Source organism: Anomaloglossus baeobatrachus, chromosome 6 (assembly GCF_048569485.1).
Source record: "Anomaloglossus baeobatrachus isolate aAnoBae1 chromosome 6, aAnoBae1.hap1, whole genome shotgun sequence".
Taxonomy (NCBI): Eukaryota; Metazoa; Chordata; class Amphibia; order Anura; family Aromobatidae; genus Anomaloglossus; species Anomaloglossus baeobatrachus.
Genome location: NC_134358.1, coordinates 404,507,126 through 404,579,214, shown reverse-complemented (window position 1 = coordinate 404,579,214; position 72,089 = coordinate 404,507,126). Strand labels below are relative to the sequence as shown.

General features: G+C 41.8%; 1 protein-coding gene across 2 annotated transcripts; it reads right to left on the bottom strand.

The window, feature by feature from the left end:
• Positions 1-18,912: 18,912 nt before the first annotated feature.
• TBX20 (T-box transcription factor 20) lies at positions 18,913-71,337 on the bottom strand. Of its 2 annotated transcripts, XM_075316590.1 has the most exons (9): positions 71,011-71,337; positions 68,126-68,360; positions 48,687-48,851; positions 41,428-41,536; positions 38,075-38,233; positions 36,154-36,230; positions 33,157-33,255; positions 21,865-21,977; positions 18,913-21,747 (listed from the first exon to the last, which is right to left on the bottom strand). In XM_075316590.1, exons 1-9 carry the CDS (start codon positions 71,132-71,134, stop codon positions 21,407-21,409), a joined length of 1,422 nt encoding a protein of 473 aa, XP_075172705.1. In that variant the 5' UTR covers positions 71,135-71,337; the 3' UTR covers positions 18,913-21,406. The 2 variants fall into 2 exon arrangements, with proteins under 2 accessions (XP_075172705.1, XP_075172706.1); XM_075316591.1 differs by lacking the exon at positions 33,157-33,255.
• Positions 71,338-72,089: the final 752 nt, after the last annotated feature.

Genomic DNA, 72,089 nt, shown 5'->3' with positions numbered 1-72,089 from the left:
GACTGATCCGTTGCTGACGGACCTGACGGATTGAAAACACAGGATGTGTGAACTTAGCCTAAGTCATTTATAACCAACAATGTTGTGTGCACTGAGGAAATCATCCAGCCCTTTTTTAAAAGCTGTTATAGTATCAGCCATTACTACCTCTTGTGGTAGGGCATTCCACAGTCTGACTGCTCTAACTGTAAAAAACCCTTTCCTATTTAGCTGTCGGAATCGCTCTTCTTCCACTTGCAGTGAATGCCTCCTGGTCCTTAGTATTGTCTTTGGAAGAAATAAGTCATGTGCCAGTCCTTTATATTGACTACACATGTATTTATACATATAAATGATGAGATCTCCTCTGAGACGTCTTTTTTCTAAGCTAAACATATCTAACTTTTTCAACCTGTCATCATATGGGAGGCCTTCCATTCCTTGTAGTAGTCTAGTTGCCCGCTTTTGAACTGACTCTAACTTCTGAATGTCCTTTTTAAAATGTGGAGTCCAAAACTGGATCCCATATTCCAGATGTGACCTTACAAGTGATTTATAGAGGGGCAACAATACGTTGGGATCACAGGATCTAATCTCTCTTTTTATACACCCTAAAATCTTGTTTGCTTTAGCAGCTGCTGCTTGACATTGAGTGCTGCTGCTCAGCTTATTTGTAAAGAGAATATCCAAGTCCTTCTCCTGTTCTGTAGTCCCGAGTTTACTTCCATTTAATGTATACGCAGTTAGTTATAGGATTACTCCGTCCTAGGTGCATTTCTTTACATTTATCAACATTAAATCTCATTTGCCAAGTATCTGCCCATTCTGACATCTTATCCAGATCTTTTTGTAATATTGTACTATCAAGGTCAGTTTTTAATATCCTACATACTTTGGTTTCATCAGCAAAGACTGACACTTTACTATCAATCCCATCCACAAGGTCATTAATAAAGAGATTAAAAAGAATCGGTCCTAGCACAGATCCCTGCGGCACCCCACTGCTGACTATAGCCCATTTAGAGAATGTACAATTTATGACTACTCTTTGTTTCCTATCTTTTAGCCAATTCCTTATCCAGTTGCATATAGTTTCCCCTAGTCCTTACTTCTGGAGCTTTAGTATAAGACTATTATGTGGTACAGTATCAAATGCCTTTGCAAAGTCCAAGTAAATCACATCAGCTGCATTACCAATATCCAGGTTTGCACTTACCCCCTCATAAAACCCCAGCAGATTGGTTATACACGACTTATCTTTCATGAATCCATGCTGTTTGTCAGTTATTATATTATTTTCTGCAATGTATTTTTGCATGTCATCCCTTAGAATGCCCTCAAAAACTTTGCATACTACTGATGTCAGGCTTACTGGACGGTAGTTGCCTGGATCTACCCTCTTACCTTTCTTAAATATCGGTACCACATCAGCAATGGCCAAGTACCTGATAGAGGAGGCGTGGAGAGTGGTGGCGGGTGGAAGCCCCAACATCCGTTTCGCAAGGCGCTTTTTCGAGGGGATATCAAGAAAAAGCAGCTGAGTAAAGAAAAACGAGTGGCCATCATTACTTTAACAAATGAAGGTCAGTCAGTCCGAAAAATTGGGAAAACTTTGAAAGTGTCCCCAAGTGCAGTGGAAAAAACCATCAAACGCTACAAAGAAACTGGCTCACATGAGGGCCACCCCAGGAATGGGAGACCAAGAGTCACCTCTGCTGCGGAGGATAAGTTTGTCCGAGTCACCAGCCTCAGAAATCGCAGGTTAACAGCAGCTCAGATTAGAGACCAGGTCAATGCCACACAGAGTTCTAGCAGCAGACACATCTCTAGAACAACTGTTAAGAGGAGATGCTTGGAGGTCCTCTACACTGGTATTTTAGTGCGACTAAGTGAAGGTCAACATGTATACAGTACAGACCAAAAGTGTGGACACACCTTCTCATCTCTAGAACAACTGTTAAGAGGAGACTTTTTTGCAGCAGGCCTTCATGGTAAAATAGCTGCTAGGAAACCACTGCTAAGGACATACAACAAGCAGAAGAGACTTGTTTAGGCTAAAGAACACAAGGAATGGACATTAGACCAGTGGAAATCTGTGCTTTGGTCTGATGAGTCCAAACTTGAGATCTTTGGATCCAACCACCATGTCTTTGTGTGACGCAGAAAAGGTGAACGGATGGACTCTACATGCCTGGTTCCCACCGTGCAGCATGGAGGAGGAGGTGTGATTCTGTGGTGGTGCTTTGCTGGTGACACTGTTGGGGATTTATTCAAAATTGAAGGAATACTGAACCAGCATGGCTACCACAGCATCTTGCAGTGGCATGCTATTCCATCCGGTTTGCGTGTAGTTGGACCATCATTTATTTTTCAACAGGACAATGACCCCAAACATACCTCCAGGCTGTGTAAGGGCTCTTTGACTAAGAAGGAGAGTGATGGGGTGCTACGCCAGATGACCTGGCCTCCACAGGCACCAGACTTGAACCCAATCGAGATGCTTTTGGGGTGAGCTGGACCGCAGAGTGAAGGCAAAAGGGCCAACAAGTGCTAAGCATCTCTGGGAACTCTTTCAAGACCATTTCCGGTGACTACCTCTTGAAGCTCATCAAGAGAATGCCAAGAGTGTGCAAAGCAGTAATCAAAGCAAAAGGTGGCTACTTTGAAGAACCAAGAATATAAGACATATTTTCAGTTGTTTCACACTTTTTTGTTAAGTATTTCATTCCACGTGTTAATTCATAGTTTTGATGCCTTCAATATTAATCTACAATTTTCAGAGACATGAAAATAAAGAAAACTCTTTGAATGAGAAGTTGTGTCCAAAATTTTGGTCTGTACTGTACCTGCGGATATATCCGCTGGTACATAGTCCCGTGGGCACATAGCCTAACAGCAAAGTGTCCTTAGGCAGCAGTGCATGGATTAGATGCTGTGAAATATTGTATTGGACTGAAGCTGTCCTTTGATATGGCATGACTATGTGAAAGAAGTCAAAATCAACACAAATAAAACAATTTGAGGGACAGAAAATAATACATCATATGCTGAAATTAGCACTTGACAATGCCTATAACCTATGACTAAAAGTTCATCTCTTCTTGAGGTGTGAAATGCTGAGGAACGAATCCAACCTGCGTGAAACGTCTAGACTTCAAAGTATCCCACTGCTGTTGGATCATTAGCTTAGTCAGTTCGGCACTTTCATTTCCACTGGCTTTTTCAAGGTCTAACAAATCATGGTGTTCCACATCAAAGAGTCACTAATGAATAATTCTAAATTAGGAGCAGGAAGAATTGCCAGCTATGAAAGGAAAATATGTCAGGTTAAGTGTTTCATAATTTATCTAAAAAGTAAATCATGTGATATTATTCTACTTAACCCTTAATGACCAGCCAAGCAACTTTTTTCTTCAACATAAGAGACATAACTTTTTTCTTTTTTTTTCCTTTGACATGGTGGTTTGCAAAAACTGATGAGGGGCAAAACCCACAAAACAGTGCTGTCTATAAATGGGTTTCTGATTTAACCGATTTAACGGAGTTTATTTGGATATATTTTCCATTAAGCACTGTCTTGTAAATAAAGTTGGTGCTGCTTGGTATGCTGGGGAAACCCTTTCGTTGCCTGTTTTTTACTCACGGCTCTTTATTTCCTCCTTATCACACATTGTCTTATATCTCTGTGTATTTTCCTGTTTGTCCATATCTGTGGGTTCAACCACCCCTGTTCCAGTCCTCCTGGGTTGGGGAGAGGGGATATTAGTGCAGGGCTATCCAGGAACAGGGCAATGAAGGTGACCCAGACATCTTCACCATCAGAGGTATTTTTGGGATCAGGGACAGCTAGCGCCCCCTAGTCTGAGGGCCAGATTAGTAGCCACAGTCCCCTGATATCACCTTGTACCGCCCTTGCAGCAGTCGGACTGCTAGGATCCGGGGTTTGCCGTTGCTCGAGGGTCTCTGGGCCCAGGGGCTCGCGGACACTCGACACTCGAAAATAAATTGGGGTGGGAGTATATTTACATGAGATTAGTGTTCGTGACGCCACCCGTAGTTTGCAGTAAAGGGGAGTACCACCACGGCCAATGGGAGTACCCGGGGGAGATGGAGTGGGGCAGCCAGATGATGTTCCCTCCATGGCCCCGGGACTCTGCATGGTGGATGAGCAGGGAAGCGTGGTGCAGACCACATAGCAGGCAGGACGCAAGGGGGAAAGCAGCATACTCACTCAGGCCGTGTGTATGTTGGTGCAACCATTAAGGAGACTCTGATACATGAGTAAACCAAGTCTCTGGGTGCCGCTGCCTCTCAGAGGGAGCTTGTCCATGAATCCATTCCCGTTGGTATTGCTGATGGTTCAGACCTGCCTCCATGCACTGATGTTAGATGTTTCTGAGTGACCCCTCGGCCTGAAGCTTTCTGAGTCCCGCTCCCTATACTTTGATAGAGGAGCTGTGCTCTCGATGGCTGACACTTGGGATTTCAGTGGGCCTAATGGGTTGGAAAGCCATATCCCCCTCGGTGTGTTTGATCTCTGAGCTCTTGGGGACAGTTCATAAAGAGACTATCTTCCGCAGGTTAATTATCAGGTTGCGTGAAGCAACTCCCTGATTTAGGGTCCAGTACCCCGCCGTGCTCGGTACCAGTCCAGTTACTAGACCCTAACTAAGTCTGGCCCTTTTCTCCAATACCCTGCAACTGGGTCTCCGACTCCTCTGGTCCCAGACCACCGTCCGCGACCTAGCCAAAGTCTCCCAGGGAGCTACAACTCCCTTAGCTCCTCACTCTCTGAGGGCTACCACTCAACTGACTAAGTCCCTCCCACCAGTCTGCCTGACCCCTAAGCGGGTGGCCCTATTCCAGCTACACCACCCACTGGTGTGCCTGACAGGGTGTGGTGTGAGGTGACTTGGATTTAAATGCTGATGGAAGCAATACCAAAGGTTTGGATCCCAAAACCATGGAGGGTGGGTTCTGCACAATAAGGAAAGAAGTGCTGTTCCCTGTGACACCCTGACTAGTCCAGGGCGTCACACACTCACACCCCGTGACAGCAAGTCAACTTTATGTATGAGATAGCCAAGATAATTGTCTATAAAATGAAGGCAGTCTTACACTCTACACTGTAGTGGATGGTAAGATGTGGAGCCTGAGAGTCACAAGTTCAAAACATTGTTACCCTGTATATATATGTGCCACCCTGTGCCAGCAGCCAGCGATGCTCGGGTCCGAGCCTTCAGGGGAGGTGGCTCGAGGGTCTCCGGACCCGGGGGTCTCGCGGACATGCCGAATAAATAGGGGGTCGTATATGTACGGACTGGGCCGTATTGAGTTCGTGACGCCACCCACGGTGTGTGATGAGGTAGGACGCCACTGCTGCTGTGACGGGGCACCCGGGGGAGATGTTGTGCAGCAAGTTGTTAACCCCTCCGTGGGCAGGGATGGTGGCCCTGGGACCCGGTTTGCTGTGTGCAGGGGATGGCGACAGCAGGGGGTGCTGGTGTACTCACAGTTAGAAAAACACACAAGTATCTGGTAAACCAAGATGGTGGTGGCCAGTGCCGTGGCCGGTTGCGTTCTGGTCCCCCACCCGGCTGGTGGTCTCTATCCTGTCCCTGCAGCTTTTTAAGTAGAAATGACTTCCTAGTGTGAAACGTAGGAGTCCGCTCCTGGCTGTATGTGGCCTAAGGAGCCGTGCCCGCAGACACTGGCCCGTGAGATCTATAGGCCTTGGCGGTGACCTCTTATCCCTAATCGGTGGGCTGTTGTCTTCTATGAGGGACTTTGGGTGGGACAGAACCTCTAGTCCTGGCCTCAATGGGTTAATTAACCAGCTCCAGTCGATTCTGGCTTCAGGGTCCGAGAACCCCCCTTTTTGCTACGGTTTCCGGGTTGGTTCCCTGGGTCTGTACCGGCGGGCTACAACCCTGGCCCGGTCCACCTCGGTTCCACCGAACTATCTTCCCGTCTCCTGTCGACGGAGACCACCATCTGCCTCCTAGCCAAGGCACCAGGGCTCCTACCCTGGTACCTGTCAGTTTACTTCAGGCCTGACACACAGGCCTGACCTCCACTCTCACTGAACTCTAAAACTGATCTCTCGTTTTTCCCGCCCTGGGCTGTCTAAACACCTAGGTGGGCGTGCACCAACCACCTGGCCACGCCCTCTGGTGTGTCTGTCTGTCCCTAAGGGGGTGACTAGGGATTAATGGTTAGCTGTGTGTTTCCTAATGAGGGAACGGTGTTATGCAGGGGCCTATTTGTGACTACCTGGTTTTGCCAGGGTGTCATATATATATACATATATATATATATATATATATAATTTTCATTTTCAATTGTTTACTATGTTACAATAAAAGAACACCAGTAGATGATCACACTTATTAAACCACCCAATACACTCCAAGAGAGAAACAGAAGGTAAATAATTTAAAGGCAATCTCTCAGTAGGTTTTTGCTAAATAATCTGAGAACGGCATGAGATAGAGGCTGAGACACTGATTTAAGAGATTTGTCACTTATTAGGATCTGTACTGTTCTTTCAATACAATGATTGTTGAATCAGAAGGAGATTAGCACTGTCCGGACTAAGGCGGGCTTTAAGATGTTGCGACATCGGTAACGATATATCGTCGGGGTCACGTCGTTAGTGACGCACATCCGGCACTGTTACCGACATCGCAGCGTGTAAACCCTAGGAGCGACGATCACCGATCGCAAAAATGTCAAAAATCGTTGATCGGTGACACGTCGCTCCTTTCCATATTATCGATACTGATGCCGGTACGATGTTGTTTGTCGTTCCTGCAGCACCACACATCGCTGTGTGTGACACCGCAGGAACGACAAACATCTCCTTAACTGCGTACACCGGCAATGCAGAAGGAAGGAAGTGGGCAGGATGCTACGTCCCGCTCATCTCCGCCCCTCCGCTTCTATTGGCCGACCGCTTAGTGACGTTGCTATGACATCACTGTAACGCCGAACGCACCTCCCCCTTGAAGGAGATATTGTTTGGCGGTCACAGCGACGTCGCTGACCAGGTATGTGCGCGTGAAGCTGCCTTAGCGATAATGTTTGCTACGGCAGCAATCACTACATATCGCATGTGCGACAGGGGCGGATGCTATCACGCTCGACATCGCTAGCAATTGCTAGCAATGTCGCAACTTGTAAAGCCCACCTAAATTCCCACTTGAAACCTAGATCAATCCCAGCATTGATTAGCAGCTCGCTGTCAGTAGACAGTGTATACAGAGGTCTGTGGTGTAGGTGGATGTAGCTTTCTAAGCTCTGCTACACCGCATGCAGAATTATTAGGCAAGTTGAATTTTAGAGGATGTTTTTATTATTGATCAACAACTATGTTCTCCAGCAACCCAAAAGACTCAAACCCAAAAGATTAAAGCTTAGTGTTTTTGGAAGTTGGAGTGTTTTTTTGTTTTTATATTTGGCTATCTTAGGAGGATATCTGTTTGTGCAGGTAACTATTACTGTGCAGAATTATTAGGCAACTTAATAAAAAACAAATATATTCCCATCTCACTTGTTTATTTTCACCAGGTAAACCAATATAATGGCACAAAATTTCTGACATGCAAAAACAAAACCCCAAAAAATTAGTGACCAATATAGCCACCTTTCTTTATGATGACACTCAACAGCCTACCATCGATAGATTCTGTCAGTTGCTTGATCTGTTTACGATCAATATTGCGTGCAGCAGCCACCACAGCCTCCCAGACGCTGTTCCGAGAGGTGTACTGTTTTCCCTCACTGTAGATCTTACATTTTATGAGAGACCACAGGTTCTCTATGGGGTTCAGATCAGGTGAACAAGGGGGCCATGTCATTATTTTTTCATCTTTTAGACCTTTACTGGCCAGCCACGCTGTGGAGTAGTGGGATGCATGTGTTGGAGCATTATCCTGCATGAAAATCATGTTTTTCTTGAACAATACCGACTTCTTCCTGTACCACTGCTTGAAGAAGTTGTCTTCCAGAAACTGGCAGTAGGTCTGGGAGTTGAGCTTCACTCCATCCTCAACCCGAAAAGGTCACACAAGTTCATCTTTGATGCCAGCCCATACCAGTACCCCACCTCCACTTTGCTGGCGTCTGAGTCGGAGTGGAGCTGTCTGCCTTTACTGATCCAGCCTCTGGCCCATCGACCTGGCCCATCAAGAGTCACTCTCATTTCATCAGTCCATAAAACCTTTGAAAAATCAGTCTTAAGTTATTTCTTGGCCCAGTCTTTATGTTTTATCGTATGTTTCTTGTTAAAAGGTGGTTGTTTTTCAGCCTTCCTTACCTTGGCCATGTCCCTGAGTATGGCACACCTTGTGCTTTTTGATACTCCAGTAACAATGCAGCTCTGAAATATGGCCAAACTGGTAGCAAATGGCATCTTGGCAGCTTCACGCTTGATTTTCCTCAATTCATGGGCAGTTATCTTGCGCCTTTTTTCCCCAACACGCTTCTTGCGACCCTGTTGGCTATTTGCCATGCAACGCTTAATTGTTCAGTGATCACGCTTCAAAAGTTTGGCAATTTCAAGACTGCTGCTTCTCTCTACATGACATCTCACAATTTTGGACTTTTCAGAGCCCGTCAAATCTCTCTTCTGACCCATTTTGCCAAAGGAAAGGAAGTTGTCTAATAATTAAGCACACCTTATATAGGGTATTGATGTCATTACACCACACCCCTCCTCATTACAGAGATGCACATCACCTGATTTACTTAATTGGTAGTTGGCTCTCAAGCCAATACAGCTTGGAGTAGGACAACATGTATAAAAATTATCATGTGATCAAAATACTCATTTGCCTAATAATTCTCCACACAGTGTATATCTAAGAACTGTGATTGTGTCACAATTGCTGCCCTCAGTAAACTAAGTTACACATTGTTGAATTCAGGGTTTCTTTTCCTACTGTAAAGGTTGCTTTACAGGTGTCGATTAATCGTGCGTTCGCATGCGATCGCACCCGCCCCCATCGTTTGTGCGGCATGGGCAATTTCTTGCCCGTGTCGCACAAAGTCGTAACCCCCCGTCACCCGCACTTACCTTCCAAACTACCTCGCTGTGGGCGGTGAACATCCACTTCCTGAAGGGGGAGTGATGTTCGGCGTCACAGCGACGTCACACAGCGGCCGTCCAATAGAAGCAGAGGGGCGGAGATGACCGGGACGTAAACATCCCGCCCACCTCCTTCCTTCCGCATTGCCGGCGGAACGCAGGTAAGCTGTGTTCATCATTCCCGGGGTGTCACACGGAGCGATGTGTGCTGCCTCGGGAACAATGAACAACCAGACGTTCGATTTTTAGAAAATGAGTGACGTGTCAACGAGCAACGATAAGGTGAGTATTTTTGCTCGTTCACAGTCGCTCGGAGCTGTCAGACGCTACGATATGTCAAACGATGCCGGATGTGCATCACTTACGACGTGACCCCGACGACATATCGTTTGATATATCGTAGCGTGTAAAGCCCGCTTAAGCCCATGACTGCGTCCCCGCATTCTCCTGCTTCCATCCCCCGGTGAGGACACTGGCGTTCTCACTTGTCTTGGCGTCCTGCTGCAGGTGTCCTGTCCCCGTCTCATGCTGTGGCCTCCGAGAGCATCTGTGCACCTTGTCCAGTTCCAGTCCCAGACCCATAGGGTGTGCCCATGACCACACTCCTTTTCTTAAAGGGCCAGCACCCTCCTTACTCGAAAGTGCTCTCAGGTCAGCTGGGAAGCTGTAGGTACTTATGGCAACCAAGCCCTATGCTAGGTGCCTGAGCAATGATTTTAGTCATTGCTAGTTGTCAGGTCCCCTAGCCCTGTGCTGCTCTTTCTGTTCCACTGTGCTAGACATACTGGTTATACCTATCTGTATTGCAGAATGCAACTCCCAATACCTCCTGCTGCTGTTGCAAGCTACCACATCAGCTGCCTACCACAATACCTGTTGCCATGAAGTATTGTTACCATCTGCTGCCATTCATCCCTCCATCCATCCCGGACACAGCATCTACACCAGCTGCTGCTGCAACTCTATACAAGAGACTGTCGCTCCCATACCCCTGTGGCCAGCCAACGCAACACCAGTCTTCCCAGGTGGCACCCGGATCCTACCTGCAGAGTAATACCTCCACCATCAGGGGCTCTGGAGAAAACCAAGTTCGGGTCAGATAAAGGGCTGAGAAAAAACTCGCAGATGTGAGCTGCAGCATTGTCTTACATGATGAGTGTGTGCAATGCAAGATTTTCTCACTGCACTCGTGCGAGCCATACGTCAGTGTAACTCTACCCGTACAGTAAAATAAATAAAAAAATTGGCTTAATGTCCCCCCATATTATGATATCAGCACAGCTAAAGACACAGCTACAGGGTGCATCCCCAGCCGTGCGCTAATCTTGGCTGTGTATCAAGCTAAGGCCCTGTGCGCACACTGTGTTTTTACCCACGGTTTTACCCGCGGTTTTGCTGAAGAAATTTCTTGAGAAATGTTTGTAATCTTTCTGCAGACATTTCCCAGCAAAACCTATGGGGAAAAAAAATAGCTGTGCGCACACTGCGTTTTTTTCTCAAGAAAATTCTTTTTGCAGAATTTCTTGAGAAAATTTCTTGAGAAAATGTGCATGTCACTTCTTTTCCGCAGGTACTTGCGGTATTTCACTCCATTCACTGTAATGTAATCGCGAAATACCGCGGGTATACCGCAGGTAGCAAATGATGTGCGGTATACCCTCGGCATAGCCGCAGTTTACCTGCGGTAATGTTCATCACTACCCTGCGTTTTGCAGGGCAGTGATGTCATTATGACAGGAAGAGGAAGTGGAGCAGAGTAAACACTCACACATCACACTCCCTGGACGCTGCACGGAAGCACTTCCGTGTGACCTCCGTTAGCTACCCGTGCAGTCTGTGTCACGCTCCAGCCCTGCGGCTGCCTGCACTGCAGTGTCAGTGTCTGCCCTCCCTGCAGCATCATCAGCCGCGGGGATGACGAGCGCTGCTGTCAGGAGGTTAGATGAGATCAATACCTGCTGTGACGATCTCCTGCTCTCCTGACGTCACCGCTGTCACTGCCTTCTATGCCCGTCTCGCGGGCGGCCCGAGACTGTTACTAGCGGTGATGTCACGGGCTCTCACGATACTGCTGAGAACGCGGCGGGCATAGAAGTCAGTGACAGCGCTGACGGCAGGAGAGCAGGAGATCGTCACTGCAGGTAATGATCTCATCTAACCTCCTGACAGCAGCACTTGTCATGCCCTGCAGTGACCTGGGCTTACCTCATGATGTTAGCACAGGTCACTGCACTGCTCTCCCAGCCAATGGGGAACATTTTGTCCTTCATTGACTGGGACAGTGACTATGGTATGGATCGTTGTGGGACCCCCTTATTGGATTACGCTGGACCTGGAATTGACTGTTCTTTTCAATAAATTGGTGAAAAAGGGAATGTTTTGGGGAGTGTTTTTTCAAATAAAACTTTTTTTGGTGTCAATTTTTTTTTTTTTTTACTGACTGGGTTGGTGATGTCAGGTATCTGATAGACCCCTGACATCACGAACCCCAGGGCTTGATGCCAGGGGACATTACACATCTGGCATCAACCCCATATATTACCCCGTTTGCCACCGCACCAGGGCAACGGGATGAGTTGGGGCGAAGCGCCAGGATTGGAATGTCTAATGGATGCGCCACTTCTGGGGCAGCTGTGGCCTGCTATTTTTAGGCTAGGGAGTGTCCAATAACCATGGACCTCCCTAGTCTGAGAATACAAGACCACAGCTGTCCGCTTTACCTTGGCTGGTGATCCAATTTGGGGGGGACCCCACGTTTTTTGTTTTAAATTATTTATTTAATGTAAAGTAACAGCGTGGGGTGCCCTCTGTTTTGGATTACCAACCAAGGTGAAGCTACCAGCTGTGGTTTGCAGGCTGCAGCCGTCTGCTTTATCCTAGCTGGCTACAAAAGATAGGGGGACCTCACGTGGTTTTTTTTTTTAATTATTTATTTATTTTTTGGCTAAATACAAAGCTAGGCACCCTTTAGTGCCACATGAAAGTCACTAAAGGGTACCAGCTTAGAATATGCAGGGGGGTGGGACATTATATAGAACTTTCTCACCTATTATCTATCTATCTATCCCTCTCCCTATCTATCTATTCATCTATCCATCTTTCCCTCTATCCATTATCTGTCTGTCTATCTATCTATCGATTATCTATCTATTATCTATATTATTTATTGCAGTTACAGCATAAAAAACCGCAGGGACCAACCTGCGGAAAAACCGCGGCAAAAACGCAGCAAAAATGCTTTGTCCCACGGTTTTGGTGCGTTTTTTTACTGCAGGTGCGGTAATCTTCAACTCCCAGACGTTTCTCAAGCAATTTTCTTGAGAAAAATCACTTTTATAGTGCGCACATAGCCTAATAGGAACTGCATATGGCTTTTTTTTTAAAAATTATTTAAATAAATAAATAAATGAATCAGAGTGTGGTTCCCCCCAATTGTGATACCCAGCCAAGATAAAGCCCGACAGCTGGGGGTTAGTATTCTCAGACTGGGGAAGGCCATGGTTATTGGCCACCCCCCAGCCTAAAAATAGCAACCTGCAGCCACCCAGGATTGTTGCATTTATTAATGTGAAAATACTGGCGCTTTAGCTAACTCTTTCTGATGCCCTGGTGCAGTGGCAATTAGGGTAATAAGGGGTTAATAACAGCCCACAGCTGCTACTAAGCCCTAGATTAGTGATGACAGGTGTCTATGAGACCCCCCATTACTATTCAGTAGTACAAATAAATAAACACAGACACCAAAAAATCAGTAATTTGAAATAAAATACAAAAAACACCCTCTTTCACCATTTTATTAACCCCCTAAACACCCCTGCAGGTCTGACGTAATCCACATGATGTCCCACGGTGATTCCAGCTCTGCTACATCTCAGTCACAGCAAGCGGCCATAGAGCATGACTGCCCGCTGTGATCTCCAGTGGGAGAATGAATGAGCCACGATGAGCAATGACTGGTTGCAGGCATATGCTGTCACACAGGCTGGGGGCGAATCTGACTGCAACCAATCACAGAAGCCAGGCTGGCCGGTGGGCGGGGAAAGCAGGGAAAGTAGTGCATATGTATGAGCAATGATGAATAGCCCAAGGAGGCTGCAGGAGCAGCGTACAGCAGCGGCTGAGCCTTGGCAAGTATGATGCGCTCACTTCATTCTTATCTTCTTAATTTTTCCTTTATTTAATTTCTCGAGCGCCATATCCAGATCAAACATCCGGAATCCCGGTCCTGGCACCCGGGGAACTTTGAAACCACGCGGATCTGGACTTTTGCCGCCCATCACTACTCTTCATGTATAAAAATGTACAGACCCTGTAATATAGAAAATGTTAATTCTAATAATAGGTAGGTAAGGAGTCGCGTTTTTTTATTTTTGTATTAAAAATAGTGATTATGAAATCCAGTATTTTTAATACAAAATTAAATTCACTGTTTATTTAGTTTTTATTTAATTCTAGTTTTACTGATACACTGGGCACTGCCATCTTGGATTTGCTGTGAGTAACGACAATTATTTTACCTCCTTTATGGCAGCGCCCAGGGCATTCACTCTGATAGTCGGACTGCAACCCTATACTTCATACAGAGACAGTGACTGCTGTGAAATCGATGTCTGCCCTGGGCTATCCAGATCACAGCAGAGGAAGGAGATCGCCGCCATCTTTATGGAGCACACAGCGTATGTTTCCCCCTGTCACCCGCCGGGATAGATGGGGTGAGTACCTGCATCGGGCAATGGTGATTGCACCATAACTGATCCTGCTGCGTACCCCCGCACTCTGCTGTGCACATACTGCACTCTGCCGCGCACCTCCCACTCTGCTCACCCCCCCTCCAGTAATCCCCCTGCCCGCATGTGCTCACCTTGGGCCTCCGCTGCTCGTACTGTGATTGCTGACAGGACAGGCTGGGGGGCACAGGTCTGAGGTGAGTGCATGCGCTGGAAGTGGTGATCATGGTATGACATCTGTAGTGCAGTGCCACTCAGGCTGCAAATCACCCTCCTCACCGCATGTCACCTTTGATTAATGATTCCGGCCGGCAACACAGTATATGGAGGCGCAGGATACAGTGAGGCATTGGGAAACACTCGGTGGGGCATTGGGATACAGTCAGGGGGGCATAGGGAAACAGTCAGCAAGACATAGGGAAACAGTCAACAAGGCATAGGGAAACAGTCAGCAAGGCATAGGGAAACAGTCAGCAAGGCATAGGGAAACAGTCAACAAGGCATAGGGAAACAGTCAGCAAGGCATAGGGAAACAGTCAGCGGGGCATAGGGGAAACAGCCAGCGGGGCATAGGGAAACAGTCAGCAAGGCATAGGGAAACAGCCAGCGGGGCACAGGGAAACAGCCAGCAAAGCATAGGGAAACAGCCAGCGGGGCATAGGGATACAGTGCAGCATGGGATACAATGGAGCACTATGCAGCTGGCCTTAGTTACACTTTAGACATATTAGGATCACTCTACGGCCACCAACAAAATGGCTCCGCACTGTGATCCTAAACTTCATCTTCCCTTATGCTTATGGAAACACCCAGATTGGGAGGGGGATCTGTGACATCACACACAGGTGAGCTATACTAGAGACTGTGCCTGGCCACCCCGGCCATGCCACCAGCCTCTGCTACCCTAGAGGTCCTTGCTATACTAGAGACCATGCCTGTCCACCCCGGCAGTGCCACCAGCCTCAGTTACCCCAGAGGTCCTTGCTACACTACTGACTATATCCGCTTGTCGCCAGAGTCCTTCCCTGCCCTAGGAGTCAGCTGTCACAGTCCTGGTCACTGCCCTGGGAGTGGAACCTAGCATCTCCCTCTTGGAGTGCGCTTAGTCAAGCCCCTCTCACTAAATGGTAAGTCCAGTGAGTCCACTTCTGCTCACCACTTTACCATCTCCGGCAGAGAGAGTTACACACAGTAATAAATCCTTTTTGCACTCTTTTATATGCTATTACTATTGCAAATTATTGTGGAAAATAAGTATTTGGTCAATAACAAAAGTTCATCTCAATATTTTGTTACATATCCTTTGTTGACAATGACAGAGATCAAACATTTTCTGTAAGTCTTCACACAGTTGGCACACACTGTTGGTGGTATGTTGGCCCATTCCTTCATGCAGATCTCTTCTAGAGCAGTGATCTTTTGGGCCTGTAGCTGGGCAACATGGACTTTCAACTCCCTCCAAAGGTTTTCAATGGGGTTGAGATCTGGAGACTGGCTAGGCCACTCCAGGAGCTTCATATGCTTCTTACAAAGCCACTCCTTTGTTGTCCTGGCGGTGTGCTTGGGACCATTATCATGCTGAAAGACCCAGCCATGTTTTATCTTCAATGCCTTTGCTGATGGAAGGCCCCATTCATTCTTTCATGTCATCCTGGTCACTTTGCAGAGAAGCAGCTCCAAAGCATGATGTTGCCACCCCCGTGCTTCACAGTAGGTATGCTGTTCTTTGAATGCAACTCAGCATTCTACATCCTCCAAACATGACGAGTTGTGTTTCTATCAAACAGTTGTACTTTGGTTTCATCAGACCATATGACATTCTCCCACTACTCTTCTGGATAATCCAAATGCTCTCTAGCAAGCTTCAGATGGGCCTCGATAGGTACTTGCTTAAGTAGGGGAACACGTCTGGCACTTCAGGATCTGAGTCCCTGGCGGCGTAGTGTGTTACTGATGGTAGCCTTTGTTACGGTGGTCCCAGCTCTATGCAGGTCATTCACTAAGTCCCCTATGTGGTTCTGGGATTTTTGATTACCATTCTTGTGATCATTTTGACCCCACTGGGTGAGATCTTGTGTGGAGCCCCAGATTGAGGGAGATTATTAGTGGTCTTGTATGTTTTCCATTTTCTTATTATTGCTCCCACAGTTGATTTCATCACAAGCTGCTTGCCTATTCCAGATTCAGTCTTCCCAGCCTGGTGCAGGGCTACAAATTTGTTTCTGATGTCCCTCGACAGCTCTTTGGTCTTCACCATAGTGATGTTTGGAGTGTGACTGTTTGAGGTTATGATCAGTTGTCTTTGATACTGATAACAAGTTCAAAAAAGTGCCATTACTAAAGGTAATGAGTGGAAGACAGAGGAGTCTCTTTAAGAAGAGGTTACAGGTCTGTGAGAGCCAGAAATCTTGCATGTTTTTAGATGACTAAATACTTATTTCCCACCATAATTTGCAAAAAAAATCTTGCCAAATCAAACAAGGTGATTTTCTGGATTTGTTTATCATTTTGTCTCTCATAGTTGTGGGCTACCTATGATGTCAGTTACAGGCCTCTCTCATCTTTTTAAGTGGGAGAACTTGAACAATTGGTGGCTGACTAAATACTTTTTTTTCCCACTGTATACATGTAATATTTTTCATTGTCCATTGTTGTATAGATGACACAAACATTTATTAAAACACACACACAAATACTTTATTGAATAATCACACACCTGCCATAATATACAATGTTCTCATGTTATATATTTTTAGATTTATATATAGAATTTAAGCAACTTTTGCGAAGCATTTGACTTTAAACATTCAAATATTACATGACATTTCCAGCAGAAATAAATATATTGCACTTAAAAAGAAACTTCCATCGGGTGTCATTTCAGAAAGATGACAATTTCAATTGCGGTTTTCTGCCATAAATTACACTTGTACAGATTACAGTTTCAGAGGTTTTGTGTAATGCAACAATAACAAAATGACACAATACAGAACAGATCAGTGAAGCTTAGAACATTAATCCAGTTTTAAAATAAAGATTGTTTTTTCCTGGTTGTTACAATTTCAGCTACTTATCATCTCTGAGAAAATGAAAAGTTAACATGGTTAAAGAGTAACTAAAATGTAATTATGTATTTATATTTTTTAAAGTTAATTATTGATCAGCCTTCTTAAAGTTATGAATCTTTGTTTTTATTCCAATACCTTATTGTGCTTCCTTCTATCTTTATCACCATGCTGAATGTTATGGCTTATTTGCCTAGTTCATGCTGTTTTAGTAGCTGATTTGAACTACTTGCCTGCAAAATTCGTGTTCCTGCGTGAATTTTTATGCTCCCCTCCTCCACACTCAGACATAGGGAACAGTGTCTGAGCATGGTTGGGGTGGAGGTAGCAAAGAAGATCATTCAGGAGTACAAGTTTAGCTAGACCTTCAGCTCAAATCAGCTACTAAGACAGCATGAACTAGGTAGCTAAACAATCACTTTCAGCATAATGTTAAGGATAGGAGGATGCACAATAAAGTCTTGAAATATAAAAAGCTTCATAACTTTACAAAGGCTGATCAAGCATTAAATTAAAAAAAAGTATAGTCAGTATTAAAGCCTATATTTACTTTCAAGGTGTTTTGTTTTTTTTAAATAACTGTAGTAAATTAAAAGATAATTTACTTTGCTCTCTTACCGCTATTGTTTTAAATAAGATTAATACTGTTTAAAGGAACATGATGAAACCTACAAGAAATTATTAAAGGTATAAAAAGGTATGTAAGCAAGCAACACTATCTTCAATTAAACATTTGCAAATTTTTGGTGCTTCAAAGATATATATATATATATATATATATATATATATGAAATAAAATATGAAAAATTTTGGACACTTTGTAATGAGGATAGACCATAATTCTAAAATCCATCTGAAAATTCAATTTCCACAATTATCCCCAATATACTGTACCTCTCCCAGGTAAATCCCACAGGTGTCCATGAAGCTGTGATATTAGATGTCCTCAAAATGTAGAACTGTTTTAGCTACTTCTACTATGAAGGCAGCAATGTGATCCCCAGGTAATATTTTTTCTCAACTCTTTACAGGATCAAAATTGACTATTTTGAATTCTTAGTCACTGCTTCATTATTAAAGGACTAAAACTGAAGGTAATTCATCATTTAGTTTTTAAATTATAATCAGTATTTAATGGTAGACTACATGTGTAAAATAATTAGTGTTATATTAGTGTATATTTCATGGCCCTTTAGAATACTTTCAGTGGGTTGCATATTCGACTTCCATTCTCCTTGGGGAAAATGGACCATTTTAAAGGGTTCATTAGATCCTGAACACATAACATGTTCTAAAGAATTATTCATTTTTTTACCTATGATATATAATAGGTTGGGTATGGTGATACTTTGGAGTGCAGCTCTTCTTACATAAATACATTAAAGTGAACCTGTCAGGTGCACTGTGCACCCAGAACCACAAGCAGTTCTGGGTACATATTGCTAATCCCTGCCTAACTGTCCCTGTATCTAGTAGCATAGATAAAGAGATCTTTAGACAAAGTATTTCTAAAGATATTCTATGATATGCTAATAAGCACATGGACTAGTTAGTTCCTATTCAATGCCCACTGCCCAGCGCCATCATCCGCAGTGATGCACGTACCTGTGTCTGTTGCATCGCCTCAGAATGCTGGGAATAGGGTCAGTGCGCATGATCAGAATGTCCCCGACACTTACAGGGATGTGCACTACACAAGTTTGAAGCTGGATGTATACACCCGGCTTCATAGTGCACATGACCGGAAGTCCGGGATCATGTGCACTGAGACAAAATCTAGCTTCGGGCGCGTTGGCAGCAAAGGTGAGCGCGCCAATGCCTCTGACTCTGTGCATTCATTAGCATGTTAGCACGCCCACAGGGGCGTGCTTAAATGCTAAGGAGGCCGACTAACCGAGGGAACTAACACCCTTGAGACTAGTTGCTGGCTTCATTAGTATATTATAAAGGATCTTTAGAAATACTTTTTCTAAAGATCTCTTTATCTATGCTACAATATGCAGGGACAGTTAGGCAGGAACTAGCAATATGTATCCAGAACTGCTCGTAGTTCTGGGTGCATATTGCACCTGACAGGTTCTTTTTAATGTAACATTTAAGTTTACCCTAATTAGTGAAGGAAAGAAATGTTTGGGGTTTTTTTTCAGGTTTTGATATCTAATCACGTATTCATAGATCTGAAAACTTGTAATCTGTGACTACTGCACTCATTCTCCTTAATGAGTTATTTTCACTCTCACTCCCTTGCCTACTTTTCAATGGATATTTTATGAAGGATGCTAAGAAATAAATAAAATAACTTGAAAGAACCATAAGGAGTTACTTTCATTACTTCATTTGCCAACAAATAGGTAGTTCTGTAGGTAAAAAGTGAATGAGAAAAGTGAATTCATAATTTGTCAAAAAAAAAAATGCTAAATCCCGAAGAAGTTTCGGGTTGACTTTTTTTTCAATATATGAGTAATTATTGAATTGGAGTAATATTTCAATTGAAGACCCTATGTTATGATGACCACATTTAAAGGTACACTGATTTTTGATTGGCCTGAAGTTTGTTATTGAGGTCAGTTGCATCAGGTACATGACCATGATATTAGATCAGTTACATATATTGGAATATTACTTTAAAGAGGTTGTCCCCAACTCAGACGACCTTTTATGAATCCATATGTTTTATACTACAACAAAATAATAACAGTTAAACAAACTTCCGATGTCAGTGCCATTCTTGCAGTGTTGGCACTGCCTCTCCCGGGGATTGTGTGACATTGTTATGTCATGTGATCTTTGCGGCTAATCAACACTGGTTTCATTCTCCCCTCCTTCAGACAAATCAGATATCCAAGGTAAGCAAGACCTGCCTCAGCTCTCTCACTTCCTCCTGGTATCTTGATTTGACCTATGGAAGGGACAGTAAAGTATGCACTGATTGGTCGTGGTGATCACATGAAGCAATCCTCGGGAGAAGCAATGCAGACATTGCTGCAACGGCGACAGCACTGCAGGTGAGTATAGGTGTTATTATTTTACTCAGTGGAAACAGAGAATGAAAAAGGGTTCTCTAAAAAGTGGACTACCCTATTAGATGTTCTCGTAATTTATCAATGTACGATGTCATGTAAAGAGTTACTTTCCACTAATAAAGTGTTCCATTTGAAAAGCCTTTCCGACTGAGTTAGTATATTCTAAAATGAGACAATTTATAGACAAGTTATTGAATAAGTTATCTGGTAATCTAAATAAGTTATCTTGTAAACTGTCAACATCAGCAAATAACAAAAGTACTATCAATCATGCACATCATTTGACCTTCTGATGTACAAAGTATTAGGACCCCTTTAAATTAGAACAGCTTTGAGTTCACCCAGTTCCGACATTCATTGGGTTGTATGTCTGCTTGTATATCAGATTTTAAAATTGCAGTTTTATCCTTAACAATTTTTTTTTCCTAAAAGATTTCATAATAAATGGAATGAAATGACTGCTGCAGGCTTTGGGCAAAGTTCAATAAATAATAAAATATACTTTAACAATTATAAAATATATCAAATAAACACATTAACAATTTGCTTGACAAAGCAGTGGTTTCTGAAAATCCAAAAACACTAAATTCTGAAAAACCAATATAAATATCTCATTCAAATGTTGTGATTTTGATATTAATATGGGTAATTTCATAGGATAGAAATGTATCTTTACCACCAAAAAAACCTGTATGCTGAAGGTTGTAGACCAGTTTTCCATCAAGTTTCATCAAACACAAAGTTATAATTGTGCCCATAAAACTGACTGAGGAATATTGTCCTTAAAAATAAAAATTTCCAACAATTATAAATTACACCTAACTTTGTTATTGCTAATCATTGGCACTCGAGTGCAAGTGGTGGCCTCAGAGATTGGTCTTCTCAGGTTCCCTTGTGCCAGAGAACGTCTCATGACATGAAAATCCCAGAAGTTGTACGACTTGTATAAAGTAGAGTTGTGTTGTGCTGGTCAATACGATGCTCACGTTATGACCGCAGGGTGTTTAGACATGCACTACAGCTCATACTAACCACTTTGCATCTAGACTGCAAAGAATGGACAAAATATTGAGAATTATTGCAATATATACAGGAAAAACTCAATATGTACAATCCTGTATTTAAAGCCTTCTTCATCCGCTCCAGTTGAAATAGTAAAGCAGCACTGGACACAAATCTAGGTAAATATCTAGTAAGAAATTGCTGACAGTGACAAACAACTTCCATCTGTACACTTTCTTTAGAGTGGCATTTTACATTGTCACCTGTGAACATAGTCATTGGTAAAATCGTCATTGAAAAAAGGTAAAAGAGCTAAGATTTGCGGAATATTTTCTCCATAGTTTGATAACATGCTTGGCTGGAGTCCAGTTATATGAAAAGATTCAGTGCTTTTCTCATCCATGGACCATGGCCAGTTCATAACAACAGCATGTGATGCATGTGACCCTGTTAACTTTTAACTGCTTCAATTACATATATCTATAGATGTATATTATAGCCTTCTTCTGTCAATCAGGTCAGTCATACAAATGGAGTCATCACAGCAGAAGGGTGTCGAAGTCCTTGGATGGCAGCATAAGGCCCCTGCTGAAAGTAATGGTGGTACCTGGGCATATGGAAGGAAGGGAACGTAGGCCCACTTCCTTGCATGGTAGTTGCCAGAGCTGTAGGTGTAAGAGGCATGCTTAACCGGCTGTAGGGAGGCAGGGATCCTTGGATTGGGTGGGGGATTGGAGTAGCAAGAGAAGCAGTGCTAGTGCCCAGCGCCGTCAATGTTTGTGGATGCTGAAAGCCAGAGAATCCAGTTGTGGAAGATACCCAAGAGGTAAGCGACAAGTTGTCAGATGTCGTAAAAGCTGATCCTATGGAACACAAAGACACTTATGAGAATGCATTAAGAAAAATCTAAAATACATGAATTTGCATTTGCTACCAAAAAATATTTTTCATGTGTTCATTGTCTGTCTCTCTCATCTTACCTCTGCTCTGTACCACTTGTCCATCTTCACCCAAAACATCCTCATCTCCTCCATACGTCCTGATTGGCGATCTTGCATATGAATGTTTCTGTATAAGATTTTCCACACTTTCCCTGTATAATAAAAAAGAATATGTCTCAGTCTACAAAAACAGTACAAAAGCAATAAATTACAATTTAATGGGTAAAACACTGGTCATAAAGTATATGTATAGATATCTGTAGTTTGGGCTTTTTGTATGGAGGAGTCCACTTTACACCACAAACCCCATAGCAAATACAATGCACATGTGATGTAGTATAATCATAGGATTCCCACGTGAGGGCACTGGGAGGATAAGTAGGGTTCAGATAGTAAGGGTAGAGCTCTTATGGATGATTATCTAAAATTGTATGTTAATTGTTAGGATTTTAGTCTCTTGATTAATCATATACTTTATGATGTAATTGTAAAGTTTGTCCTTGCAGTAAAAGATGGAAGAATGCCCACTTATAATAATATGCATTAGACTTATTTTTTTATTATTAGTTTTATTTTATTTATTATGTTTGTATATGATTGCCACTGTGAGTCAATGCTTGTTCCTTCCTGAAGCCTTGCATTTGGATCTAGAGACCTACACAACCATTTTATCAAACATATGAGACAATCCATAAATTCTTTGTACAAGGACAATCTTTCTAAGGAAACTAAAGCGGGCTTTACACGCTACGATTTCGCTACAGCGATCTCGTTGGGGTCACGGATTTTGTGACGCACATCCGGTCGCTGTAGCGATCTCGTTGTGTGTGACTCCTAGGAGCGATTTTGGATCATTGCAAAAACGTCCAAAATCACTCCTCGTTGACATGGGGGTCCGCTCCCAATTATCGCTGCTGTCGCTGGGGCGAAGTTGATCCTAGTCCCTGCGGCAGCACACATCGCTACGTGTGACGCCGCAGGAACGAGGAACCTCGCCTTACCTGCCACACGCCAGCAATGAGGACGGAAGAAGGTGGGCGGGATGTTCGTCCCACTCATCTCCGCCCCTCCGCTTTGATTGGGCGGAGATGGGTGGGACGCCGAGCGAACCGACCCCTTAGAAAGGAGGCAGTTCGCTAGTCACAGCGACGTCACCGAGCAGGTAAGTACGTGTGACGCTGCCGTAGCGATAATGTTCGCTACGGCAGCAATCTACACATATCACCATAACGATAGGGGCGGCTGCTATCACACTCACCATCGCTAGCATCGGCTAGCGATGTCGCAGCGTGTAAAGCCACCCTAATTATCATTGTCCAACCTTGCTTTCATAGGCTCAGGATTAGTTATATATCTTTTTTTTGTTTTGTGTTATATATTTATTTTGGTTAAGTCTTATTAATTAGCGCGAATCAGTCAATGTAGTCAATTACTTCACAACTGATGTGACCCTCCTCGATTGCTACACCCATCTCAAGGTCAATCAAACACAACAGAATGGAAACTACTTTTGGGTTCAGTAATAAAGTATTCCCACTATCAGAGCAGCAAAAAATGGCAGAATTTGCAACATAACTACCGTATAACCCATTTTCAAATGCCCTTTTAATAAATTTGAGTCTGAGTGCAGATTTCCTGTAGAACTTAGAGCAGGGGGTTACCAAGGGTCCCTACTAGCCAGAAAGAATTGACACTGGTTGTATACATAGCCAAAAAAAATATAGGTTATATATTATTTTCTCAGCATACATAAAGAATGTCGGGCAATTGACTAATAGCGCTACCCACCTTAATATATTTCTTCTCATAGCTGAGACCTGACAAATTTAAGGGAATCTGTCAGCACGTTGTTCCTATGTAGTCTGAGAGTAACATAATGCATTTACAGAGAACCTGATTCCAAGATATGTCACTTATTAGGATGTGTGCTGTTGTTTTAATATAATCATTGTTTTATCAGCAGGAGATTATCACTAGAGGGCTAGGACTCATGTGCAGAGTAGTCAGGCTAATCTGTGTAATCCTGCCCCCTCAACTGATTGGCAGTTTGCTGAAAATATTCAGTGTACATAGGAAGCTACCAATCAGGGGTGTGGGCGGGGTTATACACATCTCAGCATTCTGACGTCTGCTACATCTACAGCAGAGAAAACAGGATTCTATCTAAACTACACCAAGCAGCTCAGTAAGTCACACATCCCTGTAATTAGTGTCTCAACCTCTACAGTATGCTGCTTTCAGATTACATAGCAAAAACATCTGACAGATTCACTTTAATACATTTGTATTTTAAAAGGTAATACCTTTTAAACCCTTCAGCCATATGGCTGTAACTCTACGTCATAAGCCGGTGTGACTGCGTGCAAGGAACTGAGCTGCCTCCAAATTCAGCTACTGCCAGATATATTAAAAAGCTAGTGTCTGTGTGTAACAGCTGTGGCCGGAGCTGGGCTGTTAACCATTTAGACACTGCTGTCATTTTCTAACAGCAGCATTAAAATGCTATCATAACCAATGTGCACGCCGGCTTCCATCAGTCTCTTTTGACCCGATAGTGGAATAACAGATAAGATAATATGACAATTGGAAGCATGCCCCTGTCATTACCAGCTTGGTCCTCCTCTATATCCTCAGCTTTAGGCCATGTTCAGTTTTCGGTAAGTATGTATAACCCAAAATCAGGAGAGAGTGAAAAATACAGAAGTGGTGAATGTGTTTCTATTATAATTTTCCTCTGATTGTGCCACTGCTGATTTCAGCTTACAAATACTGATGTAAAATAGTGACCAAATACTCATAGTGTGAACGTAGTCATATGCTGAGCTTCAAAGGAGTTTATGATTTACAATATATACTACAATGCCATGTGGTATTGTAGTATATATTACAAGCTATTCGATGATCGAACGTTCAAGTCCTCTGAGGGAATTATAATATCATGGAAAAAAAAGTGTTTAAGAATGTGGAAAACATAAAAATATGAAAATTCTAATCACCCCTAGTTTTCCCCATTAACCCCTACCTGACATTGGACTTACCGACACGTCATATATTGCATTGCATTCACGAAAATAGACCCACCGGTACATCCTGGTTATAGTGCGGATACAGGAGCTGTGTCGGGGGCTTTGCTTAAATGGTAGCCGAGACCCCGCGGTCACAGCAAGAGTCAGTGCCCGCACTACCCCTGGCTGTTTAAACCTCTAAATGCTGCAATCAATAACAATTTTCAGCATTTTGGAGGCTGGGAGAGGGAGGGGGCTCTCTCTCCCTCTGGATCGGGATCCCTGCAATGTGATCACGGGATCTAGATCGTTGACTAGGCAACCTGAGGTCAAATGGCAACCTCCAGCTATCTGGCTATGGTGGCCTGTTAGACCATTCCAAATGCATGCTCTAAGAGGCGTTCTGTCAGCGTCACACTGACAAGTGTAGTGCAGTGTCATGCTTGCTCATCGCAAAGCATTATACCATCAATCAGACAAAAGTTTAATGTCCCTAGGGGGACTAAGTAAAAAAGTAAAAGAAAGAAAGTAAAAAAAAATCCAAAAATAAATAACAAAAAAGACTAAAAAATATACCAATAAATATGTATATTTATGTAAAAATAAATAAAACAGGTACACATATTTAGTATTGCCACATCTGAAACGACTAGATCTATACATCTGCCACAGTAGTTAACCCCTTCCGTGAACACCATAAAAAAGTAGCAAAAATGAGGCTTTTTCATTAGGCTGCAGTAGAATATATATCAAGATCAAAAAGTCAGATGAAGATAAATATGATATTCCTGCAAAGGTCATCTCGTCATGCAAGGAAAACAAGCCACAATATCTTTATCAGTGGAAAAATATAAAAGCTATAGCTGTCAGAATATAGCGATGAAAAATCTTTTTTTTTCTATAACATTGTTTTGATTGTGTGAAGGAGGCAAACATAAAAATCCATCTATATATGTGCTATTACTGTAATCGTACTGTCACAGGGTATGTAATGACACAACAGGGATGGCTCTCAGACTTGAGACCCTGGGAGTGGGCCAGAAACCCAGTAACAATACCCCACAAAAAAGACACGTACAAGGGAGAACTAAACCACGTACACACTGCACTCAAACAGAGAAGAAAGACTATATGTGTACTGAGGAATAAAGCTGTGATATCACTTTTCCAAACAGTAAACGACTTTAAAAAAAAAACAACAAACCAGTTTTGGAATTGCTGTTTTTTGTTCATTCTGCCTCTCAAAAATCACATGTTCCTGCAGCAGCTGGCACAATCGTGTGCCTGCTATTAAAGAGAATATATTATATTATATTCATTATATTAATATTATACATGCCTGTTGTGAATATTCATTTCAGATTAGCCGAAAGTCGACATATGTGGCTGGGGGAAAATGGCAGTGACGTCATGCACTGTATGTCTGTTACATGCCATAGTCTGTTGCCAACATCAGAAGATGATGCCACTCACTGTGGGAATAGAGGGAAGGTGAGTAGTGATGGGCGGACCTGGACTGGAAAAGTCCGGACCAGCACAGTTTCAAATGTACCAGAGTTTTGGGCCCGTGACCAGAATTCTAAGGGAATTCCAGGTATTGATATGTATCTGGCAGTCAGGAAATACAAAAAAATAAAGAAAAAAATAATTAAGCAAGCGGGCTATACTTACCAAGGCTCTGGCGCGGCTGTAACTGCTCCTGCTCCTGCAGACGATCATTCACTCCTGGGTTGCTTATTTACCTTCATTGCATATGCTTTCCACGCCCATTGGTGTCTGTGACTGGTTGCAGTCAGACGCGCCCCCACCCTGAGAGTCAGCGTGTTAGCTGACTACTTCCAATCACAGACGCTATGTGCGTCTATTGTAGAATAAAAAATAATATTAGTAGAAAATTGGTGTAGAGTCCACCCATATTATGATACCTAGCAGAGATAAAGCATACGGCTACAGGCTGCAACCACCAGCCGTGCACTTATCTTGTCTGTGTATCAAAATAACAGGAACCGTATATGGCTTTTTTTTTATTATTTACATAAATAATTAAAAAAAACTGGCATGTGGTCCCCCCAAATTTTAATGCCCAGCTAAGAAAAAACTGGAGGCTGATATTTTCAGGCTGTGGAAACTCATGCTTATTGGGCCCTGCTGCAGCCCAGAATTGTCGCATCCATTAGATGTGACAATCCCAGCACCTTACTCGGCTCTTCCCGATTGCCCTGGTGCAGTGGCCATTGGAGTAATAAGGGATTAATAGCAGCTCACAGCTCTCAATAAGCCCTAGTTTAGTAATGGGTGGCGTCTATGAGACCCTGCCCCATTACTAATCTGTAAGTGAAAAGTAATAAACACAAACATGGGAAAAATCCTTCATTTGAAATAAAAGCAAAAAAACACTCACTTTTACCACTTTACTAACTCCAAAAACACCCCTGCAGGTCCAACATAATCCACATGAGGCCCCACAATGATTCCAGCTCTGCTTTATCTGAGTCACAGCGAGTGCCATAGAACATGACTGCCCACTGTAATCTTCAGGCAGAGACAGAGCAGCATGATCAGCAGTGCTGTCAATCAGGTTCGTTACAGTCACAGCTGGAGGTTCTCATGGTCCTCCACCTGTGATCATAGGTAACCTGACCTGAGATGATCTCAATCAAGGCAGTGATCTCACCTCAGATGACGTCACTGAGTTCACTGAGCTCCCCTGAGGTTTTTACCTGCAAACACAGGTGGAGGACCATGGGAACCTCCCGCTGTGACCGCAACTAACCTGAGTGATGTCGTCACCACTTGTTGTGTGGCTCAGTTTCTGCCTGAAGCACACAGCATAAAGGAAAGACAAAAACCACAGAGCGCTGCTGTTAATGGACAACAATAAGATAATGTAGGCCCCGGCCCTGACCAAACTCACCAGATTGGGTTCTGCAGCCCTTCACAACCCCAGTGTCACTTTGTTATATTTTCTTTAACTTTTTTTATTTGTCTCCAAATGGTTCCCTTTATGCTATTAGTATTTTAATATGTGTATATTATCTAGTATTAATTGTATTAATTGTATACAACTGTCCTTTCATAATGTTGTTCTTTATCATCAATTTAAGGATGTAATGCGGATTTTTTTCAATTATATGTTTTTTTATCTATGTTTTTGAGGGGTTGGTTTATTCTGGTGTATAAATACATACCTTGTTTATTCAAAAGTTAGCACTTGATGAAGGAGGCAGTAGCCTCAGAAACGTGTTGTGTGTAAATAGAAGCTTTTTACTATTTTTTCTAACCTGAACCTGGTTATCTATAGCATCCTTTCAAACCGCATTGATTCTCAAGCTCACATGTTTTTTGGCGCTCACTCTGACTCAGATATAGCAAAGCTGGCATCGTCGTGGGACCTTGCGTGTATTACATCGGACCTGCAGAGGTGTTTTTGAGGTTAATAAAATGGTAAAAGATGATGTTGTTTGTATTTTATTTCAAATAAAGGTTTTTTTTTTGATGTTCGTGTTTATTTACTTTCATTTACAGATTAGTAACGCCTCCCTATACTAATCATCTAGGGCTTAGTGACAGCTGTGAGCTGTGATTAACCCCTTATTACCCCCGATTGCCTCCGCATCAGGGCAGTCGGGAGAGGTGAGTAAAGTGCTGAGATTGTCGTATCTAAAGGATGCGACAATTCTGGCTCGCTGCAGGCTGCTATCTTAAGGCTGGGGCCCCAATAAGCATGGGTCTCCCCAGACTGAGAATACCAGCCACCACCTGTCAGGTTTTATCATGGATGACTGGAAATCAAAATTGGGGGGACTGCACAATGGCTATTTTAATTACTTATTTAAATAATTTAACCCCTTCCCCCCGGGCGATTTTCTTCTTTTCCGTTTGTTTGTTTTTTGCTCTTCTTCCTCCAAGAGGCTTAACTTTTTTATTTTTCCATCAATCTTGACATATAAGGGCATATTTTTTGCAGGAAAAGTTATATTTTTAACTGAAATGATGAGTTTTACCATATAGTGTACTGGAAAATGGCAAAAAAAATTCTAAGTGCGGAAAAATTGCAAAAAAAGTGTGATCGCACAATTGGTTTTGGGGTATTTTATTCATCGTGTTCACTATATGGTAAAACTGATGTGTCGGTGTGATGCCTCAGGTTGGTACCAGTTTGTAGACACTAAACATGTTTAGGTTTACTTTTATATAAGGGGTTAAAAAAATCAGAATTTGTCCAAAAAAAGTGGCGTATTTTTTGTGCCAAATTCCGAAACCCGTAGCATTTTCATTTTTCGGGATCTGGGGCTCAGTGATGGTTTATTTTTTGTGACTCAAGCTGACGTGTTTAATGGTACTTTAAACGCTATGCTTTGAAAGCCTGTTATTCCATTTTGCAGCAACGAAAAAACGTAATTTTAGCGTTTGGATTTTCTTTGCATCTACGCCATTTACCGATCAGATTAATTGATTTTATATTTTGATAGATCGGGTGTTTCTGAATGCAGGGATACCAAATGTGTGTATATTTTTTTTAGCTCTTTAAATTTCAATGAGGTGAATTTGGGGTGATCTAAACTTTTAAGTTTTTTATTTTTTTTTTAAATTTTTTAAAACTTTTCTAACTTTTTTTTTATTTTACTAGTCCCTCTAGTTCATTTCTGTAGCTCAGAGCAGCATTGCTCTGATCTGCAGTAAAGCTGCTCTCCTCTCACACATAGCCCTCTGATAGCTGTAAGAGGAACTGACTCATGATAGCTACTGGAGTCATCACATGACTCTGTGCTACCGTGGCAACCATCGGCTCCACATGATCATGTCACATGACTTCCGATAGGTAAGTGAATGTTTACCACGGTGCACTGTCAGATTTTGACATTGAGATGTAAGGGGTTAACAGGCATGTGTGGATCGTAGATCCACTCATGCCTGAGTGGCACACATGTTAGCTGTTCAAATCAGCTGACATGTGCAGGGACTGCCACCGGCTGCCGCGGCAGCTGGCGGAGATTACAGTGACACGATCCACGATCATGTGTCGTGAAGAGGTTAAAAGAAAAAAAGCCCCTTATTTTGATACACAGCCAAAATAAGCGCCCAGCTGGGAGCTGCAACCTCTAGACGTATGTATTTTCTGTGCTGGGAATCATGATATGGGGGGACCCTACGAAATTTTTTTTATGTATTTATTTTTACTGTATGATAGATGCACACAGTGTCTGTGATTGGAAGCAGTCAGCTGACACGCTGTCACCTAGGGTGGGAGTGCATCTGACTGTAACCAACGTCACAGGCGCCGGTGGGCAATGGGAAACAGTGTGAAGGTAAAAGAGCGGCCCCCAAAGTGAACTAGTGGCCGCTGCAGCAGCTACAGCTGCGGCAGAGCCTTTGTAATTATAGTACGCTTGCTCCTATTCCCCTATCCCTTCCACCACCACTTTTAATCGCCGGATTCAAGTCCCAATTGACTTATATGGGGTCCGGTGTCCAGACAGCTACCCAAGATCAATCCCGGGCTGGAACAATTTTGTTTTTTTTTTACCCGGTTAGACCCACCGGTCCTGATTATCTGCGAGTTCGTCCATCAGTAAAGGTGAGTAAAATTGTTTATTTTTTTATGTGTGTGGCATAACGGAAGGCATATACACCAGGATGGGCCCATGATGGGGATCATATATACCAGGATGGAGAATGTATACCAGGATGAGGGACATTCATACCAGAATGGGCCCAGGATGGGGATCAAATATACAAGGATGGGGGACATATATACCAGGATGGGACCAAGATGGGGATCATATATGCCTGGATGGGGGACTTACAGTATATACAGGATGGGCCCAGGATGGGGACATTAGTACAGAATTAGGGGACATTATCCCCATAAAAGTGTCAACAGCAGATCCCCCAGTAACAGTGCGCCATGACCACATTTTTTGCTTCCATTTTTTTTTGTATATTTTCCTCCTCTTAGACCTAGGTGTGTCTTATGGTCTGGTGTGGGTTATAGTCTGAAAAATCTGGTATTTTTTAAACCAAGAGGAGAAAACAGAGAATACACCGGTAAGTGAACTTGTCATTTATTGAGTAAATTACTTTGAGATTTCAGATATATTTTCTTGGCTCGATTGATGCTGGAAAATATTGGATGGTTAATTAAAATGGTGATAAAATTGTGCAGTGATTGTTTACAATTTAGTAAATTGAATTGCAGTAAATGACTCCTCTAATTTTTTTTCCGGAGGCTTTAGATAAAACCTATATATTCATAATGTAAGATTCAATTAGTGCAGATTTCTACCATTTCTGTCATCGTGTCATAAAAAAACTTGTTTTTGCCTCAGATTTTGCCTAGAAGAGATCTCTCTACGCTGGTTTCAGATCGGAGCTGATTCTAATCTGTTACAAGAAGCAATCCAATTACTCGGAGGTTTAGTGCACTAACTGACTCCAGACTAATTCAATTTTCTTCTCTAAAGATCAATTGATCTGATTTGGATTTTTCCCTAAAGGCTGTTTAGGGGAAAGGCTGTGTTAAACATTTGAAAATGAAACGTATAGGCCGCGACTGAGAAGGACGGTAGTGAGTATACACAACCCATTTATTTCTGCCTGCTTAATTGACATATTAGATGTGCTGTGCTGTGATAGATTATAGAAGAGATGATGAACAGCCTTCACAATACTTGTCAGATGTTGTTTGCTGACTCCCTAACAAGACTTTGTTTGCCTATCTATAAGCCTTTATCCAATACTAGCAATCATGACTACAGTAGATTAGTTTATAAGCTGTATTATTTCAAACACAAAAAAAATGGTCCAATGTTAATAATAACTATACTCCTATCATTGGGATTGATTTCTTGTTTAGTCACCATGGGAAACATATAACATTCCAGTCTTTCACTTGATGTTTCCTCCAAATTTGGGCCCCGGTGGTGTTTTACAACAGTGGGCACATGTAATTTGGTAGTTAAGAAATGTATTCATACAGTTCACCATTTTGGTGCGTCTTTTGCACAATTTTCTGAAATAATACTTTAAGGCTATTATTCCACGATGAGCTTTTGGTTAGTTTTTGACGCTGTGTATGGTATCGTTATGAGTCAGAAACACCGCATTTTACCTTTCCAGTAAAGTGGAGGGAATTTATAGAAATCGCATGCCCACTGTGCTTCTTTTTTTCTCATACTGCTGTGTGGTGCTTTTCAAATCCACAACATGTCCGTTTTTCTTGCTGGTATGCTTAATTTTCTGAGCAGATTTTCCCCATAGTCTTCCATTAGATGCGGGAAAAATCGCAGGCAAAAAAAGCACATCCATTTTTTAGAGCATTTCCACTGAAGGGACGCATCAAAAATGCATGTACTCCGTAAGCATATCAATAAAGTTTTGGCAAAGCCAAGTATCCGGAAATATCAAAAAGAAGGTAGCTTTAGATTAAAGCAGAGGTTCACTACTTATTTTTTCAAACCACATTGATATAATGTTGAGAAGCAAGGCATCTCTCAAATACCTTGTGTTGTCAATAGTGCCTGTGAGCGATGCTTTTGCAGTCCGCTCATCCCCTTCAAGTGACCCCGAGAGATCCATGACCTCTGGGATCTGGTGATGTCACTTCAACTTTCAGTTGACCTGACATCACTGCGGCCGGCCCCAGTCTTCCTGAGTGACTGGGCTGTGGGCGGCATTTCACTGCTCGTCACAGCTCAGCGTCACAGCCCAGCATCTCTCTGCCCTGCTCTCTCCTTCACTGCAGTGCGCCACAAGCAGGAGTGATGCTGGGCCGTGGTAAGTGGTGAAACACCACCCACAGCCCAGTCACTCAGGAAAACTGGGGCCGACCATTGTGATGTTAGGACAACTGGAAGTTGACGTGACATCACTGGACATTAGAGGTCACGGAGCTGGGGAGGTCACGAGAAGGGGATGATTGGACTGCAAATGCACCGCTCACATACACTATTGGCAACACAAGGTATGTGAGAGAAACTTTGTTTCTCAACATTATATCTACGTGGCTTGGAGAAATAAGTTGTGAACCCCCCTTTAAACAAAGGACAAAAATTGCAGCATCAAAAATGTGGTAAAAACGAATATTGAAAAATGCACAGAAAAAAAAGAATAAAAATAGAAAAGTAACCTAATTTACATATTAGGTGCAGGAATTCTGCAACATCAAAAACTCACCAAAAGCTCAACGTAGCCTAAATGAGTATGAGCGTGTATTTATAGCGAACCATTTCATTGGTAAATGTATATCTGAAAAGAACATATTAAAGGGCTCATGCACACTGCCATATTATGGCTGCCATAAAAATCAGTAGGGCCTCTACTGTACCTCTGTATGCCTCCGATTTCATTTGAAGGCATATGTTTTTTTTTCTCCAACAGAAAAAAAAAATCGTGTTGGTCCATCAGACTTGCTTCTAGATATTCACTGAAAGAAGTGTTGGAGAAGATAGCTGTCAAATATCTGTTCATCCAACACCTGTCTTATGTGTATGTCATGAATCTGCACCTTTTTTTATTGTGTCATTTTTATGTGCAATTACTCATCATATCATGATTGTAACTCAATTTTTCCAATACAGAGCTCCAGACATTAGTAAAATTGGCAGGCGCTATTAGCGGGAGCTTACGTTTCCCTGTTCTCTCATTGAATCCTCCAGTGTCGGCAGCGGGTGATTAGCATGTTATTTTTAAAAACTATTAGTAGCCCTATATAGGAAAAATTGAGTCCAACTTCTACGGTATAAAGGTATTGAATTAAATTAATAAACACAGAATTTCTGTAACTCCCATTAATTTTTAGGGAGACGCCACTCATTAGCAAACTCCCTTTACTGAATACCATTGCAGAGGGTGAAGCTGCCATTAATGGGACTTTTATGACAAGTTTGATTGATATACCGTAAAACAGTGTAATAAAAAAAACAATTTTAGCTATAATCTAATTTCAAAAAATGAAATACCTAAACGCATTTTAAAGATGTTTAGTCATACCAATCATTGTATTTTGGCAAATATTTGCCCCAGTGTTCATTTTGCATTGGCTTTACAACCGTATTTGTTGTGACCTTTGTCTCTTCTCAGTTGTATATGTGGTTAGTTCCCAACCTTTTGAAATCAAATGGGCAAAAAAATAATGTAATAAATAAAATATTGACCTTTGTTGTTAATTTTGAAAAGAGAAAAAAAAATAAGAAAAAAATAAACCACAAAGAAATCTCCAGCACAGGGTGGAGGCTTAACTAATGCTAAAGGAATATATTTTGGGAGTCCATTTCATAAAAGCAATGTCATCAATTATCCCACAAAGTTTTAGAAAATCAGTGTAATAATTATATCGAAATAGACCAGTTTTTAAAAACATGCTATGTCCCTAGGATATAGTGTGGCACTGCATCCCCTTCCCTTCGCACTTGTCACTACGATCGTATGAATGGGGCTGCATGGAAGCTCCTTACACAACTGTATGATAAGGGTCCTCTATAAAGCCAAAAAACGGTGAAGGGGGTGCTGGTCTATATGAACACTTTATTCTAAAACTACTGGAAGTCCAAGTGTTGGGGCCTCCACCTTATCATTGAAAAGTAAATAAGCTGTCAACATCATACAATCCCATTTTATTGGAAGGGCCTTCCGAAGAAAACCTGATGACAGGCTATCCCACTAGTAGGTTTGTTGATAGGATCGTTAGCAAATAGGTGTAATTTGTAGGGGATTGAAGTATCATTTGTTGAATTTTTCAATGTTGGCACTGCATGAAATCAGAAAGGCTCATTGACATTAATTTATGAGAATACTGGGTTCTCTAGTGTAGTCGCTCTCTACTCTGAATAATAGATGAAGTTCTAGAATGAGGGACCCCATTCTATCAATTTATGATTTCACTTAAATCTATTTCTAAATGGTTTTTATAAAACAAACTTTAGAAATGGAACAATGCTGAGTGCATGTACAATGGCACATACTAATAATAATAATAATGTTATATAGAGTCAATCAAAACTATAAAGAGAACCTGTCATTTGGAGTTAGGTCTTCAAACAGCAAACAGGCACTACCCTACTATCTAGGCCAGTAACAATTTCCCAATGATGTACTTTTACCTTCTAGCAGACGTGGCATCATGCAGAAAAATAGCTGTGAAGGCTGTATTCCCAAAAATTAGGGAAGAGGAGCCATTTTCCAGAGAAGTCAGGATAGCTGGTCCCTCTCCTGTAGGTTGGGTATGGTATCTGCACATACACCTGTCAACAGCACTGGTGGTTTTAGACAATGTAGACAACATCAGTCAGGAATGGCACTGGCCAACCAGGCTTCTCCGGAGAAAGGCTGAACCTTGCAAACTGTATGAAAGCTTGGGAATAAAGCCTCTTAAATGGTTATTCCCATCTCCAAGATCCTATCCCAATATGTTGTAGGCGATAAATGAAGGAAACCGGGTGTCACACGGCGTATCCTTATCATTGCTATATGTCCTGAGGAAGGGGGCTGCGACCTCTGAAACGCATTGACCTGTACTTGGCAATTTCAATAAAGACATGGATTAATTTATTTAGTCTGAATAGTGATAAGTGCAGCGTGACACCCGGATTCCTTCATTTATCTCCTTCTGAGTACTTTGGGGCTGCAGCTGTTTCACCTTGATACCACGTGATTATAGGCGCTGTGACTGGCACAACCCAAAAAAGTGAGTTTACCTAATTTTATTACTTCAATGTTTTATCTGGTAAGACCCTATTGCGCTATTTGGCCACAGCCTCTATATTCCTAATATGTTGTAGATGTAATAATATTAGCAAATGCCTTCAATTAGAAATGTAGTATAGTTCTCCTGATATAGCCACGTCTCCTACCTCATGTGCTGGATGCAGGACATTGTAGCTTAGGCATCCATGGTTACAGCCATTCATATAGTGACAGTTAGCTAGTTGCCGGAACCATGGATACCTAAGCTGTAATGCCCTGCACATGAGATAAGAGACATGGCTATATCAGAAGAACTATGCTACATTTCTAATTTGAACTATTTGCTATTATTATTATTATTATTATTATTATTATTATTATTATTACTACTACTACTACACTGACTACATATTGGAATAGGATGTCGGCGATGAGAATAACCCTTTAAATTATTTTCTGTACCTGATAGAAAGTACAACATAATTGGGAACCTGTTACTATCCTGGATAAAAGGTTCAAGGCAATTTGGGAATCTAATTCCTGATGATTGGTTTCCTTACATTTGAATTCTTGAAAAATATATGGAAAACAATAAGAAAACTGATCATTTTTGTAATCTTATACTATAAGTTTCCATTACCTCTCAATATCAGTAAGCCTGGATGAGTCCCGAAATCCTTTAGCGAAAGGGTTGCTGTCAATTTTCAGCTTAGTTATCTACAAAGATAAAGGTCACACAATGATTTCTAGTTAGTAAATCGGCTCCTGTTTAAGCATTCTTATAGCACTAGTGATATTGCAAACATCTAATATTGTCTTTACTTTTTACCACTCATTAGAGGTTTCTTTGCCTAGAACACTAGTTACTATGTAATTAAAGTTTGAGTATTTGATGGGAAAATTATTTCTAGAAAGTATTATGATAATAGTTAACACAAGATTTTCTCTTTATAGAATTGTCTTGTATTTACGTTTCACCTGTTGTACTGTCTATTGAGAAGGAAAGCTTTACATTGTGTTATGCCTATTGCAGAGCCATAGATCATGAAAGGGAGGATCCTTGTATCATTCGCCACCCATTCTAGACCTGCGTCCAAGTGGCTCAGTGTTTAAATATCAGACTTAACTTTTACATTCTTTCCACCATTTCCAGATAAATTTATAGACATGGACAAGCTCAACTGCAATTTTTTTCCTGTTATCTTCCTAGACTTTGCTTAGTATGTCTGACTTATCAGGCAATAAATACAAATATCTATCAAAAACCATCTTTAAGCATGTCCGTTGACCTGCACTTCAACTCTGTCAAAGTGGTTTGACTGTTTAGATTGAAACCTGACCTTTAAATCCTAAATTATGAGATAGTTTGTTGAAAGTGTAATGTGTTTATCCTTTATCCAATAAAGAAAAAATAAATTCAATCAAATCCCTAGCAACAGCAGTGAAAAGGGCAGAAAATGTACTTATTCTAATGATTTATGAATAATGGTGTATTTGATCTGGGGTAATGTGTATGCCTAGCTTACAACACTCATATATTACATGCTTGAACATTGATAATACGCTTTGACATGACTTCATTATAGGAAATAAGGGAGCTCTTATGTTTTGGGGTTTGTCCATATTAAAGAACACTCCTGGATCCAGAACATTCTTGCACTACACTCAACCCATCATGAAAACAGCAAAATCATCCCAAATCCCCCATAAACATATATGCACCACAAGTTCCAAGCATGCATGTTAAAAGGAATCTGTTTGCTGTTTTTTGCTATGTAATATGAAGACAGAATTCTGTAGGGGTTAAACACATAATTCAGTTATGTGCTTCTTATCACACTGTGTACTGTTTACTTATGATGAAGGTTTTATCACTAGTTGAATATCACTGCCAGGTCTATAGCTCACATAACTACTAGTCTGACCACGCCTCTTCCTATGATAAGCAGCTCGCTGTCAAGAGACAATGCACACAGAGAATTGTGGTATAGGTGTGATTACCTTTCTGAGCAATACTACCTGTAACATCTAAGAACTCTGATTGTATCACAATTGCTGCAACCAGTAAACTAAGTGACACATCATTGGAATCAAGGTTTCTTTTCCTACATTATGCTGCTCTCAGATAAGGTAGCAAAAACCTGGTGACAGATTACCTTGCATTCCACATGAGCAAAATAGAATTTTTTTTAACAGGTTTATGTGCCACTGATCTTAGAGGAAATAAAGAATAGGTAGTTGAATATCCTATAAATGTTACCATTCTGTTTCCTAACAGAAAGGACTGGGTGAAGCTACATCATACTGGTAAGAATATTAGTAGGTCCCATCCAAACCTGAATATGTACACTCATCTGAACACACCTGCCATTTATTTGGGATCAAATGGCCTTATAATGTGTATAGAGGCATCTCAGCTCTTTGTATAGACTCTGGTGATTAGGATGGAACCTGTAACATCCATATTGTATACTAGGGCAAATGGACACAAGTTGTAAAGGGTCAAACTTCCTATCTTGTGAATTAATAGGTGCATATTTAGTATTGAATAATGGGCTTACCAGTTGGTTTTGATAGGCTGTAACAGCAGTAAAGACTGTTTCTTGAAAGATAAACGTCCTGAATTCTTCTGACTTTAGATTTAGCAGAGATGCTGTGTGATCCTTTTTCTTGATGATGTGAACCCTCGGCTGGTACTTGTGCATGGAGTTCAGAATAATCTACATTAAAATAACATGAGACATATATTGGCAAAGATGAATCTCACCCATTACATGGCATCATGGCATGTGTTATATTATATATTTTTGTATAAATAATATATATGTATATCAGTCTATTGCAAATGCTGGTGACACTCCCTCTTTTCTGGATTGGGGACTCAAGAGAAACTAACGGCAAAGTAACTTTGGCTGGGGACAACATTTGAATGACGTACATAGAGCGGAAGTTGCTGGCAATACCAGCTGCACCTGGATGATATGGACTGCAGTGGACAGGAAGATGGAACGGAGGTTGCTGGGCGATGTCTGCTGCCTGCAGATATTGTGGGCTGTGGTGGCCAGGGCTATGTCAAAGCAGGCAACCGAACGGGGCACCTATCATTCCGTGCACCCGGATGCTCGATCAAGTACCGAGCAGTGTCAAGCATACTTGCTCATCACTACTAAGCATCTCTATTTTGTTTATCCACTACAACCACTATAAGCCCGGTATACTATCTTTCGAAATTAAGGACATGCCTAAAGAGATTCCCCACTCTGGGTCCAATTTTTTGTGCCAGAATGAAGAGATTCAATAAGAGTGGCTCCAGATCATGCATCACATTCAGTATTGTTGAAGAGATAATAGCTTTAAAGGGGTATTCCATTCTCTGACTTTATCCCCTTCCCAAGATGGCAAGTTCCTTTTTTGCATTTTCGTGTTTTCTTCCAAGAGCCACAACTTTGTTATTTTCATATCCACAGAGAAATTTGAGAGCTTGTTATTTGCAGAATGAGTTGTTCAGTTGAATGACATCATTCATTTTACCAAATAGTGTACAGAATATGGGAAAACAAATTTCAAATGCGGTGAAATTGGGAAACTCCCCCCACCCCCCCCCAGCCGCAGTTCTGACATTGTTTCTTAGGAATTGTCTTTATGGTGTACTCTGTGTTGTATAAATGACCTTGAATCATCATTGTCTAGGTCAGTACAATTACAGCGATACCAAATTTTTCCCATTTATTCATTATCTTAGTGGGGAAAAAAAAAAAATCGAAAATTTATAACAATACATTTCTGACACCTGGTCAAAGGCATTGTACAAAAGCTCATTTTTTGTGGGCAAACCAACATTTTAACATATTATTTTGAGTTAGATATGACATTATAGTTGCTTCTTACAGCATTTTTTGCATCATTGCAACAAAAAAAATCCCCCAGTTTTGGTATTTTACATTTTTTCCTGTTTACAGTGTTTACCAATTGGGTTAATTCATTTTACATTTTGATAGATGTAGCATTTAGAGACCCAGGCCCTTCATATCTTGTAAATGTGAAACAACTGTCAACTGACCCAGTGTCTCTTCGAAAATCTTCCCTCAGGGAAACACACATCTTTCAGTTTAGTTCCTGCTGTCTCCTCTGGCCAGCAGATGGCGATGTCCCCCTCCCAGACACTGAAATATTACTTCAATGTGTCTTCTGCTGTCCAGGTCCCTTACACATAAAATAATGCACTTCCTATGCCGGAACATTTGTAAAGCCGCTGTCACAGATCGACAGTGGCATTTAACAGGGAGTCAGTTGCAGGTGTAGCTATGCTCCACCAGAAGCTGTTAGAGACAGCTCCTAGCAGTGATACACAACCATTATTCAGTGGCTGTAGACACTCTACACACCCGCTTCTGAATCGCGTCATACATTTACACATGTGCAGATGTGGAAAAGGGTTAACAGGCTATGCCATAAATATCTGATGTTGGTATTTACTCTGAGCCTAATCTTCTCCCTCTGTCAATGGACAGGTGGTCATGTGATTGGCTCTTTCCAATTCAGTTCTGTGGGAGTTTCTAAAATAAATTAATCAAGTACAGATCCCTTTGTGTATGGATGGAGCAGCAGAAGAATCTCCCTCAGTTATATTTTTCTTTATTGTACTTATGAAGCAATATAATGAAATTGAATATAGTGTCCATGAGGGGCAGACATATCATTGATGCAGCCTGTGCAGCCACACAGGGGACCAAAAGTTTAGGGGGCCCATTTCCACCTTCAAAGTAGGTAGAATTGTGCACTTTGATGAGCTCTTGGGCTCCAAAGAGCCCATATATTGTTCTTTCATTGGGTGTCATGCAGTGTTCGGTTCCACACTCACAGGGTGCCACTACTGTGTCGGACTCTGTTCACATTATGGAGTCTGACAGGCAACCTGAGATCTCATAGTTGTTCATCCTGAGCCGGGCATTGGTTGATTCATTTCCACTGCTTCCCAGCCCTGCAGCAGTTAATTCTTATGGATTTGTGTGCTGCTTCTAGGAGCAGGTTGCTAATTACTACCCACAGCTATCTCTTTCCTATTTAAAGTATGGGAACCTGTGTTCCTGATGTGAAAATAGCTTCCGCATAGCTCTAGCGAGTCCGGTCTCTTGTGGTGCTCCAGTTCTTGGTGACCTGTAGTTTGCTATTTTGAGTGGTATGGAAGTTTCCCTGTCATGCATTGACTTACTTCCTTTTCTCTTTTTTTCCCTGTACATGTATTGTTTCTCCTTTGTATTTTAGTGCAATGTGTATGAGTGTTTGTTCTCCCTTGACCGTGTCATTTCTGTGGGGTTTTGTTACTTTATTTCTGGCTCCCCCAAGGGTGGATGAGAGGGGAGTAAGATCAGGGTTCAGACAGGAGTCAGGGTCATGCTGGGGGCTCAGACCTCGCTACCATCAAGCGTACCTCTGAGATAAGGGACAGAGCAGGGTCTCAAGTCTGAGGACCAGTCTAGGAGCCCCTGCTCTGTCATTTCCTACCCTGTGACTCTGTGGCCTTTTTCTGTCTGTGTCTGCCAGTGGTGTCCATAACACTGAGGCTTTAAAAGTATAACAATAATGAAATTCTTATCAGAACTGAAATTCCAGCTGAGGAAATAATTGCAAACATTGCAAACATCTAGCCTGAAAATTCCTAAAGCCATATGTGCTGAATACTTGACAATTATCAAAGACACAGAATTATCTCGGCTGATTGTAAAGCTGTCCATGCTTCTTCCTCTAATCACATCACACATACGAATGCCACTATCCCCTCCATTTTTTTTTTATCTGTCCCAGCACTTGTGGCTGGATGAGTAATGCAATCTTCTGTGATGGTGCTGATGTTATTTTGGTGCCTGCACTGTATGTGACCTTGGTGTTAGTGCTCAGAAATATACACACTTACATGGCCATGTTGGTCCAGTTCGTTGTTTGTGAGCTTCACTTTCTCAAAAGAAACCATTTGTTTTAGCAATTGCTCCCCAGTAAATGGAGAATCCGGATGGACATATAACCTGGAAGCATAAAAGGGTGGAGATATATTAAATATGCACGTTCTCCGACCTATCTACTATACAGCACATTAAAATAAACATCAACTGTACATCATCATTCCTACACAGATCACCGAGGCATATAGAGATGCCTAATATTTATAACATGTTCCCACGGGTATCATCATTGCATCTGGCAAACAAAAGTACAAAACATACATAATTTCATAAAAAGGTTCAAGCATAAAATAATAATAATAATATAAATAATAATAATTATAAATAAATAATAATGATAATAATAATGTATTATTATTATTATTATTTTAAATTCAAATACAGTTTGGCACCTACCATCAAGTAGTATGAATCTAATATAATCAGGATACAATACAGGGGTCACTTTATATTTCTAAAGATCTGGTACAAGCTGCCAGCCTCTTTTTGTCATGACACTTTTGCAAAATAGTATGGACAGCCAAATCTTTACTGACAAATTGGAAAGCCAAATTCAATCATAAAGATTATAAAGATATCTGCTATGTCCTTATCTCAGAATAGTACAATCAGCATATCAGTAGCATTTGCTCTACAGTGTAAATCCTACATAAGCTCCTCCAGCTTTCAAAACATTATGCTCAAATATTAGAGAGGCTAATTAGTATGGATATGGCATAAATAACATTATCATTTGGTGAAATATTATGCAGATGACATATTGACCGCAGGAACAATCTACAAATAATATTACTCTTATCCGATTTGCAAAATTTGGGATTAAAGAGATTGTCTACTACATTGATGACATATCCGTAAGATATAACGGTAAATATGGTAGCTGCTCAGTGGTGAGATAGTTGGTAATCAATGGTAGAATAGATATAATCCAGAGACCTGGATATTTCCTTTGTATGATAATATACATACAATGCATTGTATATGTGGCGCCCCTGAGGCTTCAGTCGCCACAGAGGTACTGCACCTCAGCCAGAAGTGTGGTATTCCATCCTGGGTACGGAGGATCATCCACCGGTATGCAGACAAAACACACAACACCTCATTTAGAAGCTCCCCACCGTGTCAGGGTTAGTGCTTCGTTCAATTAATACTATGTATAGCCACCACTGGTGATGGTTCCTCCCTCCCCCTAATTCGACAGGGCCTGGGGGTGGAGTCTAGTGAGTTGGGGAGATTGCAGTGTGAGACAGTTGGAAGGAGCAGTGGAGGAGGGAATACCTGTGGTCTGAAGCTGGTGCAGCTCGACCCAGGCACAAGACAGAAGGGGTCCTAGAGACCACGGGAAGTGCGCCATACTCCCGTGGCCTCGTTCCACATACAGCATCAGAGTAGAAGGACTTGGCTGCAGAACAGGGACTGGTCCCTAGGCTAGAGGAGAAGAATCAACGTGCTCTGCTAGTAAAACCAGAGGCTGAGGACACATTTTTACCAAAGCCAACTCCATATGCAAATCCGCTGGAAAGTGACCACATAGGGCCATGGGAGAGAGCTTTAAGCCACCCAACAGGGCCCGCGGACACTGGCTCAGGGCACTGTGTGCGTAGGTGCGGGACAGGTGGGAGAGAAGTCAGCGCAGGAAGACGACCAGGGAAGGAACATAAGAAAGGTGCCCCAGACTTGACCTCCAAACTACCTGGAATCGGCTGGAGCCCATCACAATGAAACCCCAGCACTCCAAAGGCGGTCACTGACGTTGTGTTACCTGGGAACCTTCTACAGGGAGCAAAAACCTTGAGACTGCATACCTGTGTCGCTCCATAATTTGCCTGCGTCTTCGGCCTGCACCCCCGCCATCACCTACTACTACCCCCATCCGCCCTGGGGCCCAGCTTTGCCTTTGGCTGCACCATCTAATCTGCGTCACCATCTGCCCCAGAGGTCCACATCCCGCAGCGGTGGCCTCTAACTTGCCGCATACCACAGGTGGCATCATGAATAACTATCATCATCCCCTTTATATTTAAACAACACCATCGGTGACACGGAATCGGGCCTCGCCACTGCAACGTCCCAGAAACAGAACCGCGGCCTGGTAACGAGTAACCTCATGGCCCCGCCATGGGCATGTCATATATATCAGGCAATATAGGGTAGAAACAGACAGAAGATTGCCCCTGTACAACAATATATGGACCCTTGGCAGTCCAATAACTCATCATAATTCCACCTGCTTTGAAAGTGTTAGTGGGCCTTCTTACCTCTTGGGCCTCGGATGCACCAATGATGTGTCCAACCCTGAGGCAATACAAGAAAGCATTTTCTTCAACCAGGTCAAAGGATCATTTCACTGCCCCTACTCTCTTACTAAGTATACAAGGCAGAGTGATTGGTGCCACCCAGAACCTGGGGGAACCTTCTGCAGTAGTCCCCTTAACTACTCCTCCATCTAGTATCATCTTAGGATATTTGTTTAAGCAAATGGACAAAAGTGAGCATTATTCATAGATTTGGAGAATTATTTCACTATCCAGGGCTCTAAACCATAACCTAAATTTAAATTAAATAAATGGGATTATGATTCTTTAGGAGAAATCCTATGGGGTCATTTTTTTTTTCTTCATTTGCAGAAACTGTATTTTCCAATTTTGTTGTATTTGTATTCTGTACATTTTACTTATGGATTTATTCACAAGCTTTACAGTATAATGTACTAATCTATGGAAACATTTACTATCTGCACATGAATGCTTTTAAGATATTAGCCCTCTAAAGTAATGGTTTATATGGATGTAGAGCAATTCCAGTTTTTATTGCTTAATTTTGATATTTTCCTAGCACTTTTATGATTATAAGTGGAATCATCTTATTGTTATTGTATACCTGGATTGTTTTTTAAATTAAGATCATGCTAAAGTCTAAATTAATGATTTTATAGTCTCTATAAAAAGACATTCTTGTAAATCATGGCTGAAATTGGAAGCTACAAAACCACAAAATACAAATCTTTCATTCTTAACAGAGATACTGCTGTATGGAAAAAGTGAATATACTGTATGTGGCACAGAACAAAAAGAACTTGAGTTTCTTAAGACTCAAAAAATGGAGTCTGATGCAATGGAAACATGTGAACCCAGCCTAAAGGCCACTTTACACGCTACGACATCGCTAAAGCGATCTCGTTGGGGTCACGGAATTCGTGACGCACATCCGGCCGCATTAGCGATGTCGTTGCGTGTGACACCTATGAGCGATTTTGAATCGTCGCAAAAACGGTCAAAATCGCTCATCGGTGACATGCCCCCTAATCTCGAATATCGTTGCTGCTGCAGTATCGATGTAGTTCGTCGCTCCTGCGGCAGCACACATTGCTATGTGTGACACCGCAGGAACGAGGAACCTCTCCTTACCTGCCACCGGCGGCAATGAGGAAGGAAGAAGGTGGGTGGGATGTTTACGTCCCGCTCATCTCCGCCCCTCCGCTTCTATTGGGCGGCCGCATAGTGACGTCGCTATGACGCTGAACGAACCGCCCCCTTAGAAAGGAGGCGGTTCGCCGGTCACAGCGACGTTGCTATGCTGGTAAGTAGTGTGACGGGTGCACGCGATTTTGTGCGCCACGGGCAGCGATTTGCTCGTGACGGACAAACGATGGGGGCGGGTGCGCACGCTAGCGATATCGGTCACGATATCATAGCGTGTAAAGTGGCCTTTAGTCTCATCCAAATGAACATAATGGTTGTCTACCTTTTTGGGCTAATTATAAATATTTTTTTGCTTAAATGCAAGTATTATGGGCTAAAAATAATTTTTGCAATTCGGGCTCATTATAAATTTTGCAATCGAGAAGCTACATAGATGGCAAACAATCCAAAGTTTGTAATGAAACCCAACTTCAAAAAATATTTGTAGCCTAAAGTACATGCATTGTCCACTACTTTGACATTGATGGCCTATCCCTAAAATAGGATCAATGTCTGATTGCCACCGACACCCCACACCCCGTCGATCAGCTGTTCTCGGTCCCGGTAGTGGCAGCAGGCAGCCGGAAATGCTCAGTTCCAGAACTGCCCCGTCTTATAATAGTGGCCGCAGCCAGGTACTGCACTTCCGCCTCCCATTCTAATCAATAGGAGGAGGATGTGCAGTACCCGGCCTTGGTCACTATGAGAAGACTAGCTGTTCTCAGCCAGCTAATGCTCGGTTCAAGGGTATACAGCTCTCCTCCCCCCAAGGGTATACAGTTCACCTCCCTAGTATATAGCTCCCCAAAGGTATACAGCTGTCTTTTCCCCAAAGGGTATACAGCTGTCCTTCCCCAAAGGGTATATAGCTCTCCTCTCAAGGGTAAACAGCTGCCATCCTTCCCAAGGGTATACAACTCCCCTCCTCTCAAGGGTATACAGCTTTCCCCCAAGGGTATACAGGTTCCCTCCCCCAAGGGTATACAGCTCTCCTCCCCAAGGGTATACAGCTCTCTCCCGAAGGGTATACAGCTCCCTTCCCCAAGGGTATACAGATCTCCTCCCCAAGGGTATACAGCTCTCCTTCCCAAGAGTATACAGCTCTCCTACCCAAGGGTATACAGCTCTACTCCTGAAGGGTATACAGCTCTTCCCCAAGGGTATACAGCTCTCTTCCCTCACAAGGGTATACAGCTCACCTCCCTAGTATATAGCTCCCCCAAAGGTATACAGCTGTCCTCCCCCAAGGGTATACAGCTGTCCTTCCCAAGGGTATACAGCTTTCCTCCCAATGGTAAACAGCTGCCTTCCCTCCAAAGGTTATATAACTCCCCTCCCCCAAGGGTATACAGTTTCCCCTCAAGGGTATACAGGTTCCCTCCCCTCAAGGGTATACAGGTTCCCTCCCCCAAGGGTATACAGCTCTCCTCCCCAAGGGTATACAACTCTCCTCTCCAAGGGTATACAGCGCTCCTCCCCAAGGGTATACAGCTCTCCCAAAGGGTATACAGCTCTCCTCCCCAGGGGTATACAGCTCTCCTCCCCAAGAGTATACAGCTCTCCTCCCCAAGGGTATACAGCTCTCCTCCCGAAGGGTATACAGCTCACCTCCCTGGTACACAGCTCTCCCCCAAGGGTATACAGCTCACCTCCTTGGTATATAGCTCCCCCCAAAAGTATACAGCTCAAGTCACATGATTCAGGGCTTCTCTCACTCGCATGCAATCAGAAGGGGAGGACGGGTGCCGGGTGGGTTAAATCCTTCGTTCTATAGTCTGTGGAGCTTAAAGAGCTGCGGCGCAGGTGACATGAGGAGCTGTGTGTGGGGCAGCGTGTGTGGAGCTAGAAGACAGGCAGTGGCAGGAGAGGAGGGCCGCAACTCTGACACCAATCCCCCAGACCTGAGTGTGCAGGAGCGGAGCATGTTAGGCCACCTGTGAGCCCGAGGCGAGGGAGGACAGGACAATAGGTAGCGGTGGATGACCTGCAGCCAGTGTCGTGGCAGGCTGCGGGGAGCTGGGCACGGTGGAGAGCCACTGGGGCACACAGGTAGATGACGGCAGTGATGGCGGCTCCAGGTACAAGACAGGACACAGGCTGTAGGCGCTGATCTCAGACAATGGGAATGTAGGCCGCGACCTGTGCATAGATGGGCGCTCAGGGCCGCTGCTCGTGACTCAGCGTGCTGCTGGGGCTGGTGCTGGGCTTCATCATGGCCTCCCACCTCATCATAACCCCGGGCCGCCGACCTGCACTGGTACAGTGGCAAGTGGTCCCGCTCCACAGAAGGACCAGCGACGGGCTGTGTGGGGCAGACCGGGAGCAGGACGGACCTGAGCTGACATGATCTGCAACCCCCATACAATGGAGCCCTGGAGCCAAGCAACGAGGACGACTTCCCCCGGGAGAGGAACTTTCTCTTTGTGGGGGTGATGACTGCACAGAAATATCTGCCGAGGTGGCGGCATATGCGAGTTTATGTATGGGATGGGTCGGCTGTGATGACGTCACATGGAGGGGAGGGATTAGCAAGTAACCACGAGTAATCCCAACGGCTCTTATATATATAGATGAAGCAGCGCCGGAACTGAGCATTTACGGCCATCTGCTGCCAAGATTGAGAGCAGCTGATCGGTGGGGGTGCCGGGTGTCAGACCCCGGCCGATCAGACATTGATGACCTTTTCTAGGGATAGGCTATCAATGGCAAAGTAGTGGACAACCTGTTTAAGTAACAAAGTAATATTTCCCCAAAGATGGACAACCATTAAGGTCATTTGAATGGGGTTTCAGCTGCATTCACAAAAATCTATTTCAGCAGGCTTAGCTTCCTGAATCTGATGAAACTGAACAGATCACAATTGATTGCAGAACTGATTTAAAAATCATTAGGCATCAGTTATCATCGGGATTTTTCACAATTTTCTCACAGTGACTGATTCAGTGCTCAATCAAAATGTTATATCAAGCATTGTGATCCATCCTACACCAACATCTGAAGCTGTCAGCCGCAAAAACTGATGTACCAGAGTCGTAATGTCCATACAATTGAATCAGTTAACCAAGAGGTCCCCAACCTGTTTATGTGGCTGGTGTGCCCATGATGTGTGACTCGCGGCTGCCTTCCAGCTTGGTGCATAAGAACCATGTCTAGCAAACAGCTATGAAAAGCAGGTCTACACATGGTGACTTTTGAAAGTAGTCTTGCATAGAAGAGCAGGTTAAGAATGAACCCCTGGATCTTGGTAGACACCTTGTTGTGATTTCTGTAGAAAAGCTTTGACACTACCATTATATTGGTAATGGGGTCTCTTGGTGTCACTACTGTAAAGGGGGCAAAAGCTGGATGTGGCTCACGAACCTCTCTCTGAGCTGAATTTGACTTGCGACCTTCTATCAAAGCTGCATGTGGCTCTCAAGGTCAGAAAGGTTGAGTACCTCTGAGTTTACCCATGTGAATTAATTGCTGAAACTATGGTTCAAAGTCTTATTTATGTTCAGGGGGCCTTACTAAAAATATCAGATAGCGCTCATGAGCAAGAATAGTGCAGTTCTCAGGAAAAAACAAGGAATTAATTTTTTTTCTAATGCCATTTAGACCCTTTAAGCATGATGTCTGATGATTCAAAAATTCTAACGTTCTACAGCAGCATTTGTGATACTTTGGCCAGATTTTCTAAACCCCTACATTATCACATTGCTCACAGTTAATTTTTCAATAAATATGATATCATTAGTATTTTTATCACTTACCGGGCAGGTAGAGGAGGATCTGCTTTCCCGGCCACCAGCCAAGATGATCTGTGGTAGGCATATCTGTATCTTTTGTTGTCAACTGGTACTATATCCATTAGAACTATGTACTTGGCGTCCGGATCTACTCCTGAAAATGAGACCCTGATTGTAGGAAACATCCTCCTAAAAGGACAAGCAAATATAAAAGTAATAAGAATACTAAAATCATACTTTTTACTATGATAAAACTAATACAAGTAATTGTTGAAAAAAACAGTTCTACCCAAAAGACTATCTATATATATTAGTATATACTTTTTTTTATTATTATTATTATTATGGTATTGTTATTATTATAATATTTTTTCATAGCGCCCTTACTAAGTTAAAGTGCTCTGGGAGTAAAGGGTGCTTTACACGCTGCGACATCGCTAACGATATATCGTCGGGGTCACGGTGTTTGTGACGCACATCCGGCGTCTTTAGCGACATCGCAGCATGTGACAGCTAGGAGTGACGATCAACGATCGCAAAAACGGCAAAAATCGTTGATCGTTGACACGTTGCTCCTTTTCATAATACCGTTGTTGGTGCATGCCGCTGGTTGTTCGTTGTTCCTGCAACATCACACATCGCTATGTGTGACACCGCAGGAACGACGAACATCTCCTTACCTGAGTCCACCGGCAATGAGGAAGGAAGGAGGTGGGCGGGATATTCCTGCCGCTCATCTCCGCCCCTCCGCTTCTATTGGGTGGCTGCCGTGTGACTTCGCTGTGACGTCGTACGAACCGCCCCTTTAGAAAGTAGGCAGTTTGCCGGCCACAGCGACGTCGCAGGGAAGGTAAGTCCGTGTGACGGGTGTAAGCAATGTTGTGCGCCATGGGCAGCGATTTGCCCATAACGCACAACCGACGGGGGTGGGTACGCTCTCTAGCGATATCGATAGCGATATCGCAGCGTGTAAAGTGCCCTTAAATGTCAAGTCACGAGAGAGCAATTCTTACAGGTAAATTTTAAGGATAAATTAAAAATGTATATGTCTCACCTATATGTATAAAATTTTATTTCAATTTTCCTGTCACCCATAGAGTTTACCTTGCAGAATATATTATCTAACTGAAGTTTTTTTTCTCAATGTCTTATTGGTAATCCATTCATCTCAAGTGATGTAAAAGTATAGTATTTTATATGTTTTTTTATCCTCAATGTATAAAATGATTTATAGTTTGTGTTCCCATATTGTATATATTATCCCCTTTACCACTCAACCTGTTTTCACTATCCTGACACGGCCAAATTTTTGCAATTCTGACCAGTGTGACATTATGAGGTAATAACTCGTGAACGCTTCCACGGATCCTGATGATTCGGAGACTCTTCTTTTGTGACATATTGTACTTAATGTTAGTGGAAAATTTAGGACAATATTTTTTGTTTATTTATGAAAATATCGGAAATGTGGCCAACATTTTCAAACTTTTAATTTTTATACCCTTAAACCAGAGAGTTATGCTACACAAAAAAGTAAATAAATACCATTTACCACATGTGTGCTTTAAAAAAACACCACTTTTTAAACTTAATTTTTTTGTTAAGAAGTTAGAAGGGTTCAAAGTTTATCAGCAATTTCTCATTTTTCAAACACAGTTTACAAAGCCATTTTTTAGGGACCACATCACATTTGACAGTGACTTTGAGAGGCCTAAGTGACAGAAAATATTAAAACGTGACACCATTCTAAACTGTACCCCTCAAACTACTGAAAACTACATAAAAGAAGTTTATTAGCCCTTCAGATGCATCACAAAAACTAAAGAAAGGGTAACAGGAGAATATGCATCATACAATTTGTTGTGCAATTTTCCCTGAGTACGCCAGTACAACATATGTGGCAGGAAACTACTGTTTGGGCACATGGCAGGACTCAGAAGGAGTGATAGTTGAATTCTGGCCCGCTAATTTGGCTAGAATAGACTGTCACATCGAAAGAGACTTTGAAATGCCAAAACAGCAAAAAAAAAACCACATGTGACCCTATTTTACAAACTTTACCCCACAATTAAATCATCTAGGGGTGCAGTGAGCATAATGATCTAACGTGGTGCGGGGAAGTAGTTGTGGGTGAGGTAGTCATCACCCCAACATGCTGCATGAAGATGGAGGTCCTGGCTGGGTGTGTGGTGTTGCACTTCGGAGGTGGTATGCCTTTTTTCAGGAGGTAAATTGCCGATGGTTTTGGCTAGCCAGGACCAGATGATATACAGTTCATTAAAGAAGACCACAAGTTCATAAAAATGTAGTTTTACTGAACATAAACTTGGCAACAACAATGTACGTGAGATAACAGACACAAATCTTCTTGCACGTTTCAGTGTCACAGAGGATCATTAAGTACGCATTCTTCATTTCAATTGTTCCAACCTCCATAAGTAATTTTCTTGTCCACACTACCTAGCCTAGTACTACATCACAGTCCTTAGAAGTAGCGATGAGTGAATCCCCCGAAGCTCGGCTCACTGAGCCGAGCTGAGCAAGGGGTGCACATGTGAACCTTTATCGAACAGAACCCAAACCGAACTCAAGCCTTTATCCGAGCTTTTTACTTTTAACTCGAATGACCTCCTGACGACAACCCCACGACACCTGGATGCGCTGGTGTCAAGGCGGTGTCGTCTGGAGGTCATCTGAGTTCATTAGATATTCCAATGACCTCCTGTCACTGCACACACTACTGGGTACTCACCGGTGATGCTGTACCTGGCAATGCTGTTGCTTCCGGGTCCACATGTCTACATCTGCTACGGTAACGTCTAAATCCCAGTGGTTAAAAGGACCTTTGCTGACATCATGCCCATCTGACTAGAAGGGCTGCATATTCTGGTCACATGGGCATGACATCATCAAAGGCCTCCACCAAAGGGGGCATGGCCTGCTTGCTAATGGCACCGGTCACCTAGCTGCTGAGCTCCAGCCACCTCGACTCCTAACCGGCTCACTGCGGCTCACCAGCGGTACCAATTTCTCTGCACACGGGGGGAAAGTGCTGCGGAGGTACCCAGGAACGTGGCATCCCAAGGGGAAAGTCCCAGAAGAAGCCGTCCCCGGCGAAAGTTACAGACTTCTTCTCCAGCACGGGACGAGGGAAAATGGCGGCGGCGTCTTCCTCCACAGCTTCCTCACGCTCATCCAGGAGGGGATCCACAGCGGGCCCAGACTTGGACACAGACACTGCAGATATACCGCTTACCAAAGGTACAATGCAGAAACTGCTCAGGGCCCTCCACTCATCACTGCAGCAGGATTGGAAAGATATGGTGGCTGAGCTGAGGGGAAATATCACTGCCATAGGCAGTCGCACAGCACACATTGAAACTAAAATGGAGGAGCTGACAAAGTCACACAATAGCCTCATTGATGCCAATGCAGCACTGGAGGAACAAGTGCAAAAGCTCCATACCAAGGTCTTGGATTTAGAAGACAGGTCCCGCTGTAACAACATAAGGATCAGAGGAATTCCAGAGGCCATACCAGACAAGGGGCTGCAGAGCTTTCTAGGCTCCTTACTGCAGGAGCTGCTCCAAGACCTGTCTGCAACTGATTTCTTGGTGGACAGAATACACAGGGTCCCTAAACCTAAATCCCTCAGTGCTGATGTCCCCCGGGACACTTTGGCTCGCCTGCACTTTTACAAGGCCAAAGAAGCCCTGCTGCAAGCCATGAGAAAGAGGTCTTCTCTGTCTGAGCAATTCCGGCACCTGTCCATTTTTCCGGATCTGTCTGCAGGAACCCTGAGAAAAAGGAGGGAATTTGCCCCTTATACCAAAATTGTCAGGGATGAAGCTATATCCTATAGATGGGGTTTCCCTGTAAAGATCCTGCTTTTCCGAGCAGGAAACACCCACGTCTGCCATTCCCCACAACAGCTGGCAAAGCTCCTATCCTCATGGAACATGGCAAATCTCCCGGCCGGATCTCCAAGAGCTACAGGATCATCCCAAAGGGATAAAGTAAATGAAGATTGGTCCGTCGCGTGAGTTATGTGATATGTCTGAGTCGCGGCTGAGACTTAGTTGCTACTTTTAAGGTCCGCTGGTTCTGTTCAACCAGGACCCTGAACCCCCATGGCGGTACATTTCCACCATACCGCAGGCCCCCTTTTTGGGCTTTTTTCTATGTGGACTGATGCTCCCTACATCAGTAATGTTAGTGATGTTAATGTTGTCAGTGTTATCTCTTTCCTGCGTAACCTTCCTTTCTCCCCCCGCAGCTCTAGACAAGAGACTTTTTTTCATGTACAATGGTACTGAACTGTATGTCTATAAATGTTAGGGGCCTGAACTCGCCAGCCAAGAGATCCATGTTTTGGCGGGAAGTGGTTAAATCCAAATGTGATGTGATATGTGGTCAAGAGTCTCATCTCCTCCAAGGGGACTCGCACAGGTTAAATAAATTTCCTTTCATACTGTTGGCTTGTGGGAAAAAAAAAGGCTGGAGTATTCATTTGTGTAAAAAATACTGTTGCGTTCACACTACATTCACAACATTTAGACCCTGAAGGGAGATACGCCATTATTAATTGCTCCATTAATGGATCTAAGTATACTATTGCAACCGTTTACGCCCCCAACTCTGGTCAGATCAGCTTTTTGCGGAGGTTTCTTTCCAAGCTTTCATCCGTTACAGAGGGTAAGCAAATAACCTGCGGGGATTTTAACATGGTAATGTCCAGCACTCTGGACTGCTCCAATACTGCTGTAAAGAGGAAGGAGATGAGCACAATAATTTCAGAAAGGCATCTCCATGATATATGGAGATACCAACATGCAAACGAGAGGGACTACACATTCTTCTCTTCTCAGTTCACCTCATATAGCAGATTGGACTACTTTCTGGTTGAAAGCTCACTTATTTTGGATTGCTCAGATTCAAAAATTGGATTTATAGCTTGGTCGGACCATGCCCCCATATACCTGACAGTCCAGGAGCAAAACTGCACGCCTGTTTTTACCCGGTGGCGCATGAATGACTCCCTCCTAGCCTGTAGACAAATCTCTGAGGAGTTACAAGCCGACCTCGCAGAGTTTTTTAAATTTAATGACAACAAGGAGGTGACAGAGGAAACGCTATGGTCTGAACACAAGGCCTTTATTAGGGGGTCATTCATCAAAATTGCCACTAGGGAGAAAAGGAGGCATCAGGCAACTTCCAAAGCTCTACTGTTCCACATAGCGCTTTTGGAAGCCCACAATAAATCTGCCCCAAACATGTCAACATCTGACGAACTCAGGAAACTAAGAACATAGCTCCACCAATTGTTGATGGTAGACTATGAGAAAAACTTAAGATCCCTCAAACAGCGGTACTATATGATGGGTGACAGGGCGGGTGCCTTACTAGCCAGGAGGGTTAAAAAACGAGAAATGCAAAATAAAATTGAATACCTCGTGACGGGTTTTAATGCCACAATACGCAACCCAACGGAAATAGCCAATGCATTCGCTGATTTTTATCAGTCTCTCTACAACCTTAAAAATGACCCCACTGCCCCAAAGCCTACCCAAACGGCAATTAATTCCTTCTTAAACAATATTAATCTTCCTCGGTTATCTGCAGTATAGCTAGAGCAACTAAATTCCCCTTTCTCCCTGGAAGAGGTTCGCCAGGCAGTGATCACAGCCAAAAGAAATTCAGCTCCAGGGCCAGACGGCCTCACTAACTCCTATTATAAGCAATTCACTGAAACCTTGTCTCCATTTCTCCTGAGACTTTTCTCCTCTTGGCGAGCCACAGCAGATATTTCACCAAATAATCTAGAGGCCATTATGACTACCCTGCCAAAACCAGGAAAATCCCCTATTTCACCAGGAAACTTCAGGCCAATATCCCTCCTAAACTGCGACTTAAAATTATACGCCAAAATAATCTCAGCTAGAATACATAAAGTCCTTCCATCACTGATTTCCCCGGATCAAGTGGGGTTTGTGGCGGGGAGGCAGGCGAAAGATGGGACGAGACGTATGCTGGATCTGATTGCGGTGGCTGAGGGGAGAAAAATCCCCAGTGTATTCCTGTCCTTGGACGCAGAGAAGGCGTTTGACAGGGTGCACTGGGGATATCTGAAATCTGTTCTGGCCAAGTTTGGATTTGAAGGCCCCATACTTACCGCCATAATGGCACTATACTCTAACCCTAACGCCAAAGTTCTGGCATCCGGATTTATATCTCGGAGTTTTGAATTATCCAATGGGACACGCCAGGGGTGTCCGCTCTCCCCTATCATCTATGTGCTTGCTATAGAGCCTCTGGCGCAGACTATCTGTGAATGCCCTCGGATCTCGGGGATTCGAGTGGGGAGTACAAACCATGTGATCAGTCTATATGCGGATGATGTGATTTTATCCTGCACTAATGTAGCGGTGTCCCTAAAACACGTAATGGAGATCCTGTCCTCCTTCGCTCAAGTCTCGTATTACAAGCTTAATATTACCAAGTCCTTAATTTTTCCGCTCTTCCTGCCCGCCTCAACCAGAGCCACTCTTTCTCATCTTTACCCTTTCAAATGGGAAGACGAGGGTATCCCCTACTTGGGTATTATACTGGCCCCGCTACACTCCGTGATCCGGAAAAATCTGCTGACCCTGCACACCTCACTGGATAGAGAACTTACTCGCCTTTCTCTTCTCCCGCTCTCTTGGGTGGCGAGAATGCAGACCTTTAAAATGATCTGCCTCCCAAAAATTATCTACTTACTTCGGTGCCTGCCCCTAACAATTCCGCAACGGTATCTCACCAAAATTAATTCGCTAATGAGTAAATTTATAGGGGCTGGGAAAAAACCTAGAATAGCCCTGAGATGTATGCATGCCCCGTTAAGTGGTGGAGGAATGGGTATTCCTAATATTCTAACATACCACAGAGCCGCTATCCTGGAACCGGCTCGAGATTGGTGGAGGAATGATTCAGACTTAAGATGGTTACTGTTTGAGTACACCTGGGCACAGGTCCACTCCCCTAAACAATTCATAGACTCCCTGCTCCTAACCCCTTCGCCCCCCGGCGATCTTCTACCCATCACAGCAGCTCTAAAGAAAGCTTGGTCCTTGTGGAGCAAGCCAGTGTCACATGCTTTTGGTCCCAGCATTCCCCTTAGATCGCTAGAAGCCTTCATTCCAAAATTGAATCTTGCCGCCTGGACACGTGGAGGTCCAATCACCCTAGCAGATCTCTATAGAGAAGGCATCTTACTCCCGTACTCAGAAATGTGTGATAAATTTAACCTTCCCCGACACAGTCTATTCCAATTTTTTCAAATACGTCACTTTCTTCAGTCCGCTCCTCATCTCCCGGCTCCCACGACAGCCGACCACGCCTCAATTAAAAAATTCTTTCAAAATAGCAAAATCAAAGGCCTTTCATATATCCATAATATGCTAAACTCCCCACAACCAGACAAACAATTGCCGTATATGCTCAAATGGGAAAAAGATCTAGCTTCTCCGCTTCCGTCGCAAGAATGGTTCGCGGCCTCAAAATGGATCCACAAATTCTCTCCTTGTCTCAATCATATAGAGCAATTAAAAAAGGTTCATCTGAGGTGGTACAACTCCCCTACTAAACTGGCTTCTTTTTCCCCACATGTGTCACCATTGTGCTGGAGGGGCTGCAACCATAGGGGCACCTTGTGTCATATGTGGTGGTTTTGCCCTAAGTTATCTAACTTCTGGCAGGAGGTGATCAATCTAATCCACGAGGTTACTAGTCTCCGCCTTTCTCCAAACCCAACCTTAGCGGTGCTACACATTGGCTTAGATGGGATCCCGGATCTTTTAAAAAACATCATTTCTCACATTCTCATAGCTGGCAGGTACTGTGTGGCATACAAGTGGAGGTCGGTGAGCCCCCCTACAAAAAGAGAACTAATTGAGAGGATCAACCTACACTGGCTATACGAAACCAACTTGGCCCCTAACCTAGAGAAGAGAATGGTGAGACTTAAACAATGGCACCCGTGGGCCACTTCCCTTTATGCAACGGCCCTCCCCCAGATACAGACGCATACACCATAAATAAATTGATTATGCCTAAGAATGCCATGTAGAGCTGCTTCCCCCGCCCCCTCTCTTTCCCCCCTCCCTGCTCCTATGTTTAAGTTGTTGTTGTAAGGGGTATTTAATGTCCCAGATTGATATTCTGATAATGGCTCGAGGCTATTCCACCTCTTGCTACTCACTGCTCCTGTTCTTGATGTTGTTGTATGAGAAGTTTGTATTTTTCTGAAAACTCAATAAAAACCTTTATGATAAAAAAAGGCCTCCACCAACATAGATGATACGAGGAAGCAACATTTTTTTTCTAAGTCCACGTGCGCATGGAGTTGTTTATAGTAGAAGCAGGGGTCTGGGAGTAAGACCCCCAGATGGGGGGTCCCTGATAATCATACAAGGAGGGGCTTTGCTTCTCCTGCACCTCCCCTAGTTGTGCGTCTCACCCCCAGAACCCCGCTTCTATTATAAGCAACTCAAAGCCCACATCGACTTAGAAACATAATGTTTATTCTGGCTGGAAACGTCACCTGAAGCACCTTGGATTAAAGTGCGAAGCCGTGTTCCCGCTACCCCGCCAGCACTTTAATAGTAAACAAGCTGTGGATATAAGGAGCGCAATAGGGTCTTATCAGTGTAAAATGTGACTTTTTAATAGGAAAATCACTCACCTGGAATAGTTGTGAAACTCACAACCAGTATAGAGACATATAACAGCTGCAGCCGATCCCATGTGCCAAAGGCAGAAGCAAAACAAAAACCAGGATAATTGTGGTATACTTCGTGCTGCTGTATAAAAAAACATTCCAAAAAATAAAAGCAATGTGGATAGTTTATTCAACCATTTATTTAATAAACCATCCACATTGCTTTTTTGTTTTGGAGTGTTACTTTGTACAGCAGCGAGGAGTAGACCACAATTACCCTGGTTTTTGTTTAGCACTTTAACAGTGACTGTGCATAAACTCCCCTGGCAGCATTGGCAGTGTTGAAGGGCTGGCAGGGAGCAGTTACTGACCTCGGCCCTACAGTCCTGACCTGAGACATGTTTTCAGTCAGGACCGTAGCCAGGACCGTCTTGGGACCTCATGTGGGTTACGTCGGACCTGGGTGTTTTAGGGTTAATAACGTTGTGAAAGAGGGTGCTTTTCTATTTTATTCCAAATAAAGGTTTTTTTCGGGTGTTTGTGTTTATTTACTTTTACTTACAGATTAGTGATAGGGGTGTCTTAGATGCCTGCCATCACTAATCTAGGGCTTAGTAGCAACTGCGGGCTGTTATTAACCCCTTATTACCCCGATTGCCACCGCACCAGGGCAATCGGTAAAAGCCTGGTAAAGCCCCAAGATTGTCACATCTAATGGATTTGACAATTTCAGGCAGCTACAGGTTGCTGTTTTTAGGCTGGGGGGATTAATAACCATAGGCTTCTCCAGCCTGAGAATACCAGCCCCAGCTGTCAGGCTTTATCATCGCTGTTTTTTTTTAATTATTTATTTAAATAGTTAAAAAAAAAAAAGAAAAAAAAAGTCGTATGGGATTCCTCTTATTTTGATACATGGCCAAGATAAGCTCAGGGCTTGGGCTGCACCCTGATGCCGTATGCTTTATCTGTGCTGGATATCAGAATATGGGGGGACCCTATGCCAATTGTTTTATTTATTTATTTATTTTTATACCATGATACTGACTTGCAGACGAGGTCTGTGAGTATTTGAAGCCAGACGTTGTCGCACAGGCTGGGGGCACATCTGACTGCAACCACTCATAGACACCAGGTTGGCTGGTGGGTGAATAAAGCAGTGACTTGCGATGAGCGGCGCAGAAAGTGAAGTAGAGGCTGTGAGAGCTGTGTACAGCTGCATGGGAGCAGTATGACAGCCGCCCCAGTGATCGGTGAGTATGAAGCGCTTGCTCCTACCCCTTTGGGCTGGATTTCAAATGTATTTTTGGAAACACGGTGTTCGTGGGAAAACCAAACCGAATGCTGAGTTCTAAGTGTAATGCTCAGAATTGTACCGAACCTGAGTTTGTGGCCAGGGTACCTATCGGAGGGAATCCCTCAAACGCGACTCCTGTCCCATGCCACATCTTTACAATTACAATGAAATTTCAGAAGGTAATTGTTTCTGAATCACGATTTTCAGATATTTACCCATAATCCCTGGTGTAAGCGATCAATGTAGAGGGCAAGAGAAATGTGAGCCACGCCTTACTACGATCTTTGGTAGGCAGAATAAACAAATCAACAGCAGTTAATGTATTGGCGTTATTACTATTTTATTATTAATTTTAATGCCATTTACCTTGTGGTATAAATTATTAGTTTGTTTTATTCCTCAGGTCACTACCGATTACAGGGATACAAGATTTATATATATATTTTTTGTTTGGCTACTATCCCACTTTTTTATAAAGTAAAGGTTTTTTGCATCAACAAATTTTAAAATCTATAGTTTTTTTATTTTTCTGCCAACAGAGTAAGGTGAGGACTTGTTTTTTGAGGGATGAGTTGGAGTTTTTACTTTTACTATTTTGGGCCACATAATATGTTTTGATTGCTTTCTATTCTGCTCTTTGTGAGGCAGAATCAAGAAGAAGCAATTCAAGAATTGTTTTTTTTGGAGCGGGGCTTTAAACCATTCAAAATATTGTAAAAGTGATAAGACTCCTATATTCTTCTGGCCAGTACGAATACATTTATATATATTTTTTTGTTTTACCACTTTTACACCATAAAAACAATTTCATAGAAAAAAAAATGTTTTTGCATTGCTGTATTCTTAGAGCTATAGCTTTTTCATTTCTCCACTGAAGTAGCTGTAAGCTGTAAGCTGTTTTTGCAGGACAAGATGACATCTTCAGCTATGCCATTTTAATTTACATACAACTCTTTGATCGCATTTTATTCCACTTGTTTGGGCGGTATGATAAAAAAGCATAGGTTTTTTTCCCTGTATTTTTTAGTTATATATTTTATGGTGTTCACTGAAGGGCTTAAATAGTTCGACAGTTTTATAAATTTTGTTGTTCCAGACTTGGTGATACCAAATATGTGTACATTTATTTATTTTTCATAAATATATATAAATATTGATATCACAGCTTTTCTTTTTTTTTCTTTGTCTTATGATTTTTTTTTAAATATCTTTTCCCTTTTTTTTAATTATTTTTTACTTTTTTACTTAGTCCCTATATGGGACATTAACTTGTATTAGTCTGATTTCTGCTTTAATCCATTGCAATGGGCAGCACGGTGGCTCAGTAGTCAGCACTGCAGTCTTGCAGCGCTGGGGTCCTGGGTTCAAATCCCACCAAGGACACCATCTGCAAGGAGTTTGTATGTTCTCCCTGTGTTTCCTCCCACACTTCAAAGACATACAGATAGGGACTTTAGATTGTGAGCCCCAATGGGGACAGTGTTCCTGATGTACGTAAAGCGCTGTGGAATTTGTTAGCACTATATAAAAATAAAGATTTTTTTTTTATTGCAATGCACCAACATTGCAATGGAGTATACCTGTCACTTTTTCACTGACAGAAGCCTCTCCGACGATGGTGCTGGCATGATATTCATGACGTGATCACGACCGTGGCAACGATCAGGCCCCTGTGATCATGTCGCAGGGGCCCAATCGCTTTGGGAAGGAGTGCAATCCCTCTCCCAGCCTCTTAAATGCGGCTATCGCTATTGATCACAGCAATCAGTGGGTTAAGCAGCCAGGTAAGGTGTGGCAATAGCTACTAGCTGTGAGAGCTGGAGCTCGGCTGTGACATAAGCAGAAGCCCTGGCGTTGATCGTGTGTGCACAGCTCCTGTACCTGAGCGATCACCATGATGTACTACATACTTCATAGGTCAAGAACCCCTTCCCAACCATGATGTAAGCGGTATGTCATAGGTCTTTAAATGTTGTCTTTTATCTAATTTTATTTGAAGTATGACTAATATGTAAATGTACAAACAATGCTTTTTCACAGCAATGGATATACGGTAATTAAGTATGTCATAAGTCTACAGTGTGTAAAATAAATATTCAACCCACCACCAATTTTCTATGTAAATATATCTCTAAAGGTTCCACTGACATAAGTTTCTCACCAGATGTCAGTGACAACTCATTCAATCTATACAGGCATAAAAATAAAACCATAAATGTCCATAATTTAGTGATATGTAATAATGAGAAATTACACAGGGAAAAAGTATTGAACACATGAAGAAATATAGGTGCAAAAAGCTATGCAAAGTCAAGACACCAGCTGAAATCTATCAGTAATTACAAAACAATCCTGCCACTTATTGCAAAAAAACAGCAGGTTCAACTGAAGAAAACCTATGAATAGATGCTTCATTACCAAGCTACACAAGAATCATCACATAATGGTTAAAACCAGTGAACTGTCTCCATACCTCTGCAACTTATTGTTGCAACACAATCTGATGGCATTAGTTACAGAGAAACTTCCAAACCACTGAAGGTTTCAGTGAGCACTGTTGGAAACAATAATCCAGAAGTGGAAAGAACATAATTTCACCATAAACCAGCCATGACCAAATGCTCCTGACAAGATTTCAGACAGAGGGGTGAAATAATTATCAGAAGAGTTGTCCAAGAGTAAACAAAAACCTGTTGAGATGTGCATAAAGACCTGGAATCAGCAGATACAATTTATTCAAAGAAAATAATAATCTCCATGGCCTATGTGCACGCTCACCACGAAAGACTCCATTGCTGAACAAAAAGCATGTTCAAGTACATTTAAAGATTGCTCAACAACATTCAGACAAAACTGTGAAATGCTGAGAGAACATGGTTTGTGCAGATGAAACCAAAATTGAACTCTTTGGATGCCATAATACACTCCATGTTTGGAGTTCAAAATGCACTATATATCACCCCAGAAACACCATACCAACAGCGAAATTTGAAGGTGGGAACATCATTGTTTGGAGCTGTTTTTCAGCATACACCACTGACAAACTTCATGTAATTGAATGAAAAACGAATGGACAAATGTACCAATGTGCTGCTATCTAGCAGCATGATGAAGATGAAACGAGGTTGGATATTTCAGCAAGACAATGATCCCAAACACACAGCCAAGGAATCTCTCAATTGGTTTCAGAGAAAGAAAATAAGGCAACTAGAATGTCCCAGCCAATCACCTGCAACCAACAGAAAATGTATGGAAGGAACTAAAGCTCAGAGTTCATAGAAGGAGCCCACGACACCATTAGGATTTAAAAAGTGTTTGTGTGTTAGAATGGGACAAAATCACAAAAATCACAATGCATGTGATTAATTTCTCCATACAGGAGGCGTCTTGAAGCTGTCATCACCAACAAAGGCTTTTGTAGAAAGTATTAAATATATTTAAGTAAGCGAGTTCAATACTTTTTTCCCTGTATCATTTCTCATTATTACACATAGCTTAACTTATGGACATCTATGATTTGATTTTTTTTTATTGTGTGGATTGGATGGATTGTCACCGACACCAGGTGAGAAATTCATGTCAATAGCACCTTTCGAAATATACTTACTTACAAAATTGGTGACGTGTTCTATACATATGAATTGTTACCAGTAAACATCTAATAAACACATTGCTCATTTGCAGCTTCCTAGTTAAAGTCTGCTCCTTCCACAGCTCAGTCCAGTTCCATGTTAACAAGCTATTAGCAGATTTTGCTGACATCATCAGTTTAACACAATATCAAAAGAAAATCATACAAATTCTACACTTAACCAGTTTAGTCACCATAAAGTAAATGAAGGGAACATTTTTGATTGATGCAGCATATTTGGTTTATCAATGGACTACCAAAGTAAGAAACCATTATGTACTGTTATCCTCTAAAAAGCCACATCAAGCTGCTAATGAAATATAGAGGGCATAAATCAAGCTCTGGCAGAAAAATGTCACATGAAGAATTAAAGGGGTTTTCCAGTTTAAAAAGATGAAGAGTCTTTCCCTATTCCTCTGTATTCCCAGTGCGAATGAACGGTCCTGTGACCACGTATACTGTATGCAATTTGCATTTTTACAATCACGGGATAACTAGTTTAATTTTTCTTCATCTAAAACTGAAGAGAAAAAGGTAACAATTTTTTTGAACTTTTGACTTTCAGGCTCCATATCTCACCATCCACTACAGCATCAAATGTGAGACTACCATAATTTTATAGACAATCATCTTGGATATCTCAGGCATAAATTTGACTTGCAACTATTTAGCATATGATTACTTATGCAGTTTCTTGTCACGTCACTGCATTGTTACTGTTTTGATTCTGGTGGTGGGAAAAAAAATGTCTTCCTCTATACTACAAATTACAACCTATTCTCACTTCCCCTATAGCTAAGTGTGTTATTAGGTCAATGGGCAAGTGAAAGGTTGCTGACTCATATTGAGAAACAGCCATGAAGATTTTCCAAGGAAAGAGAAACACCATTCAGCTCATCAATAGTGGACTCTCAGCCAAGAAAATTGCCAAACTGCATCATATGAGTGTCATGAGAGTTTGAAAAATATGAAATGAAGTCCATCCATCTATTCAAAAGCCAAGAGGTGGACATCAAGGCTCGAGTTTGCAAAAAAGTATGAAAAGTAGACAGTAGAAGATTGGAAACAGGTGATTTGGATCAATGAAATGAACATCAATAGACTAGGCTCTGATGGTTGCAAATGGGTCTGGAAGAAACAATGTGAAAAGGGGCTAACGGATCAAGAAATTGAAGGAACTGTCAAGTTTGGTGGAGGAAGACTGATTATATGGGGTTGTTTCAGAGCCCAAGGTGATAGATACTTGACCAGGATCGATGGTGGTCTCAATGCTGAGCTATATCTGAGTATCCTACAAGATGGGTTACTTCGTACACTAGAGTACTATGGGTATGAAAAGGACGACATAGTGTTCCAGCAGGACAATAACCCAAAGCATATGTCAAGATTGGAGAAGAAATGGTTCAATGACAATGAAGTAGAGGTGCTGGATTGGCTCCCAAGGTCTCCAAACCTCAACCCAATAGAACACTTGTGGGTAGAGTTGAAGATAAAAGCTGCATACGTACCCAAGTGAGTTGACCAGTATGCACCAACATTGGGAATGTGTAGATGAGACCTGGGATCAGATTTTGGTGGAGACATGCTTGAATCTGATCTAGAGAATGCCCAGAAGGATTTAGGTAGTGTTGAATGCCAAAGGTGAATTTACAAAATACTAACAAAATAATAAAAATTAAAATTTAGATTTTTAGATGCAAAACAACGCCAGATGTTTTATCTTGCCTGTAAATTCTTAACAACTTTTCAATTTTTAATTTGCAGTTTGATATAATTTTTTTATTGTCTAATATCAATGGATCATCATCATTATTAATACTACTTAATACTTTATTAATGAGCTATATATTTTGCCTGAGTAATTATATCAAGCCGACTAGTAATATAACTGGATGTTTTTTTTCATGTAAATGAAGAGGTAATGACAGATATACTATTGGTGCAACCTGCACAGCCGGACAGGGGCCCAAGAGGTCAGGGGTCCCACTAACACCTCCAAAACACGTGGAATTGTTCATTATGATGAGCTATTGGACTGCAAAGGGCCCATATGCTGTTTTTGCACAAGGACATCTTCTGTCTGTGTCCGCTGCTGGTAAGGGGCTAGCTCTAGAAGTTATTATTATTTATTTTTATAGCGCCATTTATTCCATGGCACTTTACAGTGAAAGAGGGTATACGTACAACAATCATTAACAGTACATAACAGACTGGTATAGGAGGAGAGAGGACCCTGCCCGTGAGGGCTCACAGTCTATAGGGAATGGGTGATGGTACAATAGGTAAGGACAGAGCTAGTTGCGCAGTGGTGTACTGGACTGAGGGCTATTGTAGGTTGTAGGTTTGTTGGAAGAGGTGAGTCTTGAGTTTCCTCTTGAAGCTTTCCACGGTAGGGGAGAGTCTGATATGCTGTGGTAGAGCGTTCCAGAGTATGGGGGAGGCACGAGAGAAATCTTGTACGCGATTGTGGGAAGATGAGATAAGAGAGGAGTAGAGAAGGAGATCTTGTGAGGATCTGAGGTTGCGTGCAGGTAGTTACCGGGAGACTAGGTCACAGATGTAAGGAGGAGACAGGTTGTGGATGGCTTTGTATGTCATGGTTAATGTTTTGAACTGGAGTCGTTGGGCGATGGGAAGTTAGCAGCCACAACTAGGCCTCACTGTATTAGGGGGCTCACAAAGCAACAATATTATAAATGAGGACATATATGTTTACATACATAGTGACTGTGTAACCTTTTAGTCATATTTTAAGTGTCATATTCATGTGTGTATCTCAGCAATGTTAAGGGAAGAATCAGTAGGCTCTAGACACTGAGACATTTATGATCATGGTCAGCTCTGAAATTGGAGATATATTTCCAATACATTTTTCATGTACTAATACTTGTATTTCTGTATATATGTAGAAATAAAATATGTTAATAACTAATTTACATATTTAAGAAAATTTATTTTTTTTTTCTTTAATCAGTAAGCAATAGATACAAGGACCCAAATCTAACATCACTTCTGGATAGGTAAATGTGTACATGCAATATGTAATATGTCAGACAGGGAATGCTCCACTCCGCTCCTAAGATTACCAAACACATACCACAACCAGACATAAGTGTGATATATGCTTTGAACCTCTAGTTTATATCCGTAAGTCATGTATTTAAACAGGAAATGTTCTGTAAAGTTGTGGATTGGTTTGGGAGATTGACTAATAAGAAATGACTCTAGTAACAGTCAAGCACCATAGTTCTGCAAAGTACATGTCACACAACTGGACTTGTTTCTTTGTCAGATAGATTTCAAAACCCCCTATTTAGGTGAATTGTATAGTATATATTTTCGTCTCGTCTGCCACTTGTGAACATATAAATGTACAGTGCATTGTACTGGGCTTTAAATCCCACTCAATGGGACACTGGAGGGAAAATAGTGGTGTAGGTTGGATTCCCATGTATAAGTCGTGGTCACACCTTGTTTTATCCTCGTATCGGCCACAACTGATTATACATTTGTGAATGTTGAGCATAAGTCGTTCTTTCATAGACATAACATAACATATAGAGTCCTCTGCATTCAACATTTTAATCGGGATCAGTTCAGTGTAATAGTAGCACCATCCTGCTCTTTATTGGACCTGTTCCATACCCCTCCATTTCTTCTTTAACCCTCACTGGGTACCAACTCTGAGGGCATTGGGGTCTGTTTTACAATAAAATATTACACAAGTAGGTAAATTCTGATTTTCCCTTGGGCTGCCTATCACATTAGAAAGTGGCTATGGTTTTTCACTTCATTTCTATAGGATTCAGTTCCCGTTTGTGTATCACATTAGTTGTTTATATTGCTGTTTTTTGGTACAGACAGCAAAGGATAATGGTGCTTTTAGGTTATTGGTAGGGTTTCAATAGGCTAAGACAACACTGGGCGAGGGGTGCCAACTTACAGTAGGGTGTCCCTCCACTGTCAGACAGGACGTCATAATAGAGTGAACAGGGCCATTGATGTCCATTTTTTGGTTGCATCATTATAGTGTGCTTTTTTGTACATATTACTGGACAATAGCGCCTCATCATATTATCATACCTCCAGACACCGGATCTATTGCCACCAGTTTTATGGCGTCACTATATGGTTGTCTTTTTTAATACATATTTAATAAATATTATAATTTTTATTGGAATTTATATCTACCTTTTGTGAAATCACATATTTGGATACCACATTTACCACATTCAGTTACACACTTGTCCCTGAACAAATGTGCCAGATAACCAGAATGATCCCACAGAAAGCTATTAGATCAGGTGTGGGATCCGTTTCCCAGATATTTGGGAAAGAGGCCTGAGCACAGCTGCTGCCTGCTCTGCTTTTACACATTGTCCATACACAGAGCCCAATAAGCACCATTCATTGAATAGACGCAGTAACAGTGACTGATCACGTGAAGGTCTGGTGTCCTTCGCATGGATGAGTGGATAAGTCTTAGACGACCCAAATAAAGTCTGCATGGGCTAATATCCATTGGATTCCTCAGTTACATAGTAAAATATAGAATGAGCTGGATCATGAGTTGGGGTATGTGCAAATTATAAGCGTATGTTCACACTGCCCATTAAACAAGCAAAACCCAAGATAAATGTAATATGGAATATACCCTGCTGTAAATAAATACAATACTGCATGTGAATAAACATAGGGTACGTAGCAAACACTATTTTGGATAAAAAAGCGTAAAGCCATCCCACCGCGACATGATGTACCCAAATCAGGATGGTACCAAATTTTCCGATTGGGGTACACCTTGCCGTGGTGGGATGGCTTTACGCTTTTTTTGATCCAAAATAATGTTTACTAAGTACCTTATGTTTATCTATATGCACCATTGCTTTTTACTAATTTACAGCAGGGCATATATCTAGATAATTTTTATTTTATGTTTTGATAGTAAAATTTAATGTTTAAATGTTCCCAGAAGTCTTATATGATTTTATATATGTATATATATATATATATATATATATATATATATATATACCGTAAACAAAGAAAAACCTTATTTTAGTAATAAATAAACTTATTTTAGTATGAACATATGTATATAAAATGATTATGAAGTGCCTGGATATAAAGGAGCGAAATATTCTAGTTATATAGTGTTTTTCTTCAAGCATACATTATATTAATATATGGACTCCGCACTGATATATCATTTTTCTATTTGTTATAGAGTTGCCATTATGTTGAACACAGGCAGGATTTGTCTTCTTCAGAAATGAAGGCAATGAATTGGTCTTTTTGATACATTGTTGCCATATTTATATAGGGATGTTTTCCAGTTGTTACAGTTACAGTTTGTCTATGGGAATTTATGAACAGCAGAATAAGCCTTTTATCTCACTAGGAGGTAGGGATTAGTGAATAGCAATGGCCAGCCAGTGTTTCCTGGAAGATTTTCTTCTAATTCTCTTCCTGAGGTATACCATCGACCATGAACCTCATGTCAGCTGTACAAATTATGTGAAATGTATATGCTGTCATTTTTATGGCAAGATTTTTCTTGTTTATGCTTTGGGCCTCAAAGATAACACACACATGTTTCGGAGTGACCATTAAATGCATTCCAATACTTATTGCAACATGGGACAATGTGTGATGTGAAACAACAAAAAAACAAAAAACAAACTAATATTATGCAATATTCCATTGTGATATATTATTGTATTACTTAAACAATATTATTAATGGATTTGATTATTTGTAAACATAATAATTGTTGAGAAATGTAATAAACAGATTTCTTTTGAAATGTTCCTCTTTTGGAGACTATAAGTAAATCTTACCTGCCAGACTTGGTAATGATCATTTCTGTCCCTAGGTCATGGAATTTGTCCCAAAGCTCCTTGGTTTCCAGGCTACAAGAAATCTTGGCCATCTCTTCACTGGGTATGATGGGAGTAGTGGGGATTAGGGGCTCAGTACACAGGGTTACTGGGCTGCTGCTAAAGTCCCCATGAGGGTCCACACTGGATATGTCACTCAGAGGCTGCCCACATGATGACTTCTCCACAAATTGTTCTAACACAAAGGAAAAGAAAATATATAAATGACAGAATTAACCAAGACACCAGGAATCAGTCCTGCGAAGTCTCTCTCTCATTTAAAAGCAATTGAATGTACTGGGCTGGAGATGAGAAAGATAAAACTGTGCATTAGTGTCCATTCATGTCATGTCATTGAAGGATATCATGTATAAAGTATATTGAAAGGTAATATAACCAGATACTGGTAGAGCATAAAAACACCATTCATTGATAAGCAGTAAAATATTCCTAAGCAGCATTGTCAAAGGTAAAGTGGGAGGAATCAAGCCACATACATGGGAAAAACTAATATGTAGTAATTCATAAATAGGATGAGAATAGAATATTTTTTACTATTCTTCATACACAGAATAAGATATATATATATATATATATATATATATATATATACATATATATATATATATATATATATATATATATATATATATATATATATATATATTATATACACACACATAAAATATACTGTTACCCTTGTGGATGATATACCTATCTATTGAATCTATTGAACTAGAGTAAATTAATGGAATAGATACTGAACAAATCAGAAGGCCCTAGATGGATAAGAGTGTGTATGTTCATATATGTGTGTATATATATATATATATATATATATATATATATATATATATATATATATATATATATATACATCCATTCCATTCTGTAGGTAGATAGACAGATAGATAGATATTTAATCATACTATCCACAAGGGCAACAATATGTTTATAAAAACCTCTTTCTATATATGAGGATATGAAGAATAGTAGAAGTTATTTTATTCTCATCCCATTTATTATTTAAATACTGGTTCCTTATATAGTATTCTAACAGTATATACATAGATATATATTTATACATATATATTTTCTTGCGTATATATATATATCTATATATATATATATATATATTTGTAAGAGGCTTCAAACAAAGAGAAAATAGGATTTTAACTGCTCAAGTATTGTATCTTTTCTTTACTCAGTATCTGCAGTGTTGTATTGTATCGTTATGAATATAAATTATGTCACTATATATGTGTATATATATATATATACATATATATATATATATAAAACTCACATTACATAACCAAATTATAATTAAAATATATTCCTACATAACTATATGTTCATAACAATTCATGTAAATATATGGCTATATATATATATATATATATATATATATATATATATATATATATATATATATATATATATATATATAGATATATATATATATAGATATATATGTAAATATATATCTATATATCTATATGTAATTTTAGACACATGATCAATCATATATACAAAGGTAGAGAGAGAATAAGACGATCATGCAGAATGTTTCTGACATTTCATTACACTTTTTGACATTTCCCATGGAATTATTAGAAACATCATTTGGGTCAATATATCTTTTTTCGTTGTGATCTTATCATTGTGGCCAAATGTTCTAGCTCTGTAAATAGGAGAATCCAGCCTTTCCTCCACATTTCCTTTGCTCCCTGGCCGGGATACGCGCACATACAGCTATGGATGGCAGTGACCGGGGCTCTGATCCCGGCTCTGCACCCACCTCCTGGGTTTCTCAGGGTCTTGTGTCCTCATCTGTCATCGCCTTGGGTTGAGTTTGACAGTTAGTTCTAGGGTAATTTTATTGGAAATAATTTAATAATGGAGTCTGAGAGACTCCTTCTTGTTCAGCATCTTTGCCAACATTTTACTGTAAATAAATAGGGACCTAAAGATATTTAGTTAAATGTACATAGATAAGATGTACTAGTGATCTTATCATATCCAGTGCGGGTTCATCACTTACATCAATAATATATATATATATACCATGACGTGCCTGACAAGTGACACAGCAGAGCCAAGCCCGATACTTCTTCCTATCCCTGCGTTACATATAATCATATTTCCCCTATTTATTGCTGTTAGACCGGCTGTTTCCAGATTACTGGAGCGGTGGTCGATACTAAGGCTGCCGGCTGCCTGACTGTCCGGCTCTCCGACCTGCCGGCTGGTGGAGGCTGCAGGCTAAACTATGAGAAGAGAAAAGGCTGATTTCACCTACTCAACTATAGTTAAAGTTGATGTATAGAAAACTGTCAGGATGACACTTCTCATCATGGACAATATATATATAAAAAAGCAAATTACACATATATACACCTACACATTACACACATATATACATACTACACACACACAGATTAACATACAAACACATATCTAGGTCAAATATATATGTACGCTCTATATGTATATATATATATATATATATATATATATATATATATATATATATATATATATACTCCGTGTGCACATATTAACATGCATACACAAATGTATATGTAGGCTAAATAAATATATATATATATATATATATATATATATATATATATATATATATATATATATGGCATGATGTAGATATATATTATACACACATACACACACATTGACAGTATTTCAGGTTATTAACACTGACTTTATGTGGCTTTATGTAGAGATGATATAGCACAAGGCTCCCTGAGCCCATGTGGATATAGCAGTAGATATAGATAGAGATGTTTCCCTCTATAAGAACATGGATACATCGTTTCTGGACTCACCCAGAGGCTTGATTGTACTCTCAGTGTCCTTGTCCTTGGCTGTCCCGCTTGACATGATGGCCGCAATGGAGAAGGCATTAGCCCTGGAGGAGAGCTGTGGCTTGGGGGAAGCTGTGTACTCCATGTTGGACTGTCTTTGCCGGGTGCAGAAGCCACAGGTCGTCTTGAGGAGCAGGCAGTTCTCCTTCAGTGGAGCTGAGGACGGGACGCACAGGGCCAGGAATCCTTCTAGGAGCAGCACATGGTCACTGAGTCTCCTCCAGGGGCTGCTGCTTTCCTTGGGATGTTGGCACTAAGTGTATGAGAGTTGCTGGCAGGAGGTCAGGAGGAGCATTAGCTGCAGCTGTACTGAGTGTAGTGAGGACTCTGCCTCCCTTCCTTAATTTGATGGCCACACAGATCCTATCTCCCTCTTGGCCAATTGGAGCCCTTGAACGTCATCTGTGCGGGATCCAGCTGATAAGTGTCTGGGGGGTGGTGGGCACAAGGGGTGAAGCCTGCAGCTACTTTATTGTCAATATTAGGACTGCACCCTGCTCCTTGACTTTCCACTGTCATGTCCTTATACAATTAGGGGGTGAGGTGGCCTCCACATGTCCAGCAGGACGATATTGGGGAATTTGGAGCACCCGTGTCTTTTTTGGGATTCTTTACAGAAGTGATCTAAGCACAGAATTCTCTAATCCCAAATATTAGAGGATTAAGGACAATGAAGTGTGGAGTCTGTAGCTCTGCACATCTGGCAGGAGCCTCCATTCCTTGGAGCTGCTCACTGAAGACATGTTGGGCTGGAGGGACAGAGGTCCAGGCCCCCTGCTCTAGTCTACAGGCACCAGCCCCTAATGGCAGGCTGCAATTAATGGCAGACCATGATATTAGGAGTATAAGAGGGTGATGGCGCAACTCCCAATCATCTCCTCTCCGCCCAGGGTCCAGGCCTTTTACTAGCAATTAATGGATTGTTGTCCACAGTGTTGTGAGTTGGGGACAATTATCTGGCTCATAAAATCAAAATGATATCTAAAAAACCCGACATAGAATAAAATACTGAGAACTGAATCTAAGAAAACAGAAAATCA

Bases quoted from the DNA above. Each gene is read 5' to 3' on its own strand.
- TBX20 (XM_075316590.1), bottom strand. From the start codon at position 71,134: ATGGAGTACACAGCTTCCCCCAAGCCACAGCTCTCCTCCAGGGCTAAT. The intron at 36,231-38,074 runs GTAAGCCCATTA...TTATCTTTGTAG, and splicing joins CAGCCTATCAAAACCAACTG to ATAACTAAGCTGAAAATTGA. The intron at 33,256-36,153 runs GTAATGGAAACT...CACTTCTTTCAG, and splicing joins AGGCTTACTGATATTGAGAG to TGAATATCTAGAAGCAAGTC.